The sequence below is a fragment of the Lepus europaeus genome, chromosome X (genome assembly GCF_033115175.1).
Source record: "Lepus europaeus isolate LE1 chromosome X, mLepTim1.pri, whole genome shotgun sequence".
Taxonomy (NCBI): domain Eukaryota; kingdom Metazoa; phylum Chordata; class Mammalia; order Lagomorpha; family Leporidae; genus Lepus; species Lepus europaeus.
In genome coordinates this window covers 36310010-36382098 of record NC_084850.1, presented here as the reverse complement: position 1 = coordinate 36382098, position 72089 = coordinate 36310010, and the positions used below count along the sequence as shown (strand labels likewise).

General features: G+C 39.4%; 2 protein-coding genes and 1 pseudogene across 2 annotated transcripts; 1 reads left to right on the top strand and 2 right to left on the bottom strand.

Annotated features, from left to right (window-relative positions):
• The first annotated feature begins 37640 nt into the window (after positions 1-37640).
• LOC133752946 (protein ECT2-like) lies at positions 37641-40720 on the top strand. Its single transcript, XM_062183252.1, is given in 3 exon segments — positions 37641-38044; positions 38047-39076; positions 39079-40720. Coding segments are annotated over 3 exon segments (2751 nt in total). The 5' UTR covers positions 37641-37822; the 3' UTR covers positions 40578-40720.
• Positions 40721-42464: 1744 nt separating this feature from the next.
• LOC133753887 (U6 spliceosomal RNA) lies at positions 42465-42541 on the bottom strand (annotated as a pseudogene).
• A 3564-nt stretch (positions 42542-46105) lies between these two features.
• LOC133752559 (solute carrier family 35 member E1-like) lies at positions 46106-47332 on the bottom strand. Its single transcript, XM_062183021.1, is given in 1 exon segment — positions 46106-47332. A coding segment is annotated over 1 exon segment (1227 nt).
• Between the last annotated feature and the right edge of the window lie 24757 nt (positions 47333-72089).

The window sequence follows — 72089 nt, the reverse complement described above, 5'->3', positions numbered from 1 at the left end:
ACTCGTGTACTGAAAATACTAGCGATATTCTGGAGTCTAAAGTGGAGCTCTAGTTAGGTCAGGAACCAGGACTGGCTCTTCCAGGGGAAGCATGTGTCTTTCGAACAATTTTTAGGAAAGCAATGCAATTTTAATTTGGGACAGTTTTTAGAAAGATACAGTAAATGCCCAACATCTTCCCATAACAAGGGCCAATCTAGAAATCTGGTGGTTAAACAGAATCAGGATTGTAGAAGACTGGGTATTAATTGAAACAGAAAATAAAAGCACACAAGCAAATATGTGACTATTAAAAACCAGACTTTAGTGCTCATAATATAATATAACGAAGTTTTTGATAAAATCCAATAACAAAAATAACAATTGATACATTAGTAAGAAATAAAAATTAAAAAAATTCCTCCCAATTACAGTATTAAATGTGAAGAGGGAATTGAGTACATATACTTAATTTTAGCATCCTCTTAATTTTATTATCTTCTTTTAACATGGATCCCAATAGACTATTTTCATATATTCTATCAAACTCTTAAATCTTCATCCTCCTATTATAAAATTTTGTTACAAAACAAAGCTATCACTCATCAGGTTTTAGGCAAAGACATCATATATTCATTTCAAAGTTCTTCTCCCTCTAAGTACCACTGAATATCCTGGAATTCAACAACCTTAAAAGAAAACTGAAAGATAAAATTTATGCAAGTTTTTTATTAGGAAACCTCAGCATTTGAGAACAATCACCATAATACCTTCCCTAGACTTTCCTATGTATCCCAGACTGGGCTCTCTATATACTTGTAAACCAGAATATCCTATCAGTATAAAAGAAAAACAAAATAAAGAATCATACAAAAATCTTTTGAATCCCTTCCTCTACATTAAAACAAGGGAAGGAGATGTCTCCAATTCATTCATCGTGAGCCATCTTTTGATCCATGTTGTAGATGGCCAACCAGTCTGTTCCTTATTTCCCATGTTGCAATGCTAAGTGCATAATCTCTACTTAGGGAGCCCATACAAAAAATTCAGCCTGTTACATACCTTCCAACATTATCCCACACCTTAACTATCCATTACTACATATATCCCCCCAAATTTCTGCTTGTCTAAATTGGAAACTCGAGTAGTTCTTTTGGATTGTGATTCACATCCTTGTGGGGGTCACATACTGAAATTCACCTGTTGGCAGTGGGTATCTAAATCTAAATCTAGAAAGAAAAATATTTGGTAAGGTTGAGTCTTCAGGGTAATCAATTGTGTTCTGTTTGGAAATTACTTTCTGAAAGCCTATTACCATTTTCTCAGGTAATGTAGGGTTAAACCCCTCAGAGAGGTGAAAAATGGAGACCACTGTAGGTGTAAAGACTACTACCACTGGGTTGGAGAGTCCATTTCTGCAGGCCAATAAATTAATCAGAATTTTGGAGCCCAATGTTCATAGCATCATCAACTTCTTTACATGTGTATCCATGCCAACTTGCAACCTTTTATTTTTTCCCAGTCATTGCCATTTTACAATAGATAAGATGAGAGGATAAGAGTCCAATTTCCTCAGAACCAATGAAACTGGTAGCATAGTCATTCCAAGTCCAAAGACCTCGGAATCAGTGGAACTGACACTGTAACTCTCAGTCTGATGCTGAAGGTTTGATAACTCAGGGAAACACTGGTGTGAATCTCAGAGTCCAAAAGCTGGAGAACCTAGAATTCTGACATCCAAGATGAAGAGAAGAAGGGCATCTTGTCTCTGAAGAAGAGACCCAGAATTCATCATTTTCCTGACTTTTGTTTCATCTGTCCATTTTTTCTGCCTGTACACAATTTATTGGCTTACTGAGTAACATGCTGATTATTTATAATTTTTGGTATTTAAAAATAACTGTAATGGGGCTGGTGACATGACACAGGAGATTCAGCCACTGCTAGTGATGCCAGCATCCCATAACGGAGAGCTGGTTCCAGTTCTGGCTGCCCCACCTCTGATGCAGCTCCTTTATATTCAGCTTGGATTGCAGGGGATGATGGCCCAAGTAATTCATCCCTGCTATCCATATGGGAACCAAGGATTGAGTTCCTGGCTCCTAGATTTGGCCTTGTCCAGTCCTAACTATTGTGGACATTTCAAGGGATGAACCAGAGGATGAAAGATCTTTCTGTCTCTGTATTTCCCTCTGACTCCACCTTTTAAATAAATAAATACATTGCTTATTTTACAAATTAAAAAAGATGCTATAAACATTTGTGATCAAGTTTCTGTGTGAACATAGTTTTTCTTTTACTAAATTATAGTTGATAATCATACATTTTTACGGGGTACAATGTCAGGTTTTGGTATATGTGTTTATTATGTAATTATTAAAGAATTCTAAATAATTTAGCTATCACATCACATACTGTTTGTAAGAGAAATATTTAAAATTTACTTTTTTCACAACTTTAAATTATATAGGGCAGGTACTGTGGCATAGTGGGTTAAGCTGCTGCCTGCAACACTGACATACCATATGGGTGTTGGTTCGAGTCCCAGATGCTCCACATCCAATCCAGCTCCCTGCTATTGTAGCTGGGAAAGCAGCAGAGGAGAGCCCAAGTCCTTGGGCCACTGCATCCACGTGGGAGACCAGAAGAGTTGTTCCTAGCTCTGGCTTCAGATCGGCCCACTTTGGGCCATTTAGGGAGTGAACAAGAAGATGGAAGAAGATTCTCTCTCTCTCTCTCTCTCTCTCTCTCTCTCTCTCTTCCTCTTTCAAATAAATTAATTAAGAAGTCTTAAAAAAGAAATATATAGCACATTATTATTAGTCATGGTCATCACATGCTGTGCAACCAATCACTAAAAGTTATTTTTTTCTGTCTGATACTTTGTACTCATTGGTAAACATATCTCCTTTCTCAATGTCTGAAAGCCATTGTTCTATTTGACTTCTATAAGTTCAGCTTTTTTTAATTTCGACATAGAGATTAGATAGTTCAATTTTTGTCCTCATGTGTCTAGTTTGTTTCACTCAGTATAGTGTATATAAGGTTTCAACTCCTTTGAATAAAATCCAAGAACAGTGATTATTAGTTTCTGCAGTAACAGTATGTTCAGTGCTTTTTTTTATCAAAATGCTAAAATGTTTTTCAAAGTAACTGCTGCTAAAGTGTTTTTCAAAGTAACTAACGGCACCTGATGTGGGCTTTCTGGTGCAGCAGGTTAAACCACTATTTGGGATGTCTATATTCTATATCAGAATGCCTATATTCAAGCTAATGCACGTCCTAAGTCACAGCAGATGGTGGCTCAAGTATATGGGTACCTGCCACCTTCATGCAAAACTTAGATGGAGTTCTTGTCTCCCAACACTGACCTAGTCCATCTCTGGCTGTTCCTGGAATTTTGTGAGTGACCCAGCAAATGGAAGGCTTCCTCTCCCCCCCCCTTCCCTGTCAAATAAATACACAAATTAATTAATTAATGATTAACAAATCGACTGCACTGTTTTGCATTCCCACTAGCAGTGAGTGAGTGTTCCTGTTGTTACATATTCTCGCAAGCAGTTACTGCTGCGAGTGTTTTGCATTTGGTCATTCCTCTAGATCTGTAGTGGGATATCACTGTTGTTTTAATTTCCAATTCCCTTATGACATATATGTGAAGCATCTTTTCAAATGTTAATATGATCTCTACATATCTTTTTAAATACTTCTGTGTATTTAGGATAGCAATCTGTTAGCATTTGTTGTTTACTCATATTTCTCACAGGCTGTGGTTTGTCTTTGTTGTCCTGAACTGGTTTCAAGTTTAGTGAGGTACATATTATCATAGATTATGACTTTAGTATTGTATTTAAAAAGTCACTGCTAGGGTGGTGTTTGATACAGCAGTTAAGACACCACTTGAGTTGACTGCATCCCATATCAGAGTGCCTTTGCTCCAGGTTTTGAGCCTTTGCTCCAGGTTCCTGATAATGTTCAGGCTAGCTCCTGGCTTTGGCCAGACCCAACCCAGGCTGTTTGGACATTTGGAGGGTGTGATCTAGTAGATGAGATTTCACTCTCTATCTGTGTGTGTGTGTGTGTGTCTTTTTTCCTCACACTTTCCCTCTTCCTTTCATTCTTTTTGTGCATTTCAAATAAATACCTCCATGTTTAAAACTCATTACCAAATACAGTACCACCTAAATTTTCTCCTATCTTGTCTCTTCAGAGTTTATAGTTTTACATTCTACATTTAAGTCTATTGTCCACTTCTAATTACTTTTTGTAACACATAAAATGTGTGTTTCAGGAATTCTCCTTCTTTTTTGCATAGGCATATCTAGTTATCCATTATTATTTGGTGAAGGCTATTTTCCTCCACTGTGTTGTATTTGTTGCTTTGCCACCTTGTTAAAGGAGAGTTGATCTTTCTTGTGGAAATATACTTCAATTTCTGGGCTCTTTATTTTGCTCCAATGATCTATTGATCTATTGTCTGCTATTTTACCTATATTATAGTGACTTGGTTACTTAAGCTGTTGAGTTTATATATATATATATATATATATATATATATGTGTGTGTAAACTTTATTCTTGCTGTCTCTTTTTTTTAATAAGTAAAAAGTAGGAAGACCACAGTTCCACAGGAGTATAAACGAGGGCTAAAAACAATAATCATATCCCCAAATGACCATTTCTTTCCCATACATTGTTTGGGAAAATATATTAATTGCCACATAGCAGAGACAACACATGATATTTGTGTTTTGGAGACTGGTTTATTTCACTAAGCATAATGATTTCCAGTTGCATTTATGTTGATGCAAAAGAAAGGACTTTATTCTTTTTTATGGCTAAGTAGAACTCTACAGTGTATATATACAACATTTTCTCTATCCAGTCATCAGCTGATGGACATCTGGATTGATTCCATACTGCAGCTATTGTTAACTGAGCTGTAATAAACATGGGGGTACAGATAACTTTTTCATATGCTGATTTCATTTTGTTTGGGTAAATCACCAGGAGTGGGATGGCTGGGTCATATCATGGATCTACTTTCAAATCTCTAAGGAATCTATCTCCATGCTGTTTTCCATAATAGTTGTACTAGTTTACATTCCTACCAACAGTAGATTAGGGCACATTTTCCCCACATCCTTGCCAGCATTTACTTTTTTTTTTTATTTCTGTATGAGAGCCATTCTAACTGTGGTGAGGGTAAACCTCATTGTGATTTTGATTTTCTTTTCTCTAATGGCTAGTGATCTTGAGAACTTTTTATCTGTTGGCCATTTGAATTTTATCCTTTGAAAATTGCTTGTTCATGTTCTTTGACCATTTCTTAACTGAATTGTTTGTTTCACTGTTGAGTTTCTTGAGCTCTTTATAGATCATGAATATTAAACCCTTATCAGTTGCATAGTTTGCAAATATTTTCTACCTTTCTGTTGGTTGCCTTCTCAATTTGTTGAGTGTTTCCCTTGTAGTGTAGAAGATTGTTAGCTTGATGTAATTTCATTTCTCTATTTTTGTTTTCATTGCCTGTGCTTCTGGGGTCATTTCCAAAAAGTCTTTGCCTATGCCAATGTCTTACAGAATTTCCCAATGTTTTCCTCTAGTAATTTGATGGTATCAGGTCATATATTTAGATCCTTGATCCATTTTGATTTGATTTTTGGATGAGGCATAAGGTAAGGGTTTTGTGCCAGAGACCTAGTGGAAAAGGTTACCACAGCCCTGTGAGGAATGTGGTGGAACAAAGATGGGAGATAAGGGAACAGACTGAGCTGAGGCATCACAACTTGGAAAACCAGCAGCAGGGCAAGGCACAATTGCTTGCAGGGATGTTGCTCTCAAGATAACAAGTTGAAGGAACTTGTTTACCCAGATTTTCCACTCCCTTCCCCCTTTATGCTCTGGTGGTGGTCATGTGACAAACTTGTGAAGATATGCACTTAGAAAATGATGTTTTTAGCTGAACAGTAACCTGGCCTGATGTCAGTAAAAATGTCTGGCAGATAACTGCAGAAATAAAAGCTACAGGGCAAGGCAGATAGGCGTTTCTACTGCTACCTAGGAGAGGATTCCTCTGGCTCCCTTGATTCTTTTGATTATCTCCAGTGTTTGTTTAACATTCATCACCTGCCATCCCCTCTTTGCCCTGGAAATTTGCTGTGGGGGACACGGCAAGTGGTGCCCAAACAAGGATGAGATCTTGCTATGTTGTCCAGGCTGGATTGCAATGGTTATTCACAGGTGCAATCCTACTACTGATCAACAATGGAGCTTTGACCTGTTCTGTTTTTCAGGGCCCAATGAGCTCCTTGTCACACATTGTTGAAACAGAGCAACAAAGCGCCTGTCTGAGCGCCACTTGCTGCAACCCGAACAGCAATTTTGCAAGCTGTGACGCCTCAGGTCAGACCATTTCCATATCTCCCCACTTCAGTCCACTGCATTCCTCACAGGGCTGCAGTGACCTTTTCCCCCTGGTCTCCAGCAGTTTTGTTTCAAACTTCTGCATGCACAGATCCAATTTTCCCAGCACCATTTAATGAAGAGACTGTCCTTTGCCTGAACAGCTCATTTGTCAAAGACTAGCTGGTTTTAGATGTGTGAATAAATTTTGGATGTTTCTAATGTGTTCCATTGGTCTACATGTCTATTCTTTGTGCCAGTCCTGGGCTGTTATGGTTATAACTTCCCTGTAGCATGTATTGACGTGTGGTACTATGATGTCTCTGGCTTAGTACTTATTGTTTAAAATTACTTTAGCTATGCAAGGTCTCTTATATTTCCATATGAATTTTAGCATCATTTTTTTTTCTAGAACTGAGAAGAATGTCATTGGTGTTTGGATTGGGAATGCATTGAATGTGTAAATTGTTTCCAGTAGTATTGACATTTTAATTATATTAATATTTTCTGTCCATGAGCATGGAATATTCTTCCATTTTTTGTATCTTCTAATTCTTTCTTTAATGTTTTATAATTTCATTGTAGAAATATTTCACACTTTTTAAAATTTATTCCAAGGTATTTAAGGTTTTTTTGTGGCTATTTTGAGTGGCATGGATCTTACAAGTTCTTTTCTCAGCCATGGCATTGTTTGGGTTTACAAAGACTATTGATTTTTGTGTGTTGACTTTATATCCTGCAACTTTACCAAGCTCCCTTATGAATTTGGACAGTCTTATTGGAGTCTCTAAGGTTCCCTTATACATAGAATCATGTAATCTGCAGACAGGGATAAATTGACCTCCTCCTTTCAAATATGTATCTATTTGATTTCTTTTTCTTATCTAATTCTTCCCTATCCGAAAGTAATGTAAGTATTCCTGATTAATTATTATTTTGAAAAAATATTATTTTTCCAAATTATAATCTTACCATTCACTTTTAAAATATGTGTTTATATTTAAAGTGGATATCTTGTAGACAGCATAGAGGTGTCTTTTTTTATGCATCCTGACGATATCCGTCTTCTAATTAGTTATATAGACCACAATCTGTTAGTCTCCTTAGGTCCAGAGAAGTATAGGATTCTCTGATATGCAATGCCCAAATATCCTTATGTCTGCACAAAATTATCTGAGGTCTTACTGCATTTCTGAAACTAAGGATGAAATGTGGAGTGCATGCCTCTCCTCTGAGACTTAACATCTATATCTTTATCACTTTCCTTTGATTTCACCTATTTTATTAATTATAATGTTATTTTATAATTAAAATGCCTGCTCTTAGCCATGATACTCCTCTTAAACTGTTTTACTTTGACTGGTGTCCTCAATTTTGCTCCAAGCCTAGGGGCTTATATTTTGAAAACACAAAAATCTTTATTTTGTATTCTAGTTTTATCTTCATTTTTGGAGAAATGATTGTAGAAGTACAAGATTATATGACTTGTGTGAGAACTATGGAGTATAAAACATGATAGTGAAATGCTTTTGAATATACTTGAATATACTGGAGCCTTATACATAGTTTTTGTAAAGGAGTATAAATAAGTTGTATCACTTCCAGGGCCAAATACTTATTTGTTAATACAAAGCATTCTATAATCTTCTTCTACTACTGCGTAGTACCAATGTGTTGGTACCATAATGGAGCCTGAGTATCCTAGTCCACTAATATTTTTATAGTAAAATACCTACGTTGGGTAATTTATAAACAATACTAATAAATTTACTTACAATTCAGAAGCTGGGCAGTCTGAAATTAATGCCCCTGGAGATTTATTGTCTTATAAGTTATTTCTTCCTACTTTTATAATGGGGCCTTGAAGAAAGCTGCAAATGCTATGTCCCCAACATGGTAGAAGGCAAAAAGTATCCAACACACTCACTTCAAGCCCTTTAATAAGGGCACAAATGCATTCATAATTACAGAGCCCTCATGACCTCATCTCATGAAAGCATTGCCTCCTAAAAATGTTGCACTGGGGATTAACTTTCAGCATGAATAAGAGAGGGTCATAAACATTGAAAACATGGTAGTCCTAAATCATTTATGGAGTGTAATTTATCTGAAGAATCACTGAAAGAGCATTGTGCATTACAGAAATGAAAATATTTGTAATTTTAAGTCACTGAAGTTTGATAATTTCCTTCTTAATACAGCATTATTTAGTCTATATTGAGTAATATTAGAAGAAATAACATATGCATTAATATCCAAAAACAATATTTTACACAATAACTACCTGCCTACTTATGTATCTATAAGCACATATGCATATACATGCAAACTAATCTTCAGTTTTTTTTTTTTTATTTCTAAGATTTATAGCACTGGGTAAAAGACTGAAACACAAATTGAGTGATGGATTAGTCATTTTAAGTTTGCTTAGAGTAAGTTATTCAATGAAAATAAGTAAGTAATAGAAAAGTTATATAGAAAATAAAACTAAACAGTAAGTACAGAGGCCAGCATGATGGCACAGTGGTTTGAACCCTTCTTAAAATAATGGCATCTCATATCTCAGTGCAATTTGGGTCTCTACTGTCCCACTTCTTATCCAACTCTCTGATAATGTGCCTGGAAAAGCAGCAATAGATGGCCCAAAAACTTTCACTCCTGCCACCATGTGGGAGAACCAGATGGGGTTCCAGGCTCCTGGCTTCAGCCTGGATCAGGCCCAGCTTGTGCAGCCATTTGGGGAGTTAACTAGCAGATGGAATCTCTCTCTCTCTTTCTCTCTCTGTGTGTGTGTGTGTCTGTCTGTGTGTCTGTACCTGTCTTTCACTGTGTCACTCTACTTTTCATACAAATGAATTCATAAATAAGTATTTTTTAACTTTTATTTAATAAATACCAATTTCCAAAGTACAACTTTTGAATTATAGCGGCTTTTCCCCCCATAACCTCCCTCTTACCCGCAACCATCCCATCTCCCACTCCCTCTCCCATCCCATTCTCCATCACAATTCATTTCCAATTATCTTTATATACAGAAGATCAACATAGTAATGCTAAGTAAATATTTCAACAAACTGCACTCACAATGACATAGAAAGTATAGAGCACTGTTTGGGTAGTAGTTTTATTGTTAATTCACATAGTACAACACATTAAGGACAGAGGTCTTACATGGGGAGCAGGTGCACAGTGACTCCCGTTGTTGATTTAACAATTGACACTCTTATTTATGACGTCAGTAATCACTCGAGGCTCTTGTCATGAGCTGCCAAGGTTGTGGAAGCCTCTTGAGTTCACCAACTCCGATCTTGTTTAGACAAGCCCATAGTCAAAGTGGAAGTTCTCTCCTCCCTTCAGAGAAAGGTACCTCCTTCTTTGATGGCCCGTTCTTCCCGCTGGGATCTCACTCACGGAGACTTTTCATTTAGGTCATTTTTTTCCAGAGTGTCTTGGCTTTCCATGCCTGAAATACTCTCATGGGCTTTTCAGCTGGATGTAAATGCCTTAAGGACTGATTCTGAGGTCAGAGTGCTGTTTAGGGCATTTGCCATTCTAAGAGTCTGCTGCATATCCTGCTTCCCATGTAGCATCATTCTCTCCTTTTTAATTCTATTAATTATTATTTGCAGACACTAGTCTTACTTATTTAATCTCTTTGACACTTAATCCTATCTTTTTGATCAATTATGAGCTTAAACTGATCACTTTGACTAGTGAGATGGCATTGGTACATGTCACCTTGATGGGATTGAATTGGAATCTTCTGGCACGTTTCTAGCTCTACCATTAGGTATAGTGAGCATGTGCCAAACTGTACATTTCTTCCCTCTCTTATTCCCACTCTTATGTTTAACATGGATCACTTTTCTGTTAAATTTAAAAACCTAAGAATAATTGTGTGTTAATTAAAGAGTTCAACCAATGATATTAAGTATAACAAAAATCACTAAGAGGAATAAAATAGTAAGTTATTCCTCAACAGTTAGGACATGGACTAATCAAGACATTGTTTCTTATAGTGTCCATTTCACTTCAACAGGTTTCCTTTTAGGTGCTCAGTTGTTACCGATAAGGGAGAACATATGATATTTGTCCCTTTGGGACTGGCTTATTTCACTCAGCATGATGTTTTCCAGATTCCTCCATTTTGTTGCAAATGATCGGATTTCATTGTTTTTTACTGCTGTATAGTATTCTATAGAGTACATATCCCATAAGTTCTTTATCCAGTCTTCTGTTGATGGGCATTTAGGTTGATTCCATGTCTTAGCTATTGTGAATTGAGCTGCAATAAATATTGAGGTGCAGACAGCTCTTTTATTTGCCAATTTAATTTCCTTTGGGTAAATCCCAGGAGTGGAATGGCTGGGTTGTATGGTAGGCTATATTCAGGATTCTGAGCAATCTCCAAACTGACTTCCATAGTGGCTTTACCAGTTTGCATAAATAAGTCTTTAAAAATAAATGTTAAGTTGATTTGTATTCTACACAAGTGTCATATGATATAGACAGATCAGACAAAAGACTAGCAGTAGAAAATGAAGCATTAGGCATAAGCCATAGCCTCTGCCTGAAGGCAAAGTTAAATAGGTAATGTATTTCAACAAATCAACTAAATAAAAAAGAAAAATAGTATAAAGCACCATACATATTGAAGCATATTCTGGTAAGATGAGAAGTCATTAAAGAGTTTGAGAAATTCTTTGTGGTGTTTATATGAAAATTATTAACACCAAGGCAAATATAGTTTATAAGAGAAATCAAAGAAGAAATAATTTAAAATAAATGATAATACTAAGATGTTTATAATTAAGGGAAAATGAGGAGACATGTATCTAGAAACATAAATATCAAGCTATTATCACGATAGTGTACAATTATGAATAATACTAGAAATACTAGAAAAAATACTTTAAAAAAAATCAGTGCTTTCCAGGTTTCAGAATAGCCTAAGAAAATATCTTACTCTGAGTCATTTATTTTAGGAATTAAACAACAATAGGCTTTAACTGTCTAGGAAGTATAGATCAAATATCCCTTATCCAAATGCTTGGGACCAGAAGTGCTTAATATTTGGGATTTTCTTTAGATTGAGGAAATACTTTAATATACCTAATGAGAAACCTTGGTGGTGGGACCCAAATCTAAATATGCAGTTAATTTATATACCATGAACACTTTATATATGTAATCTGAAATCAAGTTTATACAACACTATTACTGCACCTACATTTTAACTATTTTCTGTCAGATGGGGTTAAATTTGGAATTTTTTACTTATTACATTATGTCAGCACTCACAACTTTCATATTTTGGAGCATTTTTGGTTTTGGATTTTGAGATCATGAGTATTTGATCTGTATTTTTTTTTTTGACAGGCAGAGTGGACAGTGAGAGAGAGAGACAGAGAGAAAGGTCTTCCTTTGCCGTTGGTTCATCCTCCAATGGCTGCCGCGACTGGCGTGCTGCAGCCGGTGCACTGTGCTGATCTGAAGGCAGGAGCCAGGTGCTTCTCCTGGTCTCCCATGGGGTGCAGGGCCCAAGCACTTGGGCCATAGCAGAGAGCTGGCCTGGAAGAGGGGCAACCAGGACAGAATCCGGCGCCCCAACCAGGACTAGAACCCGGTGTGCCAGCACCGCAGTCGGAGTATCAGCCTAGTGAGCCACGGCGCCGGCCTAATCTGTATTTAAATTGCATCAAATTGGGAACCAGCATACATTTGTCACTCTACCTTTGTATAAGCGAATTCATCCTTGTAATTTCCTCTCTACCCATGTCAATCCCATTTTGCCTGGCTGGATAACTATCATTCAGCTTTGAAGAGTCAGTACAAATGTCTTACCTACTTCCCCTCTATTTTCTTTGATGCTTCCCCCTAACAATCTGTAGATATATGGTTACCAACAATATGATATCAACTTAAAAATAATGTTTTAGAACTGATTCATTCAGAAAATATGCATTTGTGCAAATTAAGAGGAATATATGATTTTATAGAACCAAGAGCAAAGTATCTTGGCTGGCTAATAGCTCCAAAAATCTTTCATTTTTAGAAATTTTTTTGGTTTATAAATTGCTTCTGTTTGATGAGTCTTAGGTTACAACAAAGTCAAGAAAAATGGGAATAATTGAACAATAATAAGAAAATATACTTATCAAGTCCACAATTCACTCCAGTCTTTCACGTTCAGCTGAGCAACTCTAATTATACTCACTGTTTTCTATTCAACATGAACATATTAACTATTCAAAATGGTTCTTAAATACAATATTGGAAAAAATAAACAACTGGAAATTATGTTTTTAGATGTACCTGCATTTATCAGTAGAGTTGTCAAAACTTATTCATGTTCCTTTATTTGAAATAATTATTTTATCTATAGTGTTCCCAAAAGATAACTGCCATCCTTATCCAAGTGCTGCAACTGTGAAATTTTCACTTCACATCTCAAGCAAATAGCAAGCCTTCATTTGTATTTCTATCATCTAGAAAATATAGCATCTAAAATTCAAAATCAATATCCTTCTTTTTTGCAAATATGAACTTATACTATCTCATAATCCCCACTCAAACCATCATTGACAGAAGGCATGCAATTTTATGAAGCAAATGATGAAATATTAGAATCAAAAAACATTTTCTGTTTTAAAAATTTCCATAATATTCATGATGATTTGTAACCAAACCACGTATACAAGGCAAAATAGTGCCTCTTTTTAAACACTCTAGGGTGCTTTACAGAACACTGAATGGGGATTTTGCTGCATGAAGCCAATTAACATTAATATGATTCACTGAGATAAATCCTTACACACTTCTCTGGAAAGTACTTCAATGCATGTAATTGGAAATGATTTTCTTTTTTTAAAGATTTATTTTTTATTTGAAAGTGAGAGTTACAGGTTACAGAAAGGGCAAGGCGTAGAGAGAGACAGAGAGAGTGAGGTCTTCCATCTGCTGGTTCACTCCCCAAATGGCTATAATAGCCAGGGTTGGGCCAGGCCAAAGCCAGGAGCTTCTTTCAGGTCTCCCATGTGGATGGCAGGTGCCCAAGAACAGGGGTCAAAGCATTTGAGCCATCTTCCACTGCTTTCTCAGGCACATTAGCATCTTTCAGAGACTCCCTTTAATTGATAGTGTATTATGTCTGATACACACACACACACACACATTTTACTTTTAAGGCCTCTAACCTTGTAGGAATAGGTGAGTATACCTTGTCCAGAACAGGAAATGCCCCTTCCTATATCTCTACGACATTTTGAACAGTTATAATACCCATCACCCACCACTAGAAATATGAAGACACTGCAGTATGACTCAGGGGAAGATCTGAAATGGGTAAAGAGCTACTTCTCTACTATGTGTAGTATTTCATTCCACAAAACGTAAAAGTGCTCTTCCTGTTCTTGTGAACATTGCATAGTGAATTTTTGTTTTCTTTCATGAAATGTGAGAGGAAGATATATCACATTTCCTTATTTTTCTAAGCAAAATTACATTTTAGTACAAGCTGCATACACCTGACTGATAGAAATTCCACTACCAATCATTTAAAATGTTCTTCTCCCTGTATATGGAATCTTATTAGGCTTTTTATGCTTTGTTGTTCCCAAGACAAAGATATATACCTTAGTTCTTATTTGCTGTTGCTCATTCTGCAATGGCATGACATCATTATGACCTACAGTGGCCCTCGCTAGTCTGCCAAGATGCTGTTCCAAAAAGTTATGTATTTTCCCCTTGCAGCAGGCCTTGCCACTGACCACGGACTGCATTATAGAATCCCTCGCACCTGCTCTTCTTGATGTTCATATTTGTGGCATTCAACTCCCACACAAGATCCATAGTCATATCCCATAATTTGTGGGGCTTAGGGAAGTGAAGCTTACTGGATAACTATCACCAGTAGAAAAATTTACCTACTCCTTGGACTTTCCTCAGTCTCTATGAAATGGATAAGAATATGGAACATAGACTCAAACTACATGTGTTCACTTAAGAATTTATTTAAAAAACTACAGACTCGACAAGACTCTCTTTACTCATCTAAAAATGGGAACAATTGTTACAATGGATTAAAGAAGATGCTGTTTGTAGGTACAATGGCACAGATGGCTTGTGGTGTGACCTCATCACAAAGGAATGGGACAGAAGTTAGCATATGTGCTCACTCTCATCCTGGGTAAGTGACATAGACTGTTGCCTACCTGAACAAGGTCTTGGACCAACTCAACTTGGGCCCATTTTTGTGTGAAATGAATGGACAGTGAGATCGTGGATAGTCAAGGGGCAGTGGTGGGTTGGACCAACCAATAGTAGGATGGGGGTGGAATGTTTTAATCTCTGTAGGGTCTTTGAAGCTGGGCAGCTAAAGTAGTTTGACTGCCAAGTGCTTAGCCCAATTGGGTATACATAGAGCTGCCCATCTGATTGGCCCCTGGGCCATCTGAATTTGGAAGGTGGGTTTCCCCTTCCTGAGAAGTGTCTTGTTGAGCCAATGGCACAAATCACACAGTAGACTCTGCTTCTCTGAGGATCCCTAGTTTGACTCCAGTGGGGAAGACGCGAGTTAGAATGGTTACGGATAGACAAAATCTGTACCCAGTAGGCAGACAGCCGAAGGAAGGCACCCGGAGAGATTGTGCAATAGGTTCTCCAAGAAAGGAATGTCTTAGATTTGATGTGGAGAGGAAGCAGACTCAATTCTTTTGATGACATGTGGCAATGGATTTTTATCCACAATGTTTTGTCTAACCAAGCCCCCATCTCATGCATCACCTTGATGGTAGAACCCTAAGTTTGCTCCTGTGTGCCTCCAGCTTGGCATCCCTCCCCACTTCGCGACATCTCACCGTCAACCACATTGGGTTTGGGGGAACAGAGCAGGGCATTTGACTTGGAGAAACTGCTTCCTTAGGAAGACCATCTAAGGGTTAACAAATAGGAGACATCACTGTATACTGTTAAGGAAAGGCACCTGAGAGACTTTGACATCATGATCAAGGCAAGCTGGAATTCTAATACTTGTGTTTAAATCTTGAGATTATAATAATTTTAAATTAAGCTAAATAAAACATGAAACCTGTAAAAAAGATACTATTTGAAAAAAAATTACACAACAATGCCCATTAGTGTAATAGTATGGTAAATGTGTAAGGCAATCATAAATTTAAATTATGTGTACCTAATGAGTAGAATTTCCTTGCCTGAGCCATTCTCTGCTTTTCTACTTTGGCCTACACATGACCATAGCCTTTTCAGCTACCAAGGCTTTCACAATATTTGCCCTAATAGGGTCTATTGTCAGGGTAATGCTGAAGTGCATTGAAAATGTTCATCTCCTACTTACAACACACCTTACTACCACCAGGGTGACAAAGGCCTACCCTGGTGTTTCTCAGAAATTTTGCACATATACTCTGCATTAATCCTTTATGGACCAATGCAGGGGCTGCCCTATAATTTTAATGCACACATAATTTTTGAACCAGTTCTCTACACATTCATGCCTTTTGATATTGGGTTGCTGTATTCTGAAGTATGTATTCATCCCACCTCTACTTGTGGAAACAAAATGTAGTATCTTCCAAAAAGATTTTCCTCAATTAATGTTCATTAGCACAGCACATACAGCCTTTTCTATTGCTGAAGAAAGAATGAAATTGGGAAGGAGTCAGAATTGTTGCACAAGGGTGCTGAGGAACAGTAGAATACAAGGGGAGACTCCAGTGGTAGGAAGAAATTATGGTATGTGCATGAAATTTGTGACTTGAAATGAAGCTGAAGGAAACAAAAAACGGGTGGAGGAGAGGAAAAATGGCAAAAAGAACTGAGTCTAGTGGGAGAGGGAGAAGGAAGCATTTTTCATAGTATCCCCAATGGCCTCCTATATTGAAAGAAAAGTAAATCCATCCTCCTCCTCCACACAGACTCTACAAAATCATTTTTGCTGAGTAGAATTGGAGAGTGCACTGCATTGGTATCAGCTAGCTGTCTCTCTGCAGCCCAGTGTATCACTCTGTAACTAAACTCCCCATGTGGGTGAGCATGCCTGGTACAGGTCGAATACAGAAGAGCAGGGTATGAACATTTCTACTACACCTGTATTATCTCAACCTCTGTATTCTCACCACTGCATCTATGTAATTGTTTCCTTCTGGAAAGTTCCTTACCTCCTCTGTGAAAATCCTGTCCATCATACAGTATTCTTTCCCCTGGCAACTGAGTATCTGGAACTGAAATGCTAATGCTACCTACTCTTGGGAGGGAGGTGTCCCTTCACTGGATTCCTCCACTCACCTTCCCTAGGACTGTGAAGTTCAAGGAAAGTCAACACCTTCAAAGAACTCCCCCCTTTCTCTCCCCTTCCCTTTCTATCAGAGAAACCCATCAGCTTCTCAGGGTTGTTGGCAACTGAAGGATGCAGGATCTCACCACATATGGAACATGGGGCCAAGTTCTGCAGTTAGAACGCACTCTCCAGGGATTCTGGTGCAGGAGCTCAGAGACCTCCACTATCTGGTTCAAACTTTTTAATATACAAACGGAGGAGAAGGCAGGGTACGGCATTGTCGTGCAGCTGTTTAAGCCACTGCCTGCAACACATGCATCTCATATGAACACAGCTTCTAGTCCTGGCTGCTCCAGTGTGCCTGGGACGTCACAGGAAGATCCAGGAGGGAGACCCAGATGGCTGTCCAGGATCTTAGCTTCCTTAGGGCTCCAGACATTTGGGGAGTGAAGCAACCCATTCATCTCAGCCACTCTGCCTTTCAAATAAATGAAGTAACTAAAGAAGGAGTGGAAGAAGAAATACAAGTTTAATGTCAAAAGGAGACCCAGAATTACAAACCAAGTGCACATTTGTCCCGCGCTTAACTGTAGTTTAGACTTCAGATTTTATTCAAGTAGGGATGTTAAAAAGACTAGTCGGCCACTAGGGCAAGCATGGCGAGATCCCCTTGTGTCCCATCCCGCAGCTTAGCAACAACGCTGGCTGTCTGGGAACCTCCTACTGAGGCTCTGTTCCCCACCGCCCCCCCCACCCCCGCCCTCTTGCACCACTCTCTTCCCGTGACCTCCTGCTCTGCCGGCCCCTCCCACTGCCTCCGCCCCCCAGCACGCAGACCCTCAGCGTAGCCCTCGCTTCAAGTTGACTTCCCCCCACTGCACATCCAGCCCACCCCTAGGTCCGCGCGGTCGCCCATCACCGCCCTCGCCAACACGCTCAGCCTGCGTTCTGTTATCTAGGACCACTAGTTTCTCGCGGGGCCCCGCAGCCTACACCTCCGCTGCCGCCTTCTACCGAACTCAGTGGGCTCGGCGCCTCATGAGCACCCAGCCTCCAGGTTGACTCAGAGGCGCCACCATCCCCACCGCCACCATAGCCAACACGGTTGCCACGCGCCACCACCGTCGCTGCGCCACAGCCGCCGCCACTGCCACAGCGGCCTCTGGCCCTTGATCACCGCCCACCACAGCCCCACAGCAAACTCTGTAGCAGCCAGCAGAAAACTCTGGAGCTCCAGACCGCAATCAGGCAGGGTCGGCCTGGGCAGAGAGGGACCTCAGCTACCTGAGAAGCAGAGGAGGCCAGTGACGCGTCGCTCCCTGGTGCACTACCTTGAAAGACCGCGAGGTGGGTGCCCTGGGCTTCTAGCACGAGCTGCACAGTCACGCAGTGCGGAGCCTGCCCGTGGTGCAGACAGGACGCCAGCTGGCCTTGAGCACCCTCAACAAAGTGTTCGAGTCGCAGTGGCTGAACAGCAGGTGGGTGGTGTACAGCACCAGGTGCAACAAGCTTTTCCTGCTGGATGTGAACTCGGGCCACGTCATGCGCTTCCCCCTGTTGCGGGACAAGGGTGCCTGTGCTGGTCAGTCCCCAGCCTGGCTGCGGCATCCACGCCATCGAACTGAATTCTACCGAGATGCTTCTGGCCACGGGGGGCGAAAACCCCAATAGTCTGGCCATCTACCAGCTGCTCACCCTGGACCCCGTGTGCCTGGTCGATTACCAAGGCCACAGGGACTGGATCTTTGCCATTGCCTGGATGAGTGACACCGTGGTTGTGAACGGCTCCCACGATGGCACCATGACGTTATGGCGGCTAGACTGACATTTTCAATGACAATATAGTCGGGCGCAATGCCATGGGGTTCCCCATGTTTGCCCACATCTGCCCCAGTGCCTTGGAAGGCATCCCCAGAGGCAAAATACCACTGACACTGGAAGAGATGTGGAATACATACTATCACGAGTGGGATATAGAAGTGAGGCAGTAGACTCAGCAAAGATGCCCAGTGCTTGAGTAGGAATGGACCAGGTGACTATAATTGCCATTAACTAAATGGGCACCTAGGAAAAGAAGTTGACAAATAGAGAATGCGAATATTCAGTTCTAAACTGGACATTTCTCTAAGTGGTGACACCCTAAGAAAGGGATAGGAGAAACACGAGTGTTTAAATGTTGGGGACCAGGATGCATGAGAACCGATGAAAATGTGAGAGCAGATGAAAATGTGAGCTTTTAGAGAAAGGACATGGGATGGACTGAATCTCCTTCCTGTAAGGACAACCACAGGAGAGACAGAACTGCAACCAAGCACTTAATCCAGAGTCTTAGCTCCTATGTTGGGTGACCTACAGACAGCCTCGCCCTCCCCCCCCCACCTCGCCAGGACATGTGGTGGGGGACCAGCAAGGAAAGCCAATTTCATAGTGCAATTATCAAAAAGAGGAAATTAAAATTGATGAAAGAGTATTAACTAATATATTGGCTTCCCTCGAATATTGCAGGTTGCCCAATTTATGTCTTCTTCTTATTCTTTTTTTTGTTTTTTTTTGTTTTTTTTGTTTTTTTTGACAGGCAGAGTGGACAGTGAGAGAGAGAGACAGAGAGAAAGGTCTTCCTTTTGCCGTTGGTTCACCCTCCAATGGCCGCCGCGGTAGCGCGCTGCGGCCGGGGCACCGCGCTGTTCCGATGGCAGGAGCCAGGTGCTTCTCCTGGTCTCCCATGGGGTGCAGGACCCAAGGACTTGGGCCATCCTCCACTGCACTCCCTAGCCACAGCAGAGAGCTGGCCTGGAAGAGGGGCAACCGGGACAGGATCGGTGCCCCGACCGGGACTAGAACCCGGTGTGCCGGCGCCACAAGGCGGAGGATTAGCCTAGTGAGCCACGGCGCCGGCCTTCTTATTATTCTTTTATATGCTTAAATTGTTCCACATTTGGCCAGTCAGAGACTTTTCAAGCCTGCTAATATGTTATTTAACATATTGTTAATAGTCTTTGAGCACTTATTTGTTTTTCAGGTTGTCTTGTACTTACCCTAAACTATGTCTTGAATCAATCACTTGTCTAGGGAACCCTAATTGTTTGAGATAGGTGTAAACCATAAAATAACAGCGTGCTTCATGTGTTCAATGTGTTTCATGTGTGTGGTAGTGTCCAAACAATGACCACAAACTTCCTAAAAGGTATCCATGTCCTAATTCTCGGGACTGTGATTATTACCTTATATGGATTAAGTTGAACTTGAAATAGAGAGATTATCTTGGATTTTCCTTGGTCTCTGAACATAATCACAAGTATTCCTATAGGAGAGAGTTGGGAGATATTACCAAAGAGAAGGGGCAAAAGTTATGAGATGATGGAAACTGAGATTAGAGTGATATGACCACCAGTCATGGAATGATAGCATCCACCAGACATTGGAAGACACAAAGAATGGATTCATCTTGAGAGAAAAGAAATGAACATAACCCTGCTTAATTCATGAGTTTGGCCCAGGAATACTCATTTTGGGATCTTAATTTCTAAAAATAAATTTTGCTAGTTTTAAGTCACCAAATTTGTGGTAATTTGTTAAAGCAATCAAATGAATATATTTTGTTATTACTTATGGCCAATTTTTAGAGGACAGACTCAGCAAATGTAATTTCAGTAAAATTGTGAGTTCATATTGTTACCTCCAATCCACATAAAACATCATTTTTGCTTCCCCTTTTTCCTACTGAAAACCAAACTTTCCAGCAGCATCAATATTTCACTATTTTTTCTGTCCTTAAATAATTTTAAAGTTAACACACCATTGAATATACCATAATCAAACAGTAAATAGGATATTTACAATTCACTAGAATTAATCCCCTAAATTCTGACCAAATTGTCTTGTGTACAAATGAATTGTTCTTTTATATGCTAACTGGTATTCTGTGGCATGGATGTCCAATGCTTTAATGATTTACCAATTGAAGAACTCGGGTTCTGTTCAGTTTCAGGATATTACTAAGAAAGTTTCTAAGAACATTCACGTATTTGATACCAAGTAAACGTTAATTTTCATTTCTTTGGGATGAATGCCCAAGGAGGTGTATTCATATGTGTGTGTGTGTGTGTGTGTTTATAAACAAAAGTGTGTTTGGTTTTTGACTTTCCATGTATGACATTTCACTTAATAACCTCCAATTCCATTCAATTTTGTTGTAAAAGCCAGTTTTGTATACTAGTTTTTATAACTGAGTAAAATTTCATCATGTATATATGCCACATTTTCTTTAACTTTTCATCTTTCGATGGACATTAGATTGATCATGTATCTTTTCTACTGGGAGGAATGCTGCCATAAACACAGGAGTTCTGAGGCCAGCATTTGGCATGGTGGGTTAAGCAGCTGCTATGGATACTCCCATTCTGTATCAGAGTGCCAGTTCAAGATCTGACAGCTCTGCATCTGACTGAGCTTTCCACTAATGGACCTAAGAGCAGTGAGTGATGGCTCAATCCCTTGAGTAACTGCCACTTATGTAGGAGGCCTGAATGGAGTTCCTGGATCCTGGGGTTGGCCTGGCTAGTCTTGGCTATTGCAACCATTTGGGTAGTGAACTACTACTGGCTGGCAGATCTCTTTCTCTGTTACTCTACCTTATAACTCCATCTACAAAATTGGAGTGCAGGTATGTTTTTCATATGCTGACCTCATTTCATGTAAATATATTTCCAGAACTGAAATACCTGGGTGACATGGTGGATCTATTTTTATTTTTTTCCCAAACCTCCCTACTGTTTGCCACAAAGACTGGAATAATTTGCATTCCCATCAAGATTGCATTATCGTTTCCTTTTCTCCACAAACTGATCAGCATTTGTTAGTTTTTGGCTTTTTAATAATAGCCCTTCTAAGCAGTGAGATGATATCTCATTGCAGTTTTTGTATGCATTTCCATGATGCTAGTGATATTGAATATTATTTTTTAAATTGATTTGACAGGTAGAATTACAGACAATGAGAGAGAGAGACAGAGAGAAAGGTCTTCCTTCCGTTGGTTCACTCCCCAAATGGCCACCACGGGCGGCACTGCACCAATCCAAAGCCAGGAGCCAGGTGCTTCTCCTGGTCTCCCATGCGGGTGCAGGGGCCCAAGGACTTGGGCCATCCTCCACTGTCCTCCCGGGCCACAGCAGAGAGCTGGACTGGAAGAGCAACCAGCACTAGAAGCCGCTGCCCATATGGGATGCCGGCACCGCAGGCAGAGGATTAACCAAGTGAGCCATGGTGCCGGCCCTCGATATTAAATATTATTTTCTGTCACTTTTGGCCACTTGTATTTATTCTTTTGAAAACTATCAATTCAGATCATTGGCTAGTTTCTTAAGTAGTTTGTTATATGATGACATAATTTATGTATAATCTCCTGCCATTTCACTTATAAAGTAACTAGTGCGTGCGTCTGTGTGTGTATGACATATGCAGATTATATGTATGTTTATACACAGATAACATATACATGCTTAGGTATAGTTCACTTATTCTTTTCATATTTACCTTCTTGGCAGTTTTGATCATTCACTTGAGAGTTTCATCTTTTCTGTAGACATTTGTAGCTTCTCAGCATTGCTTTCGCTGAATCCTATGTGTTTTGAGTTATTGGGTTATTACTTTCATTAATATCAATTTTCTAATTTCCCTTGTGATTTCTTTGATCTATTGGCTATTTGGCAGTGCTTCAAAATTTCTACTTATTTTTTTATTTTCAAATTTCTGATTTTATATAATTGTAACACTTCTAAGTTTAATTCTTGGCTTACATAGGTCTGTCCCACTGGGTGCTCCATATGCATTAATGGGGATTCTGCTGTTGCTTAGTGGAGATTTTTATAGATATTTAAATCTACTTGTTTACATGTTTGTTCAGATCACATATTTTGATGTAGATTAGCTTAGTTCTTCCATCCATCATTCAAAGATGAATATTAAGGACTCTATGATTATTGTTGAATTGTCTAGTTCTATTTTCAGTTCTTTCATTTACTGCTTCTTGCCTTTAGGGACTCTATTACTGAGTTCTTCCATATTTAAAAGTTTCATGTGTTCCTGATGGAGTGACCATTTTGTAAAACAATGTCATTCTTTGTCTTTAGTGAAAATTAATATCTTAAAATCTATTCTATCTCATATTCTTATAGCACCTCGAGATCCTTTTAAGTGCTGTTGGCATAGCTTATTTATTTCTTACCAACTTATTTAAAAACTTTTGTATTTGTATCTAAAGTGTAAATCTTGTAAATAGCACGCACTTAGGTCATATCCGTGGTTATATTGGTTTGTATCTCTTCTATCAATATATACCTTTTTTAAATTTTTATTTAGTAAATATAAATTTCCAAAGTACAGCTATTGGATTACAGTGGCTTTACCCCCCATAACTTCCCTCCCACCCACAACCCTCCCATCTCCTGCTCCCTCTCCCATTCCATTCACATAAAGATTCATTTTCAATTATCTTTATATACAGAAGATCGATTTAGTATATATTAAGTAAAGATTTCATCAGTTTGCACCCACACAGCAGATAAAGTGTAAAATACTGTTTGAGTACTATTTATAGCATTAATTCACATTGAACAACACATTAAGGACAGAGATCCTATATGAGGAGTAAGTGCACATTGACTCCTGTTGTTGACTTAACAAATTGACACTCTTGTTAATGGTGTCAGTAATCTCCCTAAGCTCTTGTCATGAGTTGCCAAGGATATGGAAGCCTTTTGAGTTCGCTGACTCCTATCTTATTTAGACAAGGTCATAGTCAAAATGGAAGTTCTCTCCTTCCTTCAGAGAAAGGTACCTCTTTCTTTGATGGCCTGTTCTTTCTACTGGGATCTCACTCACAGAGCTCTTCCATTTAGCTTTTTTTTTTTTTGCCAGAGTACCTTGGCTTTCCATGTCTGAAATACTCTCATGGGCTCTTGAGCCAGATCCGAATGCCTTAATGGCTGATTCTGAGGCCAGAGTGCTGTTTAGGACATCTGCCATTCTATGAGTCTGCTGTGTATCCCACTTCCTATGTTGGATCATTCTCTCCCTTTGTTATTCTATCAGTTAGTATTAGCAGATACTTGTCTTGTTTATGTGATCCCTTTGACTCTTAGACCTAGCAGTATGATAACTGAGTTAGGATAATCTAGACAGAGTAAGAAGGAGAATAAAGAATGAAGAAAAGTAAGCAGAGCCTCAGAGACCTCAGAGATCAATTGTGAACTGAAATTGATCACTTGGACTAGTGATATGGCATTGGTACATGCCACCTTGATGGGATTGTATTGGAATCCCCTGGCACATTTCTAACTCCACCATTTGGGGCAAGTCCGATTGAGCATGTCCCAAATTGTACATCTCCTCCCTCTCTTTTTCCCACTCTTATATTTAACAGAGATCACTTTTCAGTTAAATTTAAACACCTAAGAATAATTGTGTGTTAATTACAGAGTTCAACTAATAGTATTAAGTAGATCAAAAAATACTTAAAGGGATAAATAATTAAATTGTACATCAACAGTCGGGACAAGGGCTGGTCAAGTCACTGTTTCTCATAGTGTCCATTTCACTTCAGTAAGTTTCCTTTTTGGTGCTCAGTTAGTTGTTACCGATCAACAGTGTTGAATTCCTTCAAATTGTTAGGTTTGCGAAATTACTATTTTTGTTTGCCCTTTGTAATTTTTCTCCCTCTAAGTCTACATTATTGACTGATTTTTCATTTGATAGATATTTTCTAAAACAAAATCGTAATTCTCCATCATATATGTAGCTTTGTAGTTGTCCCTGAGTATTTCAATTATTACTTTAATACAAACAGTATATAATTATACCAACTTTATTTTATTGTGATACAAAAACCTTGTTCTGATATACCTGTTTTCCTTCATTATCCATTACATCATTACTATCATACACATTTCATCTTTATTGATAGACTCTTGAAAACTTATTGTACTTATTTTTCACATGTGTCTTTTCAATGTGATAGAAGAAAAGGGGTTTCACACAAAACTAAATTTATGTTTAATGTTCTAATTTCCTGTGTATTTAATTTTATGGGTGTTCTTTATCCCTTTACTTAAATTCTTATTTATCTATACTGTTCATCTCAGGCTGAAAGGTTCTTTCTAATATTACTTGTAGGCCTGGTCTGCTAACCACAACCTATTCTCCTGTTTACTGAAGCCTATTTTAATTCATCTTTTGTTTTGGAATATTTTAGTTGCACATACAATTCTTGATTTATAGCCACCCTCTCCTTCTTGCACATTAAATACATAATCTCAGTTGTTTTTCCTAGCTTCAATGATCTGGTGAATAATTAGCTCTTTTATGAAGAGTCATTTATTTCTAATGAATTGCTTTTCTCATGTGGCATTACATATTGTCTCTTTGATATTTAATTTGATTGACCATGACGTATATGAATATGGAATACTTTTAGTTTATACTATTGAAGCTTGTTGAGATTTTATAAATGCAAAAAGCAGATAGTAACTTTTCATAAACTTTGGGGGTATTGACCATCTTTCTTCAATATTTTTTGAGTGTCTCTCTTCTGTCTTTCTAGAACTCCTATTATGTAAATATTTATGATAGCCCCTAGGTGTCTGAGGCTCTGCTTACTTTTCCTCATTCTTTATTCTCCTTCTTATTCTGTCTAGATTATCCTAACTCAGTTATCTACATTATTCACTCAATGTTCTGATGTTTAATTTCTCTTGTGTATCTCATTTCAGTTATTCTACTTCACAGCTCCAAAATTTACATTTGGCTCTATTAAAAATAATTTGTTTGAATTGATAATCTCAACATATTGGGATAGTGTTGCTAACATACTTTATTTAAAATTTTATATTTATTTGAGAGGAAGAGACACATAAAAGAGAGAAAGATCTAGATAGTCATAATTTGCTGCTTTAGTCCTCAAATTCTTGTAATAAAATAACTGGGAGGAGGTAAAATTATGGTACTAGGAATTTAATTTACATCTTTCATGTGGGTGAGGGAGACTCAACTTCTAAAGTCATCACTACTGCCTCCAAGGACATCCATTATCAGAAAGCTAGAATCAGGTTTGAGAATTAGGATTTGAACCTAGGCACTCCAATGTATATCGCACATTCTTTTAATTCTTCACATAATTCTAGACATGATCATCATAGCTTATTTAAAATCTTCTTGTTGTTGGTTCAGTATCTCTGCTTCCCCAAGGTCATTTTCTATTGACTATATTATAATTTGCATGTGGAACATACTTCCCTATTTTTTTGTATATTTGTTTCTTTGTATATTTCATCTTATTGAAATATTGAAATGCAGCAGTTATGAAAATTAGATTCTGTTTCTTCCAAGATTGGTTAGTGCTGTTACTGTTAGGTCATATTTCTGAAAAATATATGTTAAACAGAATTATTTTGTGCTTGTGGTCACCGAGCTCTCTTCTTCTATAGATTAGTGGTCTGCTAACATTGGTATACTCATTTACGCAGACTCCTTGAACCAATAACTCTCCCAGCCTTTGATGAATGCCTCTGTATATATGGTTCAGACGTTTGCAGCTCAAATTTCTTTTCATTTTCTTGTTTTTAATTGAATATTAATGTCAGCCAAAGGTGAAAAATCAGGGACATCTCAGGTCATTCTTAAGCATGTACATAGATTTTATCACACACATCTATGCTTGTAGAGCTTCAGGGCATGCCAGATTTTCTGACATTCACTCATGGATACTTTGTTTCTCAGTTTTCCTTGTAAATATTTTTCATATCCCCTGAATAACCTCAACTGAAAGTGGCATCTCAGGTAGTTGTGATGGTAAACAATTGCTTTTGACTTTTTTCAAAACAATAGACTGGAGCTAGCAAAGCTCTGTGTCAGGTCAAATAAACAAACAGCCTTAATAATGGAATCAGCAACAGGAGTCACTGTGTACTTACACCCCATGTGGGATCTGTCCCTAATGTGTCGTCTAAAGCCAAGTGATGCTATAACTAGTACTGAAACAGTATTTTTATACTTTGCGTTTCTGTGTGGGCACAAACTGATGAGGTCTTTACTAATTATATACTGAATTGATCTTCTGTATATAAAGAGAATTGGAAATGAAAAAAAAACCTGGTGTTAAAATGGAAATGGCATAGAAAATTAATTAATTTGAAAAAAAATTATGTAGGATCTCTGTCTTTAATGTGCTGTACATTGCTATTTAATGCTATAACTAGTAATCCAATGGTAGTTTTTTCACTTTATGTTGCTATATGGGCAAAATGTTGAAATCTTTACCTAATATATACTAAACTGATCTTCTGTATATAAAGAGAATTGAAAATGAATCTTTACATGAATGGAAGGGGAAAGGGAGCGGGAAAGGGGAGGGTTGCGGGCGGGAGGGAAGTTATGGGGGGGGGGAAGCCATTGTAACCCATAAGCTATACTTTGGAAATTTATATTCATTAAATAAAAGTTTAATAAAAAAATGGAGTTTTATGGGGATAATCCAGTTCAAGTAATTACTATGATCTGAACGTGAGTCTTTTGAGGGTACACTATTCTGTTCCCAGGTGCTGGGCTTTTGGCTTACACACCTACCACAGTTTTAATCCACTGGGTTTTAGTCTATCATGGATCCAGGTTTAGCAAAATAGTATCAAGGAAACTTAGTACATAGTGTAAGCATCACGGAACTTTCTTTTACCATTGAAATATAGCCATGTTGATTTTTCTTTTTCTTTCTTTTTTTTTTTTTAAAGAAAATGCTTGAGCTAATTTTCAGGGTTCTGAAAAGGTATATTTTGACTATGTTTCAGTGTGGTTTTGAAAATTTCCATGGATTTTTAGATATTTTTACTCCACTATCCTAGAAATGCTTCTATTTTTCAACAGTCTTTTGGACAAATATCTCAGAACGTATGTTCTATTTATTCACAACTGAGAACTATCTCAAAAAGTATTTTATATTTATTCATTAATGAACTGTTGGGAGATGTTTCTGATCATTTTCCTAAAGATCTTGGTTTGCACCACATCATTTGCTACAGTACCCTTTAGCATTTATTATTCTTCTATTTGCCAATCATGAATCACATTAACTTTTCTTTCTCTATGAATGCCCGTGTTTTGCTTTCATTTTTTAAGTGGACTATCTCTGGAGAAAGAATTCTAGTGTGGGAACTATTTTTTTACCCCTCCCCTGGTCTTTAAGTGTTTATAGCATTCATTCTATTATCTGTGAGCTTCTACATTTTCATAAGTCAATAATAATTTTTAGTGTTGCAATTTTGTATGTAATGTAGATTTTTATCATCTGTACTGGTAAAATGTTCTAGTTATTAAATTAGATCATATTTTTGGAGTAAATTTTCTTTGTGCTAAATTTTTCTTGAATTTGTTCAGCTATATATCACATATATATCACATATTTTATTTTGTCTCCAATTTCACATATTTTATTTTAAATATTTATCTTTTCATTTACTTGAAAAGCACTGAGAGAGAGAGAGAGAGAGAGAGAGAAAATCAGTCAAGCCTGGGACAGGCTGAAGCCAGCAATTCAGAACTCAATCTAGGCCGGCGCCATAGCTCAATAGGCTAATCATCCACCTGCGGCACCGGCACACCAGGTTCTAGTCCCAGTCGGGGCACCGGATTCTGTCCCGGTTGCTCCTCTTCCAGTCCAGCTCTCTGCAGTGGCCTGGGAGTGCAGTGGAGGATGGCCCAGGTCCTTGGGCCCTGCACCCGCATGGGAGACCAGGAAAGGCACCTGGCTCCTGGCTTTGGATCAGCGTGGTGCGCCGGCTGCAGCGGCCATTTGGGGGTGAAGCAAGGGAAAAAGAAAGACCTTTCTCTCTGTCTCTCTGTCTCTCTGTCCCTCACACTTTCCACTCTGCCTGTCAAAAAAAAAAAAAAAAAAGAAAAAGAAAAGAAAAGAAAAGAAAAAGATGGCCGGTGCCGCGACTCAATTGGCTAATCCTCCACCTTGCGGCGCCAGCACACTGGGTTCTAGTCCCGGTCAGGGCGCTGGATTCTGTCCGGTTGCCCCTCTTCCAGGCCAGCTCTCTGCTGTGGCCCGGGAGTGCAGTGGAGGGTGGCCCAAGTGTTTGGGCCCTGCACCCGCATGGGAGACCAGAAGCACCTGGTTCCTGGCTTCGGATCAGCGCGGTGCACCAGCCGTGGCGGCCATTGAGGGTGAACCAACAGCAAAAGGAAGACCTTTCTCTCTGTCTCTCTCTCTCTCTCTCACTGTCCACTCTGCCTGTCAAAAAATAAAAAAAAAGAAAAAGAAAAAAAGAACTCAATCTTGATCTCCTCCAAGGATGGCAGAGCGATCATCTGCTACCTACCTGTGTGTGCGTTAGCAGGAAACTGGATTGGAAGAGGACTAGCCAAGATGGAAACCAGTAATCACATACAGATTGTCAGTATCTAGAAGCAATGTCTCAAACCCTGCACCAAAATGTTCTCCCTAAGTTAAACATATTTTAGGGCAACATTCCAGTAATCTATCACCTATGAGTTGGTTTTATGGATAAAGAGACATGTACACTAGTTTATAATTCAAGAAATTTTACAATCTAATATACCCCAAACACTATAAAATATCAAGTGGAATGTTTCAGAAAAGGATTCCATATCTCACATGAAAGTGAGGAAGGAGATAGAAAAAAAAAAGAAGAAACAAGAGAAAACAAATAAGTGGAAGAGTAAGCCCAAACATATTTTTAAAACCTTACCTAATTGATTTAATATTATCCTGATAATTGGCATGATAATTCCTTGATTTAACTTCTATGACCTTTTTGTGATTTTCTAATTGTATCTTAATGGAATATTGTACAGTAAATGTCTTTTGTCTGCTTTTACTGTACCATAGCTCTTACATTATAGGTCATTACTAATTTCAGTGTTTAGAATGTATCTTATTAGTATTACTATATCACTAAATTATAATTTATTATAACATGAATATTTTTATTTTAGTATTTTATCACTTGTATAAATCATCTGTGTCATAGTGAAAAACAGTCATAACAATATGAACCTACGGAAACATTTTGTTTGCTTTATCATCAACTGAATGACAATTTCCTTTTTCTTTTGCAAATCTTAGGTACACAGTTTCTCAGAACAATGTTTAACGATATAATCATTTTATATTCCTGCTAATATATTTTTTCATCTTTCTGAAGCACTTATATTATTAAATTATCCTATTGCTTTGATGTTGAAAGTGTAGCCCAAGCACAAGATTTTCTTGGCATTCCATTCTCAGTATAAAAATGAATTTTAAGTGTATTCATCCATTTGTGTTTTTTATTTTCCTTTCAATTTTGGTACAAATTTAATGAATAATTTTTCATGAAATAACATAGCAACTGGTTCTTACTTCCTTATTTCTTCAACCAATAAACCCAGTTTTATTGTATGTAAACAAGGTCTAATTTGTACTATAGCTAATAAATCCATTTTTATTTTTAATTTTGTCTTTGAATTTATTTCCAACAGATTTCTTTTTTTAAAAGCTTTTATTTAATGAATATAAATTTCCAATGTACAGCTTATGGATTACAATGGCTTCCCCCTCACATAACTTCCCTCCCACCCGCAACCCTCCCCTCTCCCGCTCCCTCTCCCCTTCCATTCACATCAAGATTCATTTTCAATTCTCTTTATATACAGAAGATCAATTTATGTATATATTAAGTATATAATTATGTATATATTAAGTAAATATTTCAATAGTTTGCACCCACATAGAAACACAAAGTGAAACATACTGTTTGAGTACTAGTTATAGCATTAAATCAAAATGTACAGCACATTAAGGACAGAGATCCCACATGAGGAGCAAGTGCACGGTGACTCCTGTTGTTGACCCAACAAACTGACACTCTAGTTTATGGCGCCAGTAACCACCCTAGGCTGTCGTCATGAGTTGCCAAGGCTATGGAAGCCTTCCAAGTTCGCCGACTCTGATCATATTTAGACAAGGTCATAAAAGACAGGGTGAGGATAGTAACCAATGATCCTAAGAGTGGCATTAACCAGGTCTGAATAATTATACAGCATTAAGTGGGGAAGAGGACCATCAGTACACACAGGTTGGGAGTAGAGCCATTGGTGGTAGAGTAGAGGTTATGATTACAAAGGAATGAGGCCCAAGTGCACTAGACAGGGTCTAGAACAAAGGACAGAGTCATTATTAGAGGAGCTAAGAAAGGTGCTGTCTAAGCTACAATTAAGTTTTCTGATTGAGAGGCAAATAGAACCTGACAGAAGGGGCTTGATAATAATCTGTTGGGCTTTAGGACTTGTAAGTTAAGAGGCCCAGACCTACCTATCTCTTCACATGGGGTACATCCTAAGGGAGGTGTGAACCTCCTAGGGGAAGGTACTCTGATGACTTTCATTACTTGGCTGGCCTGGGAGGAGAGCTGGCCAAGTAAAGACAGGGGGATCTCTAACAAGAAATTTACAGTTCTGCCTGCAATGTTGCTGACCCTACTTGACCATCCCCTCAGCTGCAGTGGTCACTTTGGAAGTTGGGCTGAGTGAAGGGCTTTTCAGCTTAGAGCCAGTAAGATCTGTGGCTCTGACCTGGGCATCCTTTGACTCCAGGGCAGGTCCATTTCCAGTGATCCAACTCTTGGCAGAGCTGCCAGGGCTCTTCACAAGCTGACTTCTGCTGAAGCCCAGGCTTACCACATTGAAAGCCACTGCAGTGGACTGGCCTGTTGGGTCTCCTTGAGGGCAGATCACTGTACAGATCAGCCATTAATAGGCCTGCCACCCATTGCTTCTGATGCCTAGCTTTCTTTTCCTCCTGGTTTTTGTTCAAGCAGACCAGAGGATGCAAGTAGTCACAGGCATGTTCTGTAGTAGTTTTTCTAAGGTAGACAATGCCCATGAGGAACATTATATTCTCACTTAAAAACTTCTTTCCCTTTGGTCTGAAAGGGAGGTTTTTTTCTACTTACTGTTTACTTTGCTGATGGCGAAGTAAATCTAGCTATGAGATTATAATTTAAGCTCTTATTTTGGCTATGCTATTACAGAAAAATGTTAGCCGTCTCTTTTATAAGGTCTAAAGATTAAATTGTGTGTCCTACAGATTCCTTTATAATAGAATTAGTTTCCTACCTTGAGGAGAATAGAGAAATGAAAGAACAAGTTTATTTCCAACAGATTTCTACATCATAAATGTTCCATTTTATAATACTTTTTTAAAACTTATTTGACAGGTAGAGTTATAGACAGTGAGAAAGAGACAGAGAGAAAGGTCTTCCTTCCGTTGGTTCACTCCCCAAATGGCCACCATGGCCAGCACTGTGCCAATCTGAATCCAGAAGCCAGGTGCTTCTGCCTGGTCTCCCATGCGGGTGCAGGGGCCCAAGCACTTGGGCCATCCTCCACTGCCCTCCTGGGCCACAGCAGAGTGCTGGACTGGAAGAAGATCAACCAGGACTAGAACCTGGCACCAACATGGGATGCCGGCATCGCAGGTGGAGGATTAACCAAGTGAGCCACCGCGCCGACCCCTGTGTAATAATACTTTTACCACTGTGACACCTAGGCCCTTTGGCTCAGATTTGTAATTGTGAGGTCATTGACCCTTAATTTCTGTAATTTCTCATGACCACTTTCTTGCACACACTTTCAGAGAACCATCTTAGTCTAGTGCAAACATTTTCCTTTTACAGGTTTTTACGTTTTGTATGTCTTGAGTTCAATGAAACAGTAAATTTGCACTCCATTGTTAAATTTTAAAGAGTATCTCGAGATAAAGGTACCATTCCTTGAAAAATTACCTAAAAATTATTATTAATTTTGTTTTATTTACATGTGTTCTTTCAGAGTTCTAATTTTTATTTATTATTTAATTTTTTTTTTATTTTTTGACAGGCAGAGTGGACAGTGAGAGAGAGACAGAGAGAAAGGTCTTCCTTTTGCTGTTGGTTCACCCTCCAATGGCCACCGTGGCTGGCATGCTGCGGCCAGCGCATCGTGCTGATCCGAAGGCAGGAGCCAGGTGCTTCTCCTGGTCTCCCTTGCGGGTTCAGGGCCCAAGGACTTGGGCCATCCTCCACTGCACTCCCCAGGCCATAGCAGAGAGCTGGCCTGGAAGAGGGGCAACCGGGACAGAATCAGGTGCCCCAACCCGGACTAGAACCCGGTGTTTCGGCCACACAAGGTGGAGGATTAGCCTATTGAGCCACGGCGCTGGCCATATTTATTTATTTTTAAATTTATTTTAAAAAGATTTGATTTCTTTATTTGAGAGACAAAGAGAGGAGAGAAAGAGAGAAAGGTCTTCCATCTACTGGTTCACTCCCCAAATGGCTGCAGTGGCCAGAGCTGGGCTGATCTGAAGCCAGGATCCAGGAGTTTCTTCCAGGTCTCCCAAGCAGTTGCAGGGCTTCAAGCACTTGGATCAACTTTTACTGCTTTGTCAGGCATATGAGAGAGCTGGATCAGAAGAGTAGCAGCTGGGACCTGAACCAGTGCCCATTTGGGATGCTGACGCTGCAGGCAGAGGCTTAGCCTGTTTCACTACAGTTTCAGCCCCAGTTTCATTTTTTATTAAATTGTGATGAATTATTTTTCACCAAACCCCTTTTCTATGTATATACTTGCAACATTATTATTGTTCATAACCTCCACTCTACCACCAATGGCTCTACTCCCAACCTGTGTGTACTGATGGTCCTCTTCCCCACTTAATGCTGTATAATTATTCAGACCTGGTTAATGCCACTCTTAGGATCATTGGTTACTATCCTCACCCTGTCTTTTATGACCTTGTCTAAATATGATCAGAGTCGGCGAACTTGGAAGGCTTCCATAGCCTTGGCAACTCATGACGACAGCCTAGGGTGGTTACTGGCGCCATAAACTAGAGTGTCAATTTGTTGGGTCAACAACAGGAGTCACTGTGCACTTGCTCTTCATGTGGGATCTCTGTCCTTAATGTGCTGTACATTTTGATTTAATGCTATAACTAATACTCAAACAGTATGTTTCACTTTGTGTTCCCATGTGGTTTGCAAACTGTTGAAATCTTTACTTAATATATACTAAATTGATCTTCGGTATATAAAGAGAATTGAAAGTGAATCTTGATGTGCATGGAAGGGGACAGGGAGCGGGAGAGGGGAGGGTTGCGGGTAGGAGGGAAGTTATGGGAGGGGGAATCCATTGTAATCCATAAGCTGTACATTATAAATTTATATTCATTAAATAAAAGTTAAAAAAAGAATGTTTCTTAAGAAACAGCACAAAAAAATTAGACAATCTAATATAATTGGACAAGTTTTCTCCTGTCTCCACACATTCCCACCTGGGTACCCTGAATTGCAACTGAATATTAGCTACCCATTTTGGATGAGACACAGCCTTTCCCAAACCACCACAGTCCCCACACTGCTTGATCCTCTCATTCTGGTTCAATATTTAAGATAGCCAATGTAGTACAATTGATACCCCAAGAAAATCTCCTATACCCCTTCATACACCCATGGATTATTATGAGAGAAATTCACAAATCACATTGTTCGATCAGAACACCTCTCACTGAAAGAGAAAATGTTAGACCTCACTTTATGAAAATAGCCAAAATATTATTAGCACAGCCAAATTATGAACAGTTCTTTATTCTGTCTTTTGTTGTTGTTGCATAAATTTAAGGTTAGACCACAATGTTTTGATGCACATGAAATGCCACCCTATTCATTTCTAAAATTTCTCTCCATGTTACCCACCCCAAGCAATTTTGTATCTCTGCCTGGTGAATTAAGGAGAGACACATAGGAAGTGTCAGCTTGGGAAAGCAGGGTGCGAAGTAGAAATATGAAAAGGATTATATGATATCTAGAATATAATATATGTAATTATTTCATATATTTTTGTAATGGCTTTGTCCTTTACATTTCTCTGAAATTTTTTAAATGGACAGGAATTTACTAAACCCCTAAATTAACTCTGAACCCAAAGTACAGTTTGCTACTCTCATTATTTCGTAAGTGAGTCAACAGATAGAGGTTAAATACCTTATGCAAAGTTACAGAGATAGTAATAGGGATATCATGGAGATACTATGTAAACACATTTCGATTGTGAGAGAAGCACATAACATCTGAGTGGAAAAAAAGGTGGAGAGTTCTCACGCAGAATCCAAGATAAGCTGTTACTAGCTTAAGATAGCCTGTCATAGCTATATGAAGTTTTCTGTAGTCTTCACGGTAATCACAAAGCAAGATGCATAAGATACACCAAAGATGAAGTAAACAAGCACATCTGGGTTGTGGAGCAGTGGGTTAAGCTGCCATTTGAAAAATGAGCAGCCCATATCAGAGTGCAGGAGAGAGCTCAGGCTGCTCCAATTCTGACTTAGCTTCCGGTTGGCACACCTGGGAAAGCAGCCAAAGATGGTCCAAGTGCTTGGGCCCTTGCTACCCATGTGGGAAACTCAGACGGAGTTCCAGGCTCCTGGCTTCAGACTGGCCCAGCCCCAGCCATAGTGGCCATTTGGGGAGTGAACCAGAGGATGGATGTCCTCTTTCTCTGTCTCTTCTCTCTCTCTCTCCCTCTCTCTCTCTCTCTGCCTTTCAAAGAACTAAATTCAAAATCACAGAACACCTGCAAAATGGAAGAATACAACTAAGGGTATAAAAACATTCAAAGACAACTAATGTAATTGCAATAGTAACTCTTTACTGTCAGTAATTACCTAACAAAACACTAAATGAATCTCTGCAAAGCAAAGGCAAAGTGGATGACTGGATTAAATGAATTATCCAACTCCATGATACTTATAAGAGACCCACAAAGTTTCAAAGATTTATGTAGACTCAAAGTAAAGTGACATCCCATACATATCATAAGCTAAAGACAGTATAGGTGCCTGTATCTTTATCAAAGAAAACAGAAAAAAGATTTTGCCTTTCAGTCAAAAACAGTAAAAAGCGACATGGAAGCATACTGGATGATGATAAAGAAATCAATCAAGAGGATATGAAAATTATAAATATAAATGCCTGAGTATACAAAGCAAATATCAACAGAGCATGGAGCTGAAATAGACAGCAACACAATGATGGCAGGAGAGTTTAGTATGCTATACTCAACAATGGACAGAACATCAAGACACAAAAGCTATAAGGAAGCACTGAACTTGGACTACACATGAGATAAAGTGGTCTTAACAGACATTAAGTAACACGTTCTGCCCAGCAGCACGGACTATACATTCTTCTCAGGCACACAGGGACCAGTCTCCAGGACACATCCTATGTTAGGTCACCAAGCCAAGCGTTAAGAAATTCTTTGTTTGTCCAGATTCCCTGTCCAGGGATGACATTTCATCCCTCAGTTCTTCAACAGAGATTGTGTCAAGGACTCCTCTCAGCTCCAGTCAGGGGCTGGCCCCAGCACTGACTCATACCTATCCTGTTCCCTGCTCTACTTGAGCCTGTTCCTCCTATGAGTAACTGATAGTCTCCTGAGCACCTCCTCTTCCTTCAAGCCAGCTAACTCTATGGTCTTCCACAATGACACTCATCCTGTCCTTTAGCTCCAAGAGTGGCAAAACATGATAAAGGATAATTTAGGAATTCAGTGGGAAACTTGAGATCTCACTCAACTGGCTCACGTGAGATCTAGCCCTTCCTAGCACCCTGCTCCTATTTCTACTTTTCGTACTTCAGGCTTTCCTTCACCTCCATCAAATCCCATGACACATCCCCTTTCAACACTTCTTTTTTTATATTTGGGTTTTAGGTATTTATTTACAAAGTTCTTACTAATATAACTGCTTTTAAAATACAGCAAAAAAGGGGTTATATACTAATCTCTGAAGTGGTACATAGATAGCATAGAAAAAAACCTCTTGGTGAGTTAAACAATTAAAGCAGATGACTACAAATTGTTATGTGATAATTAAACATTTGCCTTACTCCCATACATATAGGAAATAAAAAATGCATTTATTCATAGCAACTTGATTATTTTGTATTCCTGACTATCAAAAAACAAAGACTATTGTAAAAGATGACATCAGGCTTTGAAAAATATTTTATAACAGCAAATAAATTTTCAATTTTAAATGTAATTATAAGACCAGAATAAAATGTTGACCATATACATATCGATGTATTTCACAGCAGATTAGTAAAACTGATGGTAACTTTAGAATTAGTTCATAAAAATATAAACAGCCTTTACTACAATTTTCCCATGGTCTTATCTTTCAAAATAAAATTCCACACACTATCAAACTAAATCAAGATTTGCTAGTGGCTAAAATTACCAAAAATATTTGTCTCTGAACTAGCTACAAGTATTTACCAGTAACTTGCCTTCACAAAATACAATATTTTTTAATCTTTGTTATTGTCTCAATTTGCAAAGTATTTTCAAGCAATCGGCTTTAAGTGTTATTCTTATTAATAAGGGAAAATCATTTATAATCCACATGCTAGAACTTGAAAACATCTGAGAAGAAAATAAACTGCAAGAGCAGTAAATAAACAGTCCATGTAATACAAGATCCACTACTTAATCAGGAATCTATGCAGGTTTTTATCCAGTGAGCACTGTAGTATTATTTAATTTCTGTACAAATTGAGATTCACAAATATGTATTTCCACAAATTAATTCATGGGTACTATACAAATAGATTTACAGCAGTATTTGGTACCCATCAATAAAATTTACTTACTGTGTCAGGATTGCAAAGCTACTGATATCATGAATAACTTAAATTATTGGTCTTTGAATGAGGAATTCAAAGAGATAAATTACATGAAAATCAATATAACTTTTTTACATGCTCATGGGAAGGAGGTTGACATCACGCGCCAATCGGCATGGCTCTTAGAGAGAGCAGCTTGCTTTTTGAATTGGCCTTGGCAGCCGGCGGAGAGGAATGGCAGTATCGGTGTGAGGGGTCTGCGTGTGACGAGATGGAATTGCCAGGGCGTTTTTGGAGCGTGTGTACAGTTTACACTAGTTGCTAAGAATCTGGAGGAAGAAATTTGTATTCTTTATTATTCTGAAGAAGGAAGAAAGGGTAAAGTAGATCGCATATGTACTTTCAGCCACCATAGCGCCGTACAAACAATGGCCGACAATAGCCTACTCACATCCACTTCTGGGAGGACTAGCTTGGTGGACTCTTCCATTTTTGATTCTAAAGTTGCTGAAACTTCAAAGGAAAACTTATTTGTTGGATCTACTTCATATGTTGAAGAGGAAATGCCTCAGATTGAAACCAGGGTGATATTGGTTCAAGAAGCTGGAAAACAAGAAGAACTTTTGAAAGCCTTAAAGTCTCTTTCCCACAGACTATTAAAATAATGGAAGTCCCTGTTATAAAGATTAAAGAAAGTTGTCCTGGAAAATTGAATGAAAAGTTAATAAAAACTATTAATAATATGGAAATTAAAGTGCCTTTTGTAAAGATGGAATCAATTGAAGAATTTGAAGATTTGGATTCTCCAGAATTTGAAAATATATTTGTAGTCACGGACTTCCAAGATTCTGTCTTTAATGACTTACACAAGACTGATTGTAGAATTATTGGGCCACCGGTTGTATTAAACTGTGCACAAAAAGGGGAGCCTTTGCCTTGCTCCTGTCGCCCACTGTACTATACAAGTATGATGAATCTGGTGTCGTGCTTTACTGGATTCAGGAAGAAAGAAGAGCTAGTCAGATTGGTGACATTGGTCCATCACATGGGTGGAGTTATTCGAAATGACTTTAATTCAAAAGTTACACATTTTGTGGCAAATTGTACACAAGGAGAAAAATTTAGGGTTGTTCTGAGCCTGGGTACTCCAATTATGAAGACAGAATGGATTTATAAAGCTTGGGAAAGGCAGAATGAACAGGATTTCTGTGCAACAATTGACTTTAGAAATGAATTTAAAGTTCCTCCATTTCAAGATTGCATTTTGAGTTTCCTGGGGTTTTCAGATGAAGAAAAAGCCAATATAGAAGAGATAACTGAAATGCAAGGAGGTAAATATTTGGCAGTTGGAGATGAAAGATGTACTCACCTTTTTGTTGAAGAGAATATAGTAAAAGAACTTCCATTTGAACCTTCGAAGAAACTTTATGTTGTCAAGCAAGAGCAGTTCTGGGGAAGCATTCAAATGGATGCCTGAGCTAGAGAAACTATGTATTTGTACGAAAAGGCTAATACTGCTGAGCTCAAGAAGTCAGTGTCACTACTGTCTCTAAGTACGCCAAATAGCAATCGCAAAAGACGACGTTTAAAAGAGACACTTGCTCATCTTTCAAGAGAGACAGATTTATCACCTTTCCCTCCCCGTAAACGGCCATCAGCTGAACATTCCCTTTCTATAGGATCACTCTGGATATCTCTAATACACCAGACTCTAGCATTAACTATGGAGAAACACCAAAATCTTGTACTAAGTCTTCTAAAAATTCCACTCCAATTCCTTTAAAGCAGTCAGCCTGGTGGCAAGTGGCAAAAAAGCTCTATCAGACTGAAAGTAATTATGTAAATATATTGGCGACAATTATTCAGTTATTTCAAGTACCATTGGAAGAGGAAGGACAATGTGATGAGCCTATCCTTGCACCAGAAGAGATTAAGACAATATTTGGCAGTATCCCAGATATCTTTGATGTACACACTAAGATAAAGGATGATCTTGAAGACCTTATTGTTAATTGGGATGAAAGCAAAAGCATTGGTGACATCTTTCTTAAATATTCAAAAGATTTGGTAAAAACCTACCCTCCCTTTGTAAACTTCTTTGAAATGAGCAAGGAAACAATTATTAAATGTGAAAAACAGAAACCAAGATTTCATGCTTTTCTCAAGATAAACCAAGCTAAACCAGAGTGTGGACGGCAAAGCCTTGTTGAACTTCTCATCCGACCTGTGCAGAGGTTACCGAGTGTTGCATTACTATTAAATGATCTTAAGAAACATACAGCTGATGAAAATCCGGACAAAAGCACTTTAGAGAAAGCTATTGGGTCACTAAAGGAAGTAATGATGCATATTAATGAGGATAAAAGGAAAACAGAGGCTCAAAAGCAAATTTTTGATGTTGTTTATGAAGTAGATGGATGCCCAGCTAATCTTTTATCTTCTCACCAAAGCTTAGTACAGAGAGTTGAAACGATTTCCCTAGGTGAGCACCCCTGTGACAGAGGAGAACAAGTAACTCTCTTCCTCTTCAATGACTGCCTGGAGATAGAAAGAAAACTACACAAGGTTATTGGCACTTTTAGGAGTCCTCATGGGCATACTCAACCCCCGGCTTCTCTTAAGCATATTCATCTAATGCCTCTTTCTCAGATTAAGAAGGTGCTGGACCTAAGAGAGACAAAAGATTGCCATAATGCTTTTTCCTTGCTTATGAGGCCACCAAGAGAGCATGCGAATGTCCTGCTCAGTTTCCAGATGACATCAGATGACCTGCCAAAAGAAAACTGGCTAAAGATGCTGTGTCGACATGTAGCCAACACCATTTGTAAAGCGGATGCTGAGAATCTTATGTATACTGTGGATCCAGATTCCTTTGAAGTAAATACAAAAGATATGGACAGTACATTGAGTAGAGCATCTAGAGCAATAAAAAAGACTTCCAAAAAGGTTACCAGAGCATTCTCTTTCTCTAAAACTCCAAAAAGAGCTTTCCAAATGGCTCTTATGACATCCTACAACTCAGCAGAGGGAAGAAGCCCTACCAGCAGTGATAAGCATGTAGTGAGTCGTCTGTCTAGCACATCATCATTAGCAGGTATCCCATCTCCTTCCCTTGTCAGCCTTCTTTCCTTCTTTGAGAGGAGAAGTCATACCTTAAGCAGATCTACAACTCATTTGATATGAAGCTTTAAGAATCTTAAATTACAGAAATGTATTAACATTTCATACTCGAAAGAGAAACTGACTTAAATGGTACTTGTAATTAGCACTTGGGGAAAGCTGGAGAGAAGACATTTAACACTAAAGTGTACATTTAATTTTCCTCTTGAAAGAGTAAAGTTTATGTCTTAACAGTTTTCAAGTTAATGCATGTAAAAAAGTTATATTGATTTTCAACACTTCTACCACCTCTATCCTTCTATGCACTCCAGCCAGACTGTACCCTTCCCACTCCAGGACCTCTACTCCCTGTAGCCTTAGACACCTGTCCTCATTAGGAGACCTGATGGGACGCACGCACACCAAAAACAATCACGTGAAGCTGAAAAAGTTCATTGGCAACAAAACAGATTTTTTCATCCAGTCAGATGAGCTTTCTAAAGCTCATTTCCAGAGCCTCTTGATCCCTCACCCAAAATTTCAGTCCACAGCCTTGGTAAGGTGACATGTTGTATCAGAGGAAAGGAACTGTTAAAAGTATCCTCCACAAACAGTGGCTGGTGGGAAGCTTCAATCCTCATATTGGACAGGGAACCTCAACTGGGTTTATCTGCCAGAAACACATTCCAGATAAAAATACCAAGTGGGGTAAACACAAGAGCCTACTATTGTAAATATACAGCAGAGAGTTCTGCATTTCTGTGCTTATCCCCGGGCCATACCTGAAATTTTAGAAGGCAAGTTCTGAGATGTGTATCCATGATGGTCTCTATGTTTGTACATGCATGGGGACATGCAGGTATTTACCTATGAAGGTACTTATCTATGAGGAACATGCAGGTATTTATCTACAAGGAAAAAGTCATGGACAATCAAAGGAAAACCTTAGTTAATTCTGGTGCAATAATATTTGGAAATCTATGCAGATAAGGAGTAATCAGCATACTCATGGAAAATTTCAAAATTGTTCTGCACAAAATGAACCTATCAATTAATTTTGCTCTTCTGTAAAGTTCTTGAACTATCCTTGTGTGAGATTTTCCTAGTCTATAAGATTATTTCCACATGAATTTATGAAATCCCTCACAGGAATGCTGTTTTTAACTGGCTTAAAAATAAACACGTATTGATAAATATAAAGTATCCTTAAAATGAAGAGAAGTTTTATTTAAAAAAAACAAAAAACAAAAAAACTATACTTGTGATACATCTACTGTATAGAAAATATGAATTTTATAAAATCCAACCCAAATTTTGTGAAAGTTGCAGTTCATGTGATTTAGACCAGTCTTTCAAAACCAAGACTGCTTTTGTACTGTTTGTAATGATAACAGCTGTGGCATCTTCATGATCCTTATTACTCACAATATAAGCATACATTTTAGGCTATTGGGGTACATGCTCCATTAATACAAATAAGTTTGTCAAACAAGCAATATTACAATGAGTATATGAGATATATACGATTCTGTAAAGTTCAAATGTGAGTTTAGTGAAACTGAGTCATTATCCTGACATCCTTTAATAAAGGATAATAAGGACTTAATTCTAAGGGTACTGTTTAAAAACTTGTCATGGGACCCCAAATCCCATTAAACTGGGTGGTAAAAATCCCATCTTAAGTGTTAAAGTGATCATATTAAGTGTTAAAGTGACTATATAAATAGGATCAAGTGTCTGATAATAATAGATAGAATTTAAAAGGAGAGAATGTTCCAACATGGGAATCAGTCCACACAGCAGACTCATAGAATGACAATTGCTTTAAATAGCACTCTGACCTCAGAATCAGCCCTTAAGTCTTCCTGGTCTGGCTGAAAAGCCTATGAGAGCATTTCAGGCATGAAAAGCCAAGACACTGTGGCAAAAAATTTTCTACATCAAGGATCTCTGTGAGTGAGGCCCCAGCGGAAAGAAGTGGCCATCACGGATTTGCGTGTCTTCCTTGCGCAGGGGCCATGCTAATCTCTGTACCATTCCAATGGGGAGAGGGAGCGGGAAAGGGGAGGGTTGCAGGGGGAGCCATTGTAATCCATAAGCTGTACTTTGGAAATTTATATTCATTAAATAAAAGTTAAAAAAAAAAAGAAGTGGTCATCAAAGAAGGATGTACTTTTCTCTAAAGGGAGGAGAGAATTTCTACTTTGCTTATGGCCTTGTCTAAATACTGATGGAGTTTGTGGATTCAAAAGGCTTCCATAGCCTAGGCAGCTCATGTCAAGGGCTTTGGGGGGTTGCTGACGTCATACATAAAAGTGTTGATTTTTAAATTAACAAGAGGAGTCACTGTGTAACAACTCTCCATGCACAGCCCTGTCCTCAATGAGTTCTATTATAAGAGTTAACTCTAAAATTAGTTCTCATTTTTTTTGTTTTTTGTGTTTTTTTGGTGTGTATGTGGGTGTGTGTGCATGTGTGTTTGTATGCAAATTGTTAAAATCTTTAGTTAGTATAGAATTGGTCTTCTGTGTACATAGTTAATTGAAAATGAATCTTAATGGAGAAAGGGACTGGGAAGTGGAGAGGGAGGACATGAAAGCATGGGAGTATGGGTGGGGGTGTGGGTATGGAGGAAAGAATAACTATATTCTTAAAACTGTACTTATGAAATTTGCATTCATTAAATAATTAATTGATTAATTAATGTTCCAGAATAGTTTTGGAAACTCGGATCCTTAAACACATGCTAAATTAAATAGCAGATGTCATTAATATGTCGATCATTTCAAAGTGATAAAATATTAAACATTAACTACTAACTTTAGGTTACTAAGTTCATGCACTTTTTTCCTTATTCTGATATGCTACAGATAGAAAAAACGTATTTGGATCTGTTAATAACCATGTATATTACAACTTTGGAATGGGAAATCATTTTCAGGCAATGTATGGAAAATGTGTTTTTGTTTTAAAAGATTAATTCCAACCTACAATAAAATGACTGCTTGTTCCATAATGAGGAAAAAAAGAGTATGTAGAAAAATTCACGTGGCTATGGAAAGATGTAGACAGTTCCTGGGGGAAAAAATGCCACTTGCTGTTGTCGAAGTTGAGAAAAAATAAAGATAGATTTTTAAGATTCAGCAAGAAAAAATAATTGCACTGAATCAATTAGTATACCAAAGCAAAATATCCTCTTAACTTTTGGAGGGATCTAAAAATCTCTAACCTATCGGCTAAACTGCCCCCACCTTAATAATGTATGCAATAGGTATAACAAATATCAGACACAAATTATACATATTGAAGGAAGCAAGTTAAAATATTTCCATGGTAGATCTAGCTCGCATTCCATCACTATTAGGTGGCTACACCTTCACATCACACCACACATTATTTTGAGGCTGTAAGTCATTATTTACAATGTTAACTCTCTAATTTTCATTAACTGAATTTAAAAGACTGAAGCTTAAGTGTCCACAAACCATGCTGGGGCAGACTGAATATGCTATCCTTGTATGTAAAGTCCTAATGAATTTTCTCAGAGCCAATAGCACCAAGCTATGCAAAGCTCCACTGCAGAAGCAGCTGAGAAAAATTGCTACTTTAAATCACAAGATTCCAGATGACATAAATGATTCAAAGGGCAGGCACTAACTTATATAATACTGTATGACAACATATTTGTATATTGCAGTGGGAATGAGAGACAGGAAAGCAGTAAATATTCACATATATAAATATATTTTGAGGGACAGAAATGTTTTGAAACTCCTTGTTTGAACAATGGCAACAACAAAAACAACAACTAATCTACAGAAACTTACATGAAAATTAGGACAAAGGTTTTATTCTTTGGGATCTGACTTCCTACTGTTTCCTTCTAACCTGGTATTCAGGAAATGTTTACTAAATATTGAGATGAGGATGCCTTTTCCCTTTACTTTACTTCCAGCATTATAGAGAAGTAAATATACTAGTATATTTTAAAACGTTATTTATGTCTGAATGTACACATCTGCCTGGGACATGGCACATAAACCTTCAGACCTGTTATTTTCAAGGAATTGGTGTGTAAGTGTATCACCATTCTATGTTATTCCTAGTGGTGGCACATGAAACTATCTGTGTTCCTTCTTTGGATACTCAGGTTTAGATACCGATACTAAAAGTCACACTGGCAGCGTTGGCCACTTGCTGAGCCCCTGCTCCGTACGTGCCAGGCAGAGTGAGACACTCCACACGCATTGACTCTCCCACTCCTCACAGCAACAGCGTGGGGAAGATGTTTCTCCTATCTCACTCTTGTGGTGGAACCTCTGCTATGGAGTAGCCCTGGAACATTGGCCAAGATCCTTAACCCTTGCTGGCTGCAGTTTCCTCTCGTGAGCAGTGGGGATGATGTGTGTGCCTTCCTCTCTGGGACATTGTAAAGATAAATGGGTTAATATTTGTAAAGTACTTAGGGCAATGTCTGGCACATAATAAGAACTGCACACATGGTAAGGATATAAATGTGAAAGGCACTGCTTCTGTCCAGGTATTCCCAAGGGCCTATCTTTCAAGACAAAAGGGGAAAAACATTTTATTTTCCTTATTTCTTAGTGTACAAAATTAAATATCCAATTTCTTAACTCATAAACCATAATAAAACCAGTCATTGCCCCTACATCAGAAATTTCATTAAATCCAAATAGAGGCATAACTCATTTTGGAGTTCAATGGAGAAGTTCAAGGACTCGGTCACCATAAGCATACTGACAACGAGTGTAAGATCTTCACAGTGCAAAGTGATTCATCATTTGTTGTAGTTCAGCAGTGAGAAAGGTCTCACGGCAGACACTAGCCTCTGGTGTAGGCCTCTGGCAAGTTCTTTTCACAAATAACACCCTGGAAGATTTCTGCTTCCCATTCAACACTGCAGCTGCCCTAAAACCTGGAACCTGCATATTTATAAAGCAAGCTAAAACAGACGGACCAAATGCCATCATGCATCAGACAAGCAGCTGCAGTAAAAACAAAACTATATCTGAACCATAGACCAGTCCTCAAGTGTCCCCTGATGGGGACTCCGGCACACAAAAACACACAACTACAAAACATCCCCTGACAAAGTGCAAGGTGAAACATCCTACCAGCTCATCAAAGAGATGGCAGACATGTGCCCTAAAAGACAATAAGTACAACAGACATTACCGGGATCACTATGATTTCCTAAAGAGCCCCCTCACTACTCTGAGAGGAGAGGTGCCCTGCTTTGGCATGAGAAGACAAGGGCAGAGGCGAGAGAGAGTTTAGTTTCCCTACCCTCGGGATCTGCCAGATACCAGACCCCATTTGCACATCCCAGAGTCAAGTTCTAGGAGTTCAAGGCTAATTGGGATTGCTTTGCACATGGGAACATTTGCCAGTGACTGCAAACAGGGATGATGGGGAAACTTTACAGCTGGAGGTGACCTGAAGAACTCCCAGACCAGTCTCCTGGTCTACCTGATGCCCATGTCATTCCTGGACATATCCGGCAATGTGAAATGAAAGCAGCATTCACGGGTGGTCACCAGTTTCTGAATCTGCCGGGAAGGCAGGGGAAGGAACCTGAGCCGGGCCTCCTCTCATCCCCTAGCTTCTACACATCCTAAGGGTTGAAACTCTGAGTTTGAGAAGCTCTGCTGGCTCTAATGAAAGTGCTCTGTTAAGACGTTGTGGCCATATTGGTAGCCCCCAGGTTGCCGAGAAAGGACCCTCTGCTCTCGCTGGGTGCCAGTCAGGTCAGCCACGGTGATGGGGAGGAGGTGCTTCTGGGCCTGCTGGTTTGCCTCGGACTTGATCTTGCTGTACAGGAGGACCCCCAGGATGGCCATCATCATGCCCAGGAGGTTGGTGCTGGTGACTGGGTTGCGCAGCGTTATCAGGGATACGATGATCACCATGATTCTCTTGGCGGCATTGGCGACCGAGTAGCTAAGGGGGCTGATAAGGTTGAGGATGCTGAAGGCGATGATGCTCTGGGCAAAGTTGCAGAAGCCACTTACAGCCAGGAGCAGGAGCATCCAGGGCCACTGCGAGACGTCTGTCAAGTCGCTGCTGACTAGAAAAGCAGAGAGGTCCACCAAGACCCACGTGGGGATCATAAAGAAAATGGCATGGCAGCCCAGGATGTTCAGCAGACGGAGCGGATGGATCTGAGAATCCTTCAATATCTTTTTGGAGAATATGTTCTGAAGCGAAAAGCAGAGTGTGGCAGCGAGGGTGCTGAGGAGTCCCCACACATCTAAAGACAACTCGGTCACAGTGGCCAGTAGGCCGCCGCTGATGATGGGGATGAGTGACAAGTACACCTTGGTACTTTGCTTCTCTTTCATGATGACCCGGGACAAGAGGACCACCCAGATGGGCATGGTGGCCCTGACGGTGTGCGCATAGGACAAGGGCACCTTCCAGATACTCACATGCGCCGACACGGATGCGAAGTACTTGCCGAAGGCAAGCGGCAGCACATAGCGTGGGTAGAAATGCGGAGGCAACTGCTGGCTGGGTGAGGCAGGTGGGCTGGACCCCAGGCTTGAGACAGGTGGTGCTGCGGGCACACGCCAAGCTCGGAGCAGAGGTGGGAGTCCAGCACACAGCACCAGGAAGTGACACAGCGACAAAGTCACCGGGAACGGGAAGGTGCTCAGGATCAGCTTGTTGATCATGCTGCCACCCGTGCTCAGCGCAAACCATAGCAGACACAACACTGCCACCCATGCACCCTCACACAGAGCTCTGCTGCCGCCCTCTGCACCTTGGATCCCCAAACCCATGCGCATATCCACACTAGCTCCCATTTCCGCCGCCATCTTGCCTGATCAGCCACCTCTTCCGGTCTGCCAGATGGCCTTATGCTGGAAGTGGGCACAGCCACATGGGGGCGATAAAAAGCATTTTAGTGAGCTGAGGGGCAGAGTTCTAAAAGTTTCCCAGGCCAAAGGCAAACTCATTTTGATGGACGAAATTCCCTGATGAGTGTGCTAGGGAAGCTATCATAAAATCCCACAGGCAAAGTAGCTAAAAACCGAAGTTAATTCCTCACAGTTCTGGTGGCTGGGCATCAAACGGCAAAGAACTGTCAGGGTTGGCTGCTTCTGAGACTCTACTTGCCCTGCAGATGGCTGCCTTCCCACTGTATCTTCACTTGCCTTTTTGACTGTGCGCAAATACCCCCCTGCTGGTTCTCTGTGTAAATCCCAATAATTCCCTTCTTAAAGAAACAGCCCAATTGGACTCTAGCCAAAACTAATGGTCTCATTTTAATTCAATTACTTTTCAAAAGGTATAATAAACAAATACAGTCACATTCCAAACAGCGGAGTATGGAGCTTCAAGATGAACTTGTGGGGACAGTCTGACCCAATTAGGTTCAGAACAATCCTGGAATTCCCTAAGATGACTTTGAAAATAGAGTGAAAGACTTCTGGAATGGCAGGCCTGGATTAATCTGACAAGCAGATCTTATCAAAATAGCTCCTTTTACAGATGTAGAAACCTGTGAACAGGAAGATAAGCACTTTATCCAGTAGTATCAGAGCCGCTGGGTTACATGTCTAGGCCTTCCAACTGCAGAAAGCCAATCTTTTTTTTTAAACTTTTATTTAATGAAGATAAATTTATAATGTACAGCTTATGGGTTACAATGGATTCCCCCTCCCATAACTTCCCTCCCACCCGCAACCCTGCCCTCTCCCGCTCCCTCTCCCCTACCATTCACACCAAGATTCATTTTCAATTCTCTTTATATAAAGAAGATCAATTTAGTATAAAGATTTCAACAGTTTGCACCCAAATAGAAACACAAAGTGAAATATACTGTTTGAGTATTAGTTATAGCATTAAATCAAAATGCACAGCACATTAAGGACAGAGATCCCACATGAGGAGCAAGTGCACAGTGGCTCCTGTTGTTGACTTAGCAAATTGACACTCTTGTTTATGGCATCAGTAATCTCCCAAGGCTCTTGTCATGAGTTGCCAAGGCTATGGAAGCATTTTGAGTTCACCGACTTCAATCTTATTTAAATGAGGTCATAGTCAAAGTGGAAGTTCTCTCCTCCCTTCAGGGAAAGGTACCTCCTTCTTTGATGGCCCATTCTTTCCACTGGGAACTCACTCACAGAGATCTTTCATTTAGGTTTTTCTTTTTCCAGAGTGTCTTTGCTTTCCATGCCTAAAATACTCTCATGGGCTCTTGAGCCAGATCCGAATGCCTTAAGGGCTAATTCTGAGGCCAGAGTGCTGTTTAAGGCATCTGCCATTCTATGAGTCTGCTGTGTATCCCGCTCCCCATGTTGGATCATTCTCTCCTTCTTAATTCTATCAGATAGTATTAGCAGACACTAGTCTTGTTTACGTGATCTCTTTGACTCTTAGACCTATCATTACAATCAAATGTGAACTGAAACTGATCACTTGGACTAGTGAGATGGCATTGGTACATGACACATTGATGGGATTGAATTGCAATCCCCTGGCACGTTTCTAACTCTACCATTTGGGTCAAGTCAGCTTGAGCATGTCCCAAATTGCCAGGGCTCTTCACAAGCTGACTTCTGCTGAAGCCCAGGCTTACCACATTGAAAGCCACTGCAGTGGACTGGCCTGTTGGGTCTCCTGGAGGGCAGATCACTGTACAGATCAGCCATTAATAGGCCTGCCACCCATTGCTTCTGATGCCGAGCTTTCTTTTCCTCCTGGTTTTTGTTCAAGCAGACCAGAGGATGCAAGTCAAGGGAGTGCCCAAGTCCCATCTCTAATCTTCGGTGGCCTGAACTACAAGTCTATAGTCACAGCCATGTTCTGTAGTAGTTTTTCTAAGGTAGACAATGCCCATGAGGAACATTATATTCTCACTTTAAAACTTTCTTTCCCTTTGGTCTGAAAGGGAGGTTTTTTCTACTTACTGTATACTTCGCTGATGGTGAAGTGAATCTAGCTATGAGATTATTATTGAAGTTCTTATTTTGGCTATGCTATTACAGAAAATGTTAGCCATCTCTTTTATAAGGTCTAAAGATTAAATTGTGCGTCCTACAGATTCCTTCATAATAGAATTAGTTTCCTACCTTGAAGAGAATAGAGAAATGAAAGAACAAGTTGGGCTTAGAATAGAGAAATGAAAAAACTACCATTGGATTACTAATTATAGCATTAAATAGCAATGTACAGCACATTAAAGACAGAGATCCTACATAATTTTTTTTTCAAAATAATTAATTTTCTATGCCATTTCCATTTTAACACCAGGTTGTTGTTGTTTTTTTTTTCATTTCCAATTCTCTTTATATACAGAAGATTACTTCAGTATATAATTAGCAAAGACCTCATCAGTCTGCGCCCACACAGAAACGCAAAGTATAAAAATACTGTTTCAGTACCAGTCTTAGCATCACTTGGCTTTAGACGACACATTAGGGACAGATCTCGCATGGGGTGTAAGTACACAGTGACTCCTGTTGCTGACTTAACAATTTGACACTTCTGTTCATGGCGTCAGTAATCTCCCTAGGCTCTAGTCATGAGTTGCCAGGGCTATGGAAGCCTTTAGAGTTCGCTGACTTTGATCTTATTCCGATAGGGTCATAGTCAAAGTGGAGGTTCTCTCCTCCCTTCGGAGAAGGGTACCTCCTTCTTTGATGGCCCGGTTCTTTCCACTGGGATCTCACTCACAGAGATCATTCATTTAGGTCTTTTTTTTTCCCATGATATCTTGGCTTTCCATGCCTGCTATACTCTCTAATTAGTAATCCAATGGTAGTTTTTTCACTTGATGTTGCTATATGGGCAAAATGTTGAAATCTTTACCTAATATATACTAAACTGATCTTCTGTATACAAAGAGAATTGAAAATGAATCTTTACATGAATGGAAGGGGAAAGGGAGCGGGAGGGGGGAGGGTTGCGGGCAGGAGGGAAGTTATGGGAGGGGGGAAGCCATTGTAACCCATAAGCTATACTTTGGAAATTTATATTCATTAAATAAGAGTTTAATAAAAAAAAAGAATAGAGAAATGAGGGAGCAAGTCCTAGATCGCTTGCTGACATTAGCAATATCACATGAATACTTAGCAAACAGTTTCAACCATTAGATAACAACTTAAGAAAACATTTACCAGAAGATCCGATGCCTTCTAGAAATTTTAAGAATCATGTATTTGGAAACACCTCTTAAATATCTAACATGGTGTAGTTTGTTTAACCAGTAAGCTTAAGCACAACCATATAAAATGTTTTTAGTTTCTTTCTACCAACAAGTTTAAAACATATGATACACAGATTCAGGTCACACAAATTAAAATGTATCTTTGATTGATTTTAGCAGCTTAAATTTATGGACAATCTTATCTATAAGCCATTTAAAATAAAACTCTTAATAAAATTTCCCCATGTGGACATATAATATGTACACACATATAACATAGCATAGTAGACCAATATAGCAATTTTAATAATAGCTTTTAAAATCTTTAACTCTTTTTGTAGATTGCCAATGGATTTGAATTGCTTTTTGTTTTTAGTAACCTCAGTTAACCATACTTTCTCTCAATTGGTACTGTTAATACATTATTGGCTTCATCTGTTTACAGAGCCATCCCAAAGTACTGAATACAATCGAAGTGGCTGGAAAAAGTCCATAGGAACCTATAGGAGGACAGCTAAACACAGAACCAACAACGCTTTAGTTTTATGAGCAGCAAATCATATATAACTGTGGATGACAAAAGACTTTAAGTTGCCATGTTTAAAATTAGAAACTCATCATCCAACAAGAGGCACTTGCTTACTTCACAGTATTTTTGAAAGCACCTATAGGATTTTACAAGTATTTAACCCTTTAGGCCTCTGGGGCTTTCTCATTAAGATAACTATCATGTCTAGTAACACAAGATCATTAGACTTTAATTCTCAAACATGTGTATTAATAGCATTTTCCACTATAGAAACTTAAAGTTTGGTACCACATCACATCTTGACAGTACTTCTAATATAATCCAAATAGCCTGATTAGTTGGTGTCTCTATAAGATGAGAGACATAGGTCCTTCGATTTTTTCAGTTGGGCCCAAAATGGAAAAACCAAAGTCCAGGATTTACTGGAAATTTTAGAGACCAGATTGTTTGAAACTTTGATTTTTTGAATGCCTGTCAAGAATGGCAAGAAGGCTCAAAATCCAAAATATCTGGTTGAAATAAGATTCCTTAAAATCATGACATAACATAGACCAAATTTGATCATTGTTACAAGGTGATTATTCAAATCTTTGAAAATAAGCACATATTTAAATAACCCATAGCTCTTAATAAAAATTCAGCTGTTTTTGAACAATTAGAATTTAACAGACATCAAGAGAACATAATAGATTCCTTTAACACATTGCTTTAACAGAGCATCAGAGTTTAATTCTATGTCAAAGAGAAATTGAGCTTCCTGTGATCTTTTGCTGTGAGGTTTCCTTCCTTTACCTTCTTTCATATTGATGACCATATTTCTGTGTTTCTGTATGTAACAACTCATCTTTAAGCATCTTTTGCAGGGCAGGATGAGTGGCAACAAATTCTTTCAGTTTCTGTTTGCTATGAAAAGTCTTAATTTCACCTTCATTCACAAATGAGAGCTTTGCAGGATATAATATTCTAGGCTGGCACTTTTTCTCTCTTAGTACCTGGGCTATGTCTCGCCATTCCCTTCTAGCTTGTAGGGTTTCTGATGGGAAGTCAGCTGTGATTCTAATTAGAGATTCTCTGAGAGTAATCTGACGTTTCTCTCTTGCACATTTTAGGGTCTTTCTTTATGTTTCACGGTGGTGAGTTTGATTACAACATGTCGTGGTGAGGATCTCTTTTGGTCATATTTACTAGGGGTTCTATAAGCTTCCTGTACTAAGATGCCTCTGTCCTTCTCCAAACCTGGGAAAATTTCTGCTAGTATCTCACTGAAAATGCCTTCTAATCCTTTCTTCCTCTCCATGCCTTCTGGAACTCCCAGAACCCGAATGTTAGGTTTTTTACTAGTATCCTGTAGATTCCCAACAATATTTTTTAGATTTCTAATTTCCTCTTCTTTTCTTTGGTTTGCCTGTTTCCTTTCCTGTTCTTTGTCTTCTAAGTCCGATATTCTCTCTTCTGCTTTGCCCACTCTGTTTCTAAGGCTCTCTAATGTGTTTGTCATTTGATCTATTGAATTCTTCATTTCATTATGATTTCTCTTCACTATCACAGTTTCTTGTTCTACTAGTTGTTTCATTTCATTTTGATTCCTCCTTAATATTTCATTTTCACGAGAGAGATTTTCTATCCTGTCCTTTAAGGATTTCTGTAGTTCAAGAATTTGTTTTTGAGAACTTCTTAATGTTCTTATCAATTTTTTGAGATCTGCTTCTTGCATTACTTCGATTTCATCATCTTCATAATCTTGAATTGGGGTGTCTTTTTCATTTGGTGGCGTCATAGTGTCTTCCTTGTTCTTGTTTTCTCGCTTTTTGCGTTTGTTGTTTGGCATGTTGGTGATATTTGGTTTCTTCACTGTGGCGTTTTTTCTTGTTACACTATGGCTCTATATTAAGTGGACTGTCTGCTTTCGGTGGAGCCTTAGAGGATTGAGATCAGTGTGGCCTGAGAGCTGTGTTTGGTTCCTCAGGTTTGAGTGTGTGCCAAAGGTGACACTCCCAGGTTAGGCGTGGTAAATCTCTCTTTCTTTCATTCTTTTTTTTTTTTTTTGATTCAAAAGGGAAGTAATTCCGCACAGCTGAACTTAATCGGAGGTAGTTAGCAGGCAAATGATATACCAACAGGAGCCAGAGATCAGAAGCTCTTTCCCAAGGACCACACAGGGAATCTCTGCTGCCCTCAGCATGGGCTCCAATTCTCCTGCAGTCTCCCACTGGGTTGACAAATTAAATCTTAATCTCCTGTTATTTCACCCCCCCCCCCCACAGAGTCAGGTTTTTCTGCTAGGCTCAGGGCCGGTGCATACCTGAGGTCGCCCTGCTTATGACGTATGTCAAAATGGCGCCTGCTCTTTGTCTTGCTCGCCTTTGAGTGGTGAGCGGAGAGAGAGAAACTCGTGTCCGTATCGATCACTTTTTTTTTTTCCCTCTCTCTCTTCTAGTTAGCCTGGTGAACTTTTCCCCACGGAGTTTCAAGCCTTGTTCCCTCTAGTCTCCTCTTTCCACTTTCCCGCTGGTGTCTCGGGCTATTGAGGTTCGGCTCACCTCGCGTTCCAGCGCTGGTGCGTTGAGTCTGCCGCTGGTGTCCCGAACTTGGCCCCCACGTTCTCCACGCAGGTCCACTCTGAATCACTAGTTCCAGAAGAGTTTCCTCTGCTGTTTCTTCCCCTACTCTTCCCTGAACCTGCAGTATCTCCACTTTTATTAAAATGTCTCTTCCTAGATATCAGTGTGCTCCCTTCCTATTCTGCCATCTTGCCCCCAGAAAGCCAATCTTTAAATAAGCACCTTAATGAAGCATTTAAATGAGTTAAAGGAACCTTTGACTGCAAATAAACAGAACAGAATCTGCTCATCTGAATGCCCCTTGCTAGGCAAGTCAGACCCATATTCATAACCAAAACCATGTGCATGGTAATATCACTGAAAATTGCAAAGTAGGGATATCCAGGGCTAGATCATTTCTCAGCAGCAACTAAGGACCTGGAAAATCGCATCAGAATTAAGTTTTCAGAGCTCTTGGATGGATTTAACAATGTCCAACAATCAGGGGCAGGTTTAGTAAAGAAGGAATCAATCTGTGGCTTTGAGTTAAGAAAGTGCTATGGCAGCTTAAATGCCTGCCTACATATTCCAATTTCAGGTGAGCAACCACTGATAAGGTCAGCAACACAAACTCCTGATGCAGGTTGCCAATGCCAGAAGGAGCAATACAGGCATCAATCTTAATGACCATGCTTGTCTGTTCGACTTGTGTGATGGTCCCTGATGCAGTGGCACAGAGGCTCGTCTTTTTTTTGCCTGACTTGGAGCATTTCCAAGGCTGGGGCAGTTTCTTAGGTGACATTTGCTGAAAGCTCACACAGGAACCAGCATGGGCCCCAGAATCCAGGGAGATCAGAGAAGATCTGGGATGAGCCACAGACTGATCAAAAAGGAGAAGGAGTGAAGGGACAGGACAGGACACACCCAGGGTAACATGGGCTTTCAAACCTCTTTCTTAAACCCTGTAATCAGGAATGCCACACACATGTCCAAGGTGGGATGCATGCTCAGGAAAGATCAGAGTAGTGCCTTAAGATTTCACCTCTGGCTGATCAGCAGGATGCGCACAAGCAGGAGCAGAAGGCTATCGCAAAGAGGAAATGTTCTCGCTAGCCACTTAAGAAGTGGACCAACACAGAGCCAACCTGCAAAGAACAGGATAGATTTTCTTTTCTTCTGTCTCCCGTAGATGTAAGGCATTTTAGAAACAGAAACATTGAGCCCTGATGGAAAGAACATACATTTCAGTAGTCCAAGAAAATAAACACAGAATTTTCAAAATTTAAGAAATAACACACAGCAAACAGAAACAATGAACCTGAAACCGCGATGGGGCAGAGATATGAATGATAGATTATGTGTTTTAAACAAGAAGCCATGTGTCATACAAACAAGAAAGCACGTCTCTTTTATCAGAAGTAAAAGAAATTATCAGAAACTGTCCACAAGGACAGAAGTTGAGGCCACGCTTTAGGATGGACAAACAGCCAAATTAAACCATAGAGGAACTGGAGGAAATCAGGAAATCATTATTTGAACAAAATGACAATGTCAATAAAGAAACACAAATGACAGAAAGGAAGTGAACAGAAAGTTTGAAGCCAGGAAAAAAAAAACTAAAGTAAAATGTTCATTAGAAAAGATTAAAAGCAGATTTGAGTGGGCAGAAGAAAAGGTAAGTGAGCTTGGATGGAATATAATTGAGATTTTCTAGTCTGAGGAGCAGAAAGAAAAAAAAAACAAGCAAACACAAATGGGGTGTAAATAAGACCAATAAGACACTATCAAGGCCAGCGCCGTGGCTTAACAGGCTAATCCTCCGCTTGTGGCGCCAGCACACCGGGTTCTAGTCCCGGTTGGGGCGCCAGATTCTATCCCGGTTGCCCCTCTTCCAGGCCAGCTCTCTGCTATGGCCCGGGAAGGCAGTGGAGGATGGCCCAAGTGCTTGGGCCCTGCACCCGCATGGGAGAGACCAGGAGAAGCACCTGGCTCCTGGCTTCTGATCAGCGAGATGCGCTGGCCGCAGCGGCCATTGGAGGGTGAACCAATGGCAAAAAGGAAGACCTTTCTCTCTGTCTCTCTCACTCTCTCACTATCCACTCTGCCTGTCAAAAAAAAAAAAAAAGACACTATCAAGTATATAAGGTATTTGATAATGCAAATTGCATAAAAATGGGAGACATAAAGAGGCAGAAAGAATATTTGAAGAAACAAAGTCTGAAAAAAATTCCCAGTTAGAAGAACGACATGAGTGTACACTTCCAAGAGTGTACACATCCAAGAGGTACAAAACCTCTGAGTCAGGATAAACTCAAAGAGATCCATGCTGAGACATTTTATATGCAAATTTGAAAAAGACAAAGTTTGGGACACATGTCTGGCCTAATGGTTAAGGCACCAGTTGGGACACCCCCATCCCATATTGGCATTCCTGTGTTCAAGTCCCAGCTCGGGCCCCTGATTCCAGCTTCCTGCTAATGCAGCCACTACTGGGCAGCAGAGATAGCTCAAGTAGTTTGGTTGCTGACACTTCCATGGGAGAACTGGACGAAGTTACCCACTCCAGGTTTCAGAGTCACGGACGTGGCAGGCATTTGGGGAGTGAGCTACCAATGGAAGTACTCTCACGCTAACTCTCCTGCTCTCTAACTCTCACTTATATTAAGTAACATAAATAATTTTAAAAGACAAAATAAAAATATGAAATCAGCAAGCTAGAAAAGACTCATCACATGCAAGGGATCCTCAATAAGGTTAAGTCACTTGAAACCATGGAGGCAGGGATATACAAAACCTTTAAAAGGCTTAATGAAAACTAACAGCCAAGGACTGTGCGTTCAACAGTGGGACCCTTCAAAATGAGGGAGAAATTAAAACATGCTCATATGAAACAAAGCTGAGAATTCTCAACAAGACTGAAATGAAGGACAAGAGACCCAAACTCAGGTATATGAGAAATAAAGACTGAAATAAAAAGGTAACTGCATGGCAAGTACAAAAGCCAGTATTGTTGTATTTCTGGGTTTTAACACCACGTTGAAGCCCATATTTTTTGTTTATTTGAGAGGCAGAGTGAGAACGGAGCAGAGACAGAGGAAGAGAGAGCTCCCACCTGCTGGCTCTCTCCACAAATGCTGTGGAGCCAGGAATACAATCTGGACAGCAGCGCTATAACTATGTGGGCCTTCCCCTCTGAGCAACCCAAGAGGTGGCTTCATAGCTACCCCAAATGCCCTCCCATGACTCTACTTTTTATCTCATGTACAATTCAACAGAAAATATACAAAAATAATTATAAATGTACATTTTTGTACATGCAATATGTAAAGATTTTATCATCTGTGTTTCAGTGCTATGACTGGCACTGAAACAGTATTTTTATACTTTGCGTTTCTGTGTGGGCGCAGACTGATGAGGTCTTTGCTAATTATATACTGAAGTGATCTTCTGTATATAAAGAGAATTGGAAATGAAAAAAAAAAAAAACAACCTGGTGTTAAAATGGAAATGGCATAGAAAATTAATTATTTTGAAAAAAAAATTATGTAGGATCTCTGTCTTTAATGTGCTGTACATTGCTATTTAATGCTATAATTAGTAATCCAATGGTAGTTTTTTCACTTGATATTGCTATATGGGCAAAATGTTGAAATCTTTACCTAATATATACTAAATTGATCTTCTGTATACAAAGAGAATTGAAAATGAATCTTTACATGAATGGAAGGGGAAAGGGAGCGGGAGGGGGGAGGGTTGCGGGCGGGAGGGAGGTTGTGGGAGGGGAGAAGCCATTGTAACCCATAAGCTATACTTTGGAAATTTATATTCATTAAATAAAAGTTTAATAAGAACAAAAAAAAAATTAAAAAGGAAAAAAAAAGAAACTCACAATCAAGACCACAAAAATTGTAATAAAAAAGAATGAAAGTTCTATAACAAAAAAAAAAAAGATTTTATCATCTGTGACAAGGAGTAGACTTTCTGTACACCATTTTAGGTAGCATCAACTCAAATTAAATGAATACCAATTTAGGATGTTACCTGTAACTCCAATGTTAACATATTTGAGATAATTTCTTATATATATATATATATATATATATATATATATATATATATATATATATATTTGGGGTCTGCATCCTTACTGGTGTCTTACCCAATAGGCCAAATATCCACCCCATGTTATGTTTTCTCGACACAATGATTTTCATCAATACATAATGTTCTTCTTTGTCTCCTGTACTAATTATGCTAGGATGAGTATCACCAATATGTACACAAAGTATCCCAAATGCATCCAAATAAGAAAAGGAGGAGGGAATTAAAACTGTTCACTATAAAATTTCAACTAAACTTTTACAAACTTGGTAATGGTGGAAATAAGGAAGAGAAAATGCTTAAGACATAACAGAAAACAAACATCAACTTTTCAAAAGTAGTATCATAATTTAGATTTTAAAAAAAATTTAATCGTAATTCGTTTTAACAGATTCAATGTGATCCGTAGATACAATTCTAAGGACATAATGTTATTCCCTTCTTCCCTCCCTCCATCTCTCCCTCCTCCCCTTACCTTTTCCCTTTCTTTTAGTTCTTGAGGTAATATATTTTAAAATTACATTGCATTAAAAAGGCTTAATACTTCTCTGAATAAGAAGTTTAACAGCTATAAAGCAAAGGCTCAGGTCTCACATTCCCCCCTTCTACTGGTAACTATGGGGACCAATCATGGTCCCCTTCTGCCCACTATAATGGCCTGCTCATCTAGGGGCTAGTATTGAGATTGCAGGGCCAATAATTATACAGTGTTGACCCTTGTGTTTTAGTCAGGGTCTGTAACAAAGGACAGAAAGATGCTGTCTAAGCCAAATAGAAACTAACAGAAGGGGCTTTAAGGTCTTGGCTGCTATGAGGCCCAGACCTATTTATTTTTTTACATGGGGTACATCCCAAGAGAGGTGCAAACCTCCTTGGGAAGGCACCCTGTTGACTTTTATTTCCTAGCTGGCCTGGGATGGAGCTGGCCAGGTAAAGGCAGGTGGCATCTCTAACAAGAAATTTACAGTCTTGCCTGCAGTGTTGACCCTACTTTGCCATCCCCTCTGCAGCAGTGCTTACTTTGGAAGCCGGGCCAAGTGAAGTTTTTTAGCTTAGAGCCGACAAGATCTGTGGCTCTGACCTGGGCGTCCTTCAACTCCAGGGCAGGTCCATTTCCAGTGATCCAACTCTTGGCAGAGCTGCCAGGGCTCTTCACAAATTGACTTCTGCTGAAGCCCAAGCTTACCACATTGATAGCCACTGCAGTGGACTGGACAGTTGGGTTTCCTTGAGGGCAGATCACTGTACAGAGCAGCCTTTAATAGGCCTGTCACCCATTGCTTCTGATGTCTAGTTTTTTTTTTTTTTTTTAAGGCTTTCCACTGCATTTTTTATTTGTTCTATTCAATTCTTTTAATTAATTTTTTTTGACAGGCAGAGTTAGACAGTGAGAGAGAGAGAGACAGAGAGAAAGGTCTTCCTTCCGTTGGGTCATCCCCCAAAATGGCCGCTATAGCCGGCGCAAAGGTGCTGATCTGAAACCAGGAGCCAGGTGCTTCTTCCTAGTCTCCCATGTGGGCGCAGGGCCCAAGGACTTGGGTCATCCTCCACTGCCTTTCTGGGCCACAGCAGAGAGCTGGACTGGAAGAGGAGCAACTGGGACAGGATCCGGTGCCCCAACCGGGACTAGAACCCAGGGTGCTGGCACCACAGGCACAGGATTAGCCTAGTGAGCTGTGGCGCTGGCCTCTATTCAATTCTTAATTTCCAATATTTTGTGTTGTTTTCTTTTTAAAATCTCAATTTCATGGGAAAAGTTTTCACTCATGTCATGTTTTGATTTATTTTACTTGTGGATTTTCTTCTGGTTACCTCTAAGTAATCCTACTCTCAATTTTTTGAATTCTGTTGCTGGAATATCATCAATCTTCATCTTCACATTCTAATATTAAAGTGTTGCTTTTTTTATTAAACTTTTATTTAATGAATATAAATTTCCAAAGTACAGCTTATGGGTTACAATGGCTTCCCCCTCCCAAAACTTCCCTCCCACCCACAACCCTCCCCTTTCCCGCTCCCTCTCCCCTTCCAATCACATCATGATTCATTTTCAATTCTCTTTATATACAAAAGATCGGTTTAGTATATATTAGGTAATGATTTCAATAGTTTGCCCCCATATAGCAACACAAAGTGAAAAAAAAATACTGTTGGAGTACTAGTTAGAGCATTAAATAAGAGTGTACAGCACATTAAAGACAGAGATCCTACATAATATTTTTTTTAAAAATTAATTAATTTTCTATGCCATTTCCAATTTAAGACCAGGTTTTCTTTTTTTTCTCTGGTTATTGTTAAAGCAGACCAGAGGACGCAAGTTAAGGTGGACTTAGGTCCCATTTTTAATTTTTTGTGCCCTAAACTAGAAGTTTATAGTCATAGGCATGTTCTGCAGTAGTTTTTCTGAGGTAGACAATGCCCATGAGGAAAGCTATGTCCTCATTTAAAACTTACTTTTTTGAAAGGGAGGTCTTTTCTATTTATTGTTTACTTTGCTGATGGTAAAGTAAATCTAGTTGTGAAATTATAATTTAAGCTCTTATTTTGGCTATGCATTACAGAAAAATGTTAGCCATCTCTTTTATAAGGTCTAAAGATTAAATTGTGCGTCCTACAGATCCCTTCATAATAGAATCAGTTTTCTACCTTGAAGACAATAGAGAAATGAGAGAACAAGTTGGGCTTAGAATAGAGAAATGAGGGAGCAAATCCCAGATTGCTTACTGACAATAGCAATATCACATGAAAACTTGGCACACAGTTTTAACCATTAGATAACAACATAAGAAAACATTTACCAGAAGGTCCAATGTCTTTTATAAATATTAAAAATACATATATTTGGAAACATTTCTTTATATATATATTTTTTTATTTTTTAACTTTTATTTAATGAATATAAATTTCCAATGTACAGCTTATGGATTACAATGGCTTCCCCCTCCCACCCGCAACCCTCCCCTCTCCCGCTCCTCTCCCCTTCCATGCACATCAAGATTCATTTTCAATTCTCTTTATATACAGAAGATCAATTTAGTATATATTAAGTAAATATTTCAATAGTTTGCACCCACATAGAAACACAAAGTGAAACATACTGTTTGAGTACTAGTTATAGCATTAAATCAAAATGTACAGCACATTAAGGACAGAGATCCCACATGAGGAGCAAGTGCACAGTGGCTCCTGTTGTTGACCCAACAAATTGACACTCTAGTTTATGGCGCCAGTAACCACCCTAAGCTGTCTTCATGAGTTGCCAAGGCTATGGAAGCCTTCCAAGTTCGCCGACTCTTATCATATTTAGACAAGGTCATAAAAGACAGAGTGAGGATAGTAACCAATGATCCTAAGAGTGGCATTAACCAGGTCTGAACAATTATACAGCATTAAGTGGGGAAGAGGACCATCAGTACACACAGGTTGGGAGTAGAGCCATTGGAGGTAGAGTAGAGGTTATGATTACAAAGGAATGAGGCCCAAGTGTGCTAGACAGGGTCTAGAACAAAGGACAGAGTCATTATTAGAGGAGCTAAGAAAGGTGCTAAGCTACAATTAAGTTTTCTGATTGAGAGGCAAATAGAACCTGATAGAAGGGACTTGATAATAATCTGTTGAGCTTTAGGCCTTGTGAGTCAAGAGGCCCAGACCTATCTATCTCTTCACATGGGGTACATCTTAAGGGAGGTGTGAACGTCCTAGGGGAAGGCACCCTGTTGACTTTCATTACTTGGCTGGCCTGGGAGGAGAGCTGGCCAGGTAAAGGCAGGTGGCATCTCTAACAAGAAATTTACGGTTCTGCCTGCAATGTTGCTGACCCTACTTGACCATCCCCTCAGCTGCAGTGGTCACTTTGGAAGTTGGGCTGAGTGAAGGGCTTTTCAGCTTAGAGCCAATAAGATCTGTGGCTCTGACCTGGGCATCCTTCGACTCCAGGGCAGGTCCATTTCCAGTGATCCAACTCTTGGCAGTGCTGCCAGGGCTCTTCACAAGTTGACTTCTGCTGAAGCCCAGGCTTACCAATTGAAAGCCACTGCAGTGGACTGGCCTGTTGGGTCTCCTTGAGGGCAGATCACTGTACAGATCAGCCATTAATAGGCCTGCCACCCATGGCTTCTGATGCCTAGCTTTCTTTTCCTCCTGGTTTTTGGAAATATTTCTTAAATATTTAATATGATGTAGCTTGTTTACAAGCATATAGAATGTCTTTAGTTTCTTTTTCCCAACAAATTAAAAAATCTGATACAGATTCAAATTACATGAATTAAAATATATCTTTGACTAATTTTAGCTGTTTAAATTTATGGACAATCTTTTATTTATAAGTCAATTAAAACTAAAACTTAATAAATTTTTTCATGTAGACATACAATATGTATACATATATAACATAATAGACCATAGTAGTTTTAATAATAGCTTTTTTAAAGAAAAATTAACTTCTGTTTGTAAATTACCAATTGATTTGAATTACTTTTTGTTTTTTGTAACCTCAGTTAACCATACTTTTTTTCAGTTGGTAACTTTAATACATTATTGGCTTTATCTGTTTACAGTGCCAGCCCAAGGTACTGAATAGAATAGATATGACTGGAAAAATTTCATCAGAACCTATAGGACAGCTAAACACAGAACCAACACTTTAGTTCTATGAGCAGCAAATCTGATATACAAAACTGTGGATAACAAGACTTTAAGTTGCCACATTTAAAATTATAAACCTATTAACCAACAAGAGGCACTTGCTTACTTTACAGTATTTTTGAAAGCACCTGTAGGATTTTACAAAGCATTTAACTCTTTAGGCCTCTGGGGCTTTTTTATTAAGATAACCATCATGTCTAGTAACACAAGATCATTAGACTTTTTAATTCTCAGACATTTGTATTAATGCCATTTTATATTATAGAAACTAAAATTTAGCACCACTTTACATCTTGACAGTATTTCTAATATAGTCCAAATAGCCTGATTAGTTGGTGTCTACAAGATGAGAGACATACGTTTTTCGACAATTTCCAAGGGCCAATTTGTAAATTGTCGAAGTTTAAATGTTTGAAATTTTAATTTTTTTGAATGACTGTTAAGGATGCCAAGAAGGCTCAAAATCCAAAATATCTGGTTGAAATAATATTTTTTAACATGATGACATAATATAGACCAAATTTTATCATTGTTACAAGGTGATTATTTAGATGCCTGAAAGTAAACACATTTTAATAACCCATAGCTCTTAATAAAAAACTTAGTTGTTTTTAAACAATTAGAATTTAACAGAGACATCAAGAGAACATAATAGATTACTTTAACTCATTTAACAGAGGATCAGATTCTGATTTCATGTCAAAGAAAAATAGACTAATAGTTTTGTAACCAAAAAAAAAATTTATAACATTTATGACTTTTTTACACTTTCTGTAACTTACTTAAAACTTTTTTTTTATTTTAGTTTAGAGTAAACTAGCCATTAGGGTGAAGTTATTTTTACAAAGCATGTTTTTTTTTTACTTAAAAAACTTTTTTTAACCTTTTTCTTAAGCACATATTTTTATATTTGTGATGCTTTTTATTTACCATTTTTTTTATTTACATTTTGGAACAACCTGTCAAGAATCTTTAATTTAAGACAACATTTTTAAACAAGGCAACATATCAAATTTCAGCCTTAATCTTCCAATAGTATTAGGCACCCCATATCTGGGTGAAATCTTAATCAGCAAAACCCTAGTGCCTTTTCTGGCTTTTTCTGATCTGGAGTGGAAGTACTCCACCCAGCCTGAGTAGTACAAACAGTAACAACAGGTATCCTTAGCCTCTGCTGGGTAGTAACTTAGCAAAGTCTATCTCTAGGCCTCCAAACAGGCTTCGTCCTATTCTTTATATTCCTGGTGGCTGTGAGGCCCCTGTTTGGCGCTGCTGCAGGCACAAGTTTAGCATCTCTGAGTTACATTTCTGTCAAGCATGGGGAGCACAGTCATATAATACCAGTTGACCAGAGCTTCTAAGCTGTTTTCCCGGTGTGAGTGTTTCCATGAAGCTGATGAAGCAGGGAGTAGGCCAGGTAATCTGGGACAAAAAGTGTTTATCAGGAAGAAGCCACCATCCATCCCAGCAGTGAATAACAGCACCCGCTGCCAGCTCCCAGACTGCACCCAGTCAACAGTCAGATACCTGGTACTGCCTCTGAAACATAGTTGTTCCGGCAGCTGCAAGACAGGTCCCTAGAGTGACTGTGGGCCAGGGGGCTGGGGTGTCCCAGGTGAAAAGCTCATCAGAAAGTAACTTGATTTAGGAGAATTTTAAGTTACTACTACCTCATGCTGACAGGCAGTTGACCTTTTATCCCTCCACTCCCAGCAAAGGGGTGGAGTTAGCACACCACAAAACAGAGAGAGTTAAAAGTCTAAAATGCCCCTCTTTTTTTACTTAGAACACAGTTTTATGTTTGTAATCCCTTTAAAGTTTTTATCATACAGTCTAGAACAGTTGGTTTTGAATGGAATTTTTCCATAATGTGTTCCCCTTGGTTGCACAAAACAAGAGACAAAGACTTCCGAAACAGGCACTGATCCAGAGTGAGATCACTTTGCCTGCCTGGCCGCTCTTCTTGGGAACACGGAGCTGCAGGTTAGGGCCCATTCAGACTCCGTAGCCGCAGGGCCATGGAGCCACAAACACATTTACACCACATACATACTCTCTTCTATTAAAGATCAAAGTCACCGAACTCTAAAGGCTTCCATAGCCCTGGCAACTCATGACTAGAGCCTAGGGAGATTACTGACGCCATGAACAGAAGTGTCAAATTGTTAAGTCAGCAACAGGAGTCACTGTGTACTTACACCCCATGCGGGATCTGTCCCTAATGTGTCGTCTAAAGCCAAGTGATGCTATGACTGGTACTGAAACAGTATTTTTATACTTTGCGTTTCTGTGTGGGCGCAGACTGATGAGGTCTTTGCTAATTATATACTGAAGTGATCTTCTGTATATAAAGAGAATTGGAAATGAAAAAAAAAAAAAAAAACAACCTGGTGTTAAAATGGAAATGGCATAGAAAATTAATTATTTTGAAAAAAAAATTATGTAGGATCTCTGTCTTTAATGTGCTGTACATTGCTATTTAATGCTATAATTAGTAATCCAATGGTAGTTTTTTCACTTGATATTGCTATATGGGCAAAATGTTGAAATCTTTACCTAATATATACTAAACTGATCTTCTGTATACAAAGAGAATTGAAAATGAATCTTTACATGAATGGAAGGGGAAAGGGAGCGGGAGGGGGGAGGGTTGCGGGCGGGAGGGAAGTTATGGGAGGGGGGAAGCCATTGTAACCCATAAGCTATACTTTGGAAATTTATATTCATTAAATAAAAGTTAAAAAAAAAAAAGACACCAGACAGGTACTTGGCGGGGTGGGGGCAGGGGACAACAGAAGCTTCCCCTTCCGCACAAAGGCGGGCCTGAGTACAGAGCGCCCCAGGGCGACTTACCGGGTCCTGCAGTCCAGGAGATCTGTCCACTTGCCCCATTTGGTCAGCCATGGGGAGTCAGTCTGGGGGGAATGGGTATGGTTCCGGGAGTTAGGATCCTGAGGAATGAGTAGGGAGGTGCGCCTTCCCATCCCCCACATGCCATTCCTGGGCCCCAGCTGAGTCCTGCAGGTTGAGGCTCAAAGGGCCAGCTTTGTTTGAACACACAGGGGGTTTCCAGCACTTGCTAATGGCACAGCAGGGGTTTCCCTGCTGCCTGTAAAGGGAGTGGTGGGATCTGCTGGCCCCTGGGGAGCTGCTTCTTGGACCCTTTCCTGTGCCCCAGCTGCTGCCGGCCCCACAGCCAGGGCCTGGTGGCTGGTAGGGAGGAGGGAAAATTAAATCTTCTTCAGAGTCGCCCTGTAAAACCGAATAGAGTGGCACCGAAGCTAAAGTCTGTTTTCTTTTTATCTGGTTTGTCAGGACAGTCCTGGGCTGCTAAAATCTCCTTCGAAGGCTGTTCCTGAGGGAGTAAAAAAGGCTTTTTAGCCAGGAAAGGGAGTTTCTACCAGATCTTGCCAGACCAGGATGTAGGGAATTTGATCTGGGGAAAAAATCAGTTTTAACTGAACAGGTAGTATCAAGGTCAAGGGTGCCCTCAGGCGCCCACCCTACTTCAAAGGTAGGCCAATCTGCAGAACAAAGGGTGCTTAGTCTCCCTTTTTAAGAGTTGTCTAAGTCTGTCCCATTGTAGGAGTTTCAGAAAGGTAAATACAAACAGCCAAAAACAAACACCAAAGAGACTCACAAAAAAGATGCTGAACAAAACAAAAAAGACAAAAATGGAACTTCAGCCTTATGCTGCACTGCGGGAGCGAACTGCTTCGTTCCTACTAAGGTGGGGAGCCTTGTCCCCTACTAATGGAGGAATTGTAACATCTTCCAAGACCCCAGGTCAGCGGCCCTCTGGGGCTTCTGCCTAGGCCCTTTGCCAACCCTACAGAATGCAGACTGGTAATTACCAAAAGCGCCGATACAGACAAGACAGGACAAGAACAAATACACATATACTGACCAGTCGGCTTTCAACTCTCTGGTTCGGGAATCCTTGGGTTTTGAGGATCCCGAGAGGGCTCCCAAAATGTTATGCCCAGTTCAGTCATCCCCAAAGACCACCAAGGAGCCGATACCACTGTAAAGCACACGAGAGTTTTATTACAGGTCCGGGCCTGGTCTCTTAATCAACATCGATGCAACGGGTCTGATTGAGAGCCCCAATCCTTCAGTTAACAGGGTTTTCAATAGGGTTTTTAGAGACATTTTATACATTATGGTACCATTGAGCAAATCATCTCATCCCGCGGGAAATTTAAAGGACATCTCCTAGAATTGATTAGTGCATCCAGTGGTGGGAACGGACCTACTAAAGGTGGTTGGATGGCTTTGGGGTTGATGCCTTTTGAATTGATTGGCCGAAGCATAGGGTCCGAGCTGTTGGGGTGTACATGCCGAACTGCAGGGTCTCAGGTAGCTATCAATCACCTTATCTGCCCTGAGAAGACACCAGGGACTCTAGGTATTTCTCTGTTATCTGTTAATCGGCTGTTGCTAGGAGAGTTTATTGCAAGGGGAGTTTATTTATTTACTTCTGGCTTAGGGTTCAGGGCCTGGTCAGGCCCAAGTTACAAGATGGAGGCCTAATTTAAAATAGTTACACCTTGATTCAGGCTCAGGTCTCACACAATCAGACCAAAAACAGATGAGGAGATTGAATCAGTAATCAAAAATTTCCCAGCAAAGAACATTCTACTTCCTAAAGGCCTTGTGTTGGACTTCTACCAAACATTTAAATCGATTGATACCACTTCTTCTTAATTCCTGGATATGAAAGCCAGAAAAGAACACTATAAGAAAAGCACTGGCCAAGATTCTTGATGAATATAAATATATTTTTTTCAGCAAAATACCAACAAAATGAATTTGAAAGCATAGTGATCATACACACTGATGAGGCGGTGGTTCAACATAGGCAAATCCATAAGCATGGCATCTCGCATTAACAGAATCATAGTACACAAAAAGCATTTGACATTATTCAATATAATTTTATGATAACTACCCAACAAAGAAGTATAGGAGAAACTTATGTCTACAAAATAAAGGCCAATTATGACAAGCCCTCAGCTAGCATCATAATTAATGATGAAAAGTGAAAAGTTTTTCCTCTAACATGAGGAAAAAAGACAAGGATGCCTACTCTTTCCACCTCTATCCAATACAGTTCTGGAAATCCAATTCAGGGAAATCAGGTAAAACAAAGGAGAAAAAAGCATCCAACATGAAGTGAAGAATTAATATTTTCTCTGTATCCAGATAACATGTTCTTAAAGATGCCCAAAGACTCCACAAAAAAAACACTGAAATCAGTAACCAGATTAATTACACCATGCAAAGTTAATATATAGATATCAGTTGCATTTCAATACATCAACCACATAGAAAAAAGGAATTTAGAAAAAAATCTCATTTAGGATAACACAAAAAGAATAAAATACTCTGGAATGAATAACCTAATCAAGCAGGTGAACAATATGCATATGAAAATATAAAACTAATGAAAGAAATTGAACATAGATTTTATTTATTGGGAGAGCGGCAAGATGGCGGAATAGGAAGGGAGCACACTGATAGTTCGGGAAGACACAGGTTAATAAAAATGGGGATACTACAGGGTCAAGGAAGAGTAGGGGAAGAAACAGCAGAGGAAATTCTTCTGGAACTAGTGATTCACAGTGGACCTGCGTGGAGAGCGTGGGAGCCCAAGTTTGGGACACCAACAGCAGACTCAACACACCAGCGCTGGAACGCAGGTGAGCCAAACCTCCATAGCCCGAGACACCAGCGGGAAAGTGGAAAGAGGAGACTAGAGGGAACGAGGCTTGAAACTCCATGGGGAAAAGTTCACCAGGCTAACTAGAAGAGAGAGAGGGAAAAAAAAAGTGACCAATACGGACACAAGTTTCTCTCTCTCCGCTCACCACTCAAAGGCGAGCAAGACAAAGAGCAGTCGCCATTTTGGACATACGTCATAAGCAGGGCGACCTCAGGTCTTCACTGGCCCTGAGCCTAGCAGAAAAACCTGACTCTGGGGGGAGGGGTGAAATAACAGGAGATTAGCATCTAACTTGGCAACCCAGTGGGAGACTGCAGGAGAATTGGAGCCCACACTGAGGGCAGCAGAGATTCCCTGTGTGGTCCTTGGGAAAGAGCTTCCAATCTCTGGGTCCTGTGGGTATATCATTCGCCTGCTAACTACCTCCAATTCTGATCAGATCAGCTGTGTGGAATTACTTCCCTTATGAATCAAAAAAAAAAAAAAGAAAGAAAGAAAGAGAGAGAGATTTCCCATGCCTAACCTGGGAGTGTCATCTTTGACACACCCTCAACCCTGAGGAACCAAACAGAGCTCTCAGGCCACACTCATCTCAAGCCTCTAAGGCTCCACCGAAAGCAGACAGTCCACTTAATATAGAGCCATAGTGTAACAAGAAAAAACACCACAGTGAAGAAACCAAGTATCTCCAACATGCCAAACAACAAACGCAAAAACTGAGGTAACAAGAACAAGGAAGACACTATGACGCCACCAAATGGAAAAAGACACCCCAATGCAAGATTATGAAGATGATGAGATAGAAGAAATGCAAGAAGCAAATCTAAAAAATTGATTAGAACGTTAAGAAGTTCTCAAAACCAAATTCTTGAACTACAGAAATACTTAATGGACAAGATAGAAAATCTCTCTCGTGAAAATGAAATATTAAGGAGGAATCAAAATGAAATGAAACAACTAGTAGAACACGAAACTGTGATAGTGACGAGAAATCATAATGAAATGAAGAATTCAATAGATCAAATGACAAACACATTAGAGAGCCTTAGAAACACAATGGGCGAAGCAGAAGAGAGAATATCAGACTTAGAAGACAGAGAACAGGAAAGGGAACAGGCAAACCAAAGAAAAGAAGAGGAAATTGGAAATCTAAAAAATATTGTCAGAATCTACAGGATACTATTAAAAAAACAAACATTCGGGTTCTAGGAGTTCCTGAAGGCATGGAGAGGGAGAAAGGATTAGAAGGCATTTTCAGTGAGATACTAGCAGAAAATTTCCCAGGTTTGGAGAAGGACAGAGGCATCTTAGTACAGGAAGCTTATAGAACCCCTAGTAAATATGACCAAAAGAGATCCTCACCACCACACGTTGTAATCAAACTCACCATAGTGAAACATAAAGATTCTAAAAGGTGCAAGAGAGAAACGTCAGATTACTCACAGAGGATCTCCAATTAGACTCACAGCAGACTTCTCATCAGAAACCCTACAAGCTAGAAGGGATTGGCAAGACATAGCCCAGGTACTAAGAGAGAAAAACTGCCAGCCTAGAATATTATATCCTGCAAAGCTCTCATTTGTGAATGAAGGTGAAATTAAGACTTTTCATAGCAAACAGAAACTGAAAGAATTTGTTGCCACTCATCCTGCCCTGCAAAATATGCTTAAAGATGTGTTACACACAAAAACACAGAAACATGATCATCAATATGAAAGAAGGTAAAGGAAGGAAACCTCACAGCAAAAGATCACAGGAAGCTCAATTTCTCTTTGACATAGAATTAAACTCTGATGCTCTGTTAAAGCAATGTGTTAAAGGAATCTATTATGTTCTCTTGATGTCTGTTAAATTCTAATTGTTCAAAAACAGCTGAATTTTTATTAAGAGCTATGGGTTATTTAAATATGTGCTTATTTTCAAAGATTTGAATAATCACCTTGTAACAATGATCAAATTTGGTCTATGTTATGTCATGATTTTAAGGAATCTTATTTCAACCAGATATTTTGGATTTTGAGCTTTCTTGGCATTCTTGACAGTACCTTTCTTAGCTCCTCTAATAATGAATGACTCTGTCCTTTGTTCTAGACCCTGTCTAGCGCACTTGGGCCTCGTTCCTTTGTAATCATAACCTCTACTCTACCTCCAATGGCTCTGTTCCCAACCTGTGTGTACTGATGGTCCTCTTCCCCACTTAATGCTGTATAATTGTTCAGACCTGGTTATTGCCACTCTTAGGATCATTGGTTACTATCCTCACTCTGTCTTTTATGACCTTGTCTAAATATGATCAGAGTCGGCAAACTTGGGAGGCTTCCATAGCTTTGGCAACTCATGACGACAGCCTAGGGTGGTTACTGGCACCATAAATTAGAGTGTCAATTTGTTGGGTCAACAACAGGAGTCACTGTGCACTTGCTTCTCATGTGGGATCTCTGTCCTTAATGTGCTATACATTGTGATTTAATGCTATAACTAGTACTCAAACAGTATGTTTCACTTTGTGTTTCTATGTAGGTTCAAACTGTTGAAATCTTTACTTAATATATTCTTAATATATATATACTTAATATATAAATTGATCTTCTGTATATAAAGAGAATTGAAAATGAATCTTGATGTGAATGGAAGAGGAAAGGGAGCGGGAGAGGGGAGGGTTGCGGGTGGGAAGGAAGTTTTGGGAGGGGGAAGCCATTGTAATCCATAAGCTGTACATTGAAAATTTATACTCATTAAACAAAAGTTTAAAAAGAAAAAAAAAGTGCCTCCATTCGTGGAGGCAGGCCCGACTTCCCGTAAAAGCAGTGTCACTCATGGGAAACTGAATCTTACAACAGAATAGCTCATTAGCATTCACTATATAAGGAAATCCCCTAGGTCTGAACCAATCGGGAACAACCGCGTTCAATCAGGAAGTACCAGAGGCGACCCCAGCCAATCCACTGTTACCCCGCACCCCTCGATGATGTAACCCTGCTTTAAAAGAGGCTCCTGAGCATGGCTTGGGGCCTTCCTCTACCCTCCACTGTGCGGTTGGTTACACGGGGTTCCTGCCGCCGCTTGTACTTCTGAAATAAACCTTGCTTTTGCATTTCGGTGTGTTTGAGTCTCTGGCAGCGTTTGGGATCCAATGATCTGGGCACAACAATTGTTTTTCATAAGGGGTTATAAGAAGAAATAACATGGTTATCATGTGATTGTTAGCAATGAATAAAAGATGTTTTATTGAGAAAATAATGTCCCTTATATATTTTTTTGCACTCACATGATTGTGTCACTAAGCCTATGTTGCCTGCAATGACTATAGGGCAATTTGCCAAGCAATCTAGGGATGTAAATGATACCCAACATTAACACTGTGCAATAGATTCCTCAGTCTAGGGAGGCAGATCTGCCTATTCAGGAGCAAGAGGCTAGACAGTATAGAGGCAGACTAGCCAGTACCATAATTTACTTTCTCTGTGACCCTAACCAATTTAGTTGATCTCTCTCTGAGCCTCAGGTGCCACATTTCTAGAATGATATCTGCACTGTGCTGTTGTAAACTTAAAATGAAATAATACAGTTAAGGCTCATGATGAGGGCTCAGTCCACTGGAGCTCATACTGCAGTTAAGGGGTAAGACTGAGCAGGGTCAGTCTGTACATGAGTCTGCACTGTGACTGAAGATGCCAGAAAGAGAGTTGCAGGACTTGCTTCTGAGTGCATGTGGTGTCCTGTGGAGTGACAAAGGACTGAGCTGGATTGTGCTGACCATTTGCAGAGTGAACCAGTGGATGAAAGATCTTCCTGTCTGTGTGTGTGTGTGTGTGTGTGTGAGAGAGAGAGAGAGAGAGAGAGAGAGAGAGAGATCTTGTCTTTCAAATAAATAAATAAATCT